Source organism: Nuphar pumila, chromosome 11 (assembly GCF_984573655.1).
Source record: "Nuphar pumila chromosome 11, dmNupPumi1.hap1.1, whole genome shotgun sequence".
Classification (NCBI taxonomy): domain Eukaryota; kingdom Viridiplantae; phylum Streptophyta; class Magnoliopsida; order Nymphaeales; family Nymphaeaceae; genus Nuphar; species Nuphar pumila.
In genome coordinates, this window is record NC_143259.1 from 38,239,794 (window position 1) to 38,311,882 (window position 72,089).

A 72,089-nucleotide genomic window follows, 5' to 3' on the forward strand; every position below is an offset into this window, starting at 1 on the left:
TCCATTCCATAAACGCTTTCAACAGTTTTCAATGATCATTAATAACACAAGACAGACTGCTTACCTTCCCGCTTAAGGCATCTACAATAACATTAGCTTTTCTAGGGTGGTACAAGATATTAAAATCATAGTCCTTAAGAATCTCTAACCACCTTCGTTGCGCCATATTCATATCTTTTTGAGAAAAAATATATCTGAAACTCTTGTGGTCAAAAAATACTCTAAATTGTTCTTCGTACAGATAGTGTTGTCATATCTTGAGAGCGAACGCTACAGCTGCAAGTTCTAGATCATGAATGTGGTAATTATGCTCATGCACTTTTAACTGGCAAGAGGCATATGTCACTTTTTCATGATGCATTAGGACACAACCTAGGACTAATCTCAAAACATCGCTATACACAACAAAACCTTCATGGCCTGATGGAAGTGTGAGAATAGGGGCTCAGGTAAGCCTCTTCTTAAGCTCTTGAAAACTTTATTCTTATTGTTTTGTCCATATAAATTGATTTCCTTGTGGAGCAATTTGGTCATAGGAGTTGCTATCTTTGAGAAATCCTAAATAAACTTTATGTAATATCCAACAAGTCCTAAAAAACTATGAATGTCTGAAATATTTTTTGGTTGCTTCCAATCCAAAACTGCTTCTACCTTGGTGGGATCCACAAATACTTCATTCTTTGAGATCACGTGACCCAAAAACATTACTCGATCCAACCAAAACTCACACTTAAAAATTTAGCATATAACTTATGCTCTCTAAGTGCCCTAGAATACATTATAGATGGTCTCTGTGATATTCTTCGTCCTCTGAATAGATCAAGATATTATTAATGAAGACAATCACGAATTGATCTATGTAAGGCTAAAATATTTGATTCATGAGATCCATAAATGTTGCTAGCACATTGGTTAGCCCAAAATGCATAATCAAAAACTCATAATGGCCATAACGTGATTTGAATGCCAACTTTGACACATCAGTGTCCTTAATGTTCAACTAGTGATAACCAGATCTAAGGTCTATCTTGGAGAAGACCTTTGCATCTCAAGGCTTATCAAATAGATCATGTATGCATGGAAGTGGGTACATATAAACTTGCATCTAGAATAATTATTCTTGATAGTTATGTGATTCAGTATTCGATAGTCAATGCACAACTGCATCGATCCATCCTTTTTCTTAACAAAAAATATAGGTGCACCCTACGATGATACACTGGGTCTAATAAACCCTTTGTCCATAAGTTCTTGTTGTTGCTTCTTTAATTCCCCTAGCTTTGCAGGTGCCATCCGATAAAGAGCTTTAGAGATTGGGGTTGTACCAAGCACCAACTCTATCATAAAATCAATCTTTGGCATTGGGGGTAATCCAGGTCGATCATCGAGAAACACCTCCATGAAATCTCTTACGATGTCTAAGTCTTCTATAGGGGTCGTACTAGGTTCTAACAAAGAAACACTAGTCAAAAAGGTGTCACACCCCTTTTTGATACAACATTGAGCCTTTCTTAATTTATCTTTCCCTTCCTTACTAGTTTGCTAGCCTTGTACACACGAATGGGTTGGTCATGATGAATAAAATGTATCTGGGCAAACATTAACCTATGGCCATTGTTGTGAGTTGCCACCTTGCTAGACTTGTGCCTTCTTGGTGAGCGGTCCTTTATTTTGGCCCATAGTAGAATTCTGGGGCCTCTTTTCATTGCCTCTAGGCCTAGCCGGCTGGGAATTTTTAGAGGAATCATAGTCTACCTATAACTGCATGGCCATTTTGATAGCTTGGTTCTGGTCCTGAGGTCTACTGTCGATAACTCTCGACCTCAACCCATCAAGAAGTCCATGTACATACTTTAGGGCATATTCTTCATCAGTGGGTAGGTATGCAGGAAGTACTTCTCTAGGTGTCTGAATCTAGTAGTGTACTCCATAACAGTACGATTGTCTTGCTTGAGTTCCAGGAACTCTAGCTTTTTTTAGTCCTTCGCATGGTGGAGAAAATAGGTGTTGAGGAACACCATTGAAAATTGGGCCCACGTTACGGCCTAAAGTTGTTACGGTGTATAATAGACCTCTCGAGTCGTCTGCCACCAACGTTTTGCTTCTTCTTTTAATTGGTATGTGTTGAAGTCCACATTCTGGTCCTCAGGCACTCGTAGTATCCATAATATCTTCCCGATCCCCCAGATCCACTCAACCGTTGTATCAAGGTCTTTCTTCCTAGAGAAGGATAAGGGATGCATATTCATGAAGCGCTTATAGCTTACTCCATGGTTGTCATTCTGGGTACCTCCTTGGTTCCCCATGTTCTCGTTGGCTTGGCCATTATCGTTGCCTCTATCGTTCGTAAGGTTTTGGCATGTCTCAGTTAACATATTAAGAGCTTCTATTATGAAGTCACTTTGAGTAGCCCGATTTTGGGGATGACGTCCAGCCATCTAGTATATAAAAATTCTATGTAAGTTCTATGCTTTTTTGCACTAATTCATATGATTTACATAACATTTCATCTAGGTTCTTACATGCACAAAATTTAAACTATCATTATAATAATTATCAATTTTAACCAACCATAAGTCAAAACTTGCTTATCGAGTGATGTTGGTCTGTTGAACATGTCAAGTGTCAATATTTTTTTCCCGCTATAATACCAGTTATAACACCCCTAGATATCTAACCCTTGAAAAAATACAAGAAATTTTAAAACTTTTCTTTTACTTTTAAGAATAACCAACGAAAACCTTTTTTACTTATGTTTGAAACCTCAACGAGTTACATTCCACTCAAAATGATATTATACTGAATGTATCATGGAAATGAATTTCATTCAAAATGTTGCACACCCAAACTAGATGTTGCAGATCCAAAAACATTACAACACGGTTTTCCCAAAATGATATCTATAAAATCCAAGGTCTGAGAAAGAAAATTGACTGGCACTTTGATGTTGCCCCAACATCTCACAACCGCTCTGGTCTTCTATTCATTTTCTATAGTTTATAGGGGTCAATATCGATGAGGCTCTATAGGAATACAATGACAAAAACATGCATTCATGGTAAAGGCATACAGGAAACATTTCATCAAGAGTGCATAGCATATCACCATATACTTGTATAAAATTCTACAATATATGCATGTCTTAATAGAGTAACCAAAGCATTTATCATGACATGAGTAGCTTATAATTCTTTTATTTACATTTCTTTCTTAGATGATACATGTTAGGATTCTTTACATACTCAACATACTTTTGTTTTTCTTTCTTTATACTTTGATAGTACAATGCAGACTAGATTAGAAAATCAGCTCAGGGTAGTATATTTAATCACTTTGTATCTTATTACCCAGCCATTCACATCCTTTCATTTCTCGGGTGAGGGGCACTTTAACGAGAGAGAAAACCCCGACACTTGCAACCTCATATATCATAATTCATTTTCGGCTAAAACCTTCTCACTACCACCGCATGGTACAACTAGTAGCTATCTCCTATCTCCATGGTTGAGGTAGCAACCTTTCATACTTAAAAACCCCACTGAGCCTAGTGTACCCGCTTACTATCTCATTGTAAGCTACAAGAGAATTAATTATTCACATTTTTTAGTTAACTCTTCTGATATACATGCTTTAAACAATAATTGATCCTATGAAGATGCAATAGCCTCTACCAGGCTTAAGCACATATGATTCCAACCTATTATAAAGTTATCGGCCACCACTTTGAGGGATAAATACAATCTTAGTCTGGTTGAACATACGTAATATCAAGAGCACCTATCTGGGCTCGAACCATGCATCCTTTCACTGCAGAGTCCATATGCATGACATGTATGCCATAATATCAAGCTTAAACATAAGCAATAACATTCTTAAGCATGATTTCACATGATGCATTTATATATCATTCATTTACATGTCGATCAAAGCATGTAATCAATCTCATGCATTACACATATCAATGTAATGCAGTAAAACATCATATTTCCAATTCTACCAACAGATATAGCATTATCATGTTCATTTTAATCTAAAAAATGGTCTCTCATTGGACCACTGGGCACTTACCTACGCATTCCATATGAGGTTGTAGCAAAAATAGATCTTCCAACTTGGTCTTGGGGTGATTCATCTGAATCCCAAATGTAACAACCTTAATTGAGTTTAGAATATCAAAACTCCTAACTCAGGAGCCCAGGAGTTGACTCTCTTTAACAAGGGTCGACTCTTTTGAGCCAGAACCGAACAGAACACCAAAAGGGTTGACTCATCAGAGTCAACAATCCAAACCACACAAACAGGGTGATTTTCATAGCAGGAGTCGACTCTCTGACTAGGAGGGTCAACTTACAGCATTCCAGAGTTAAAACCAACCAAAACATGCTAGGGGTCAACTCAAAATATCCAAAGGTTGACTATTATTCTACAAGAGTTGACTCTTCTCTCTGCAAGAGTTGACTTTGCTGAACAGCAGAGGGTTCTGCCTTCTAGCAGAGCAAGGGTAGACTCTTCCCTTTGGAGGGTTGACTCTTCTATTGATAGGAGCTTGTACCCAGACCATCATGAGGGTTGACTCTCCAAAACCAGAGGGTCAACTCTTCTGGCCTTCACAACCAGAATAGAAATCAGTAAGGGTCGACTCTACTACCACAGAGAGTCGACTCATGCATTTCTAGCTTTTCTGTAACCCAGCTTTTGTCGAGTTTTGTGTATTAAAACTTTGTCCAAATGGACATGTGAGTTGCATAAACATTCACAACTCAATAAAACAGTAAAGCAACAATTTATTTTGAAGAAACAAATTAAAGTTTGTTCAAGATAAACGTGCATCGGTGCTCAAAACATATGTGCATTTACAATATATAAATAAAATCTTTTTTCAATGTTTCTCACACATAAACCTCATAAAAATTATCTATCATGAAGAGCTTACCGCTCACGCCACCTACAACTACGCATTTACGTTCGGTCAAGGTAAACCTATATTTTTTTAATGCTTTGACGCTTTTGGTTTCTTTTTGTTCTCAACACATACAACTCCACCAAGCTTGATGGAGCTTCACATAAAGGCAACAATGGTGGTTATGGTTTGTAGAAGAAGAAACAATAGAGAAGAAGTATGAGGCTACTGCAAATGGGGTCTCTGACGAGCTTCCAAACCGAGAGAAATAGAGGGTGGGAAAGTAACCTCCCATTGTCGGTTCCTAACAGAGAAGAAGAGCAAGGAGAGGAAGAAGACATGGACTTGTACCCAGGCCATCAAGAGGGATGACTCTCCAAAACCAGAGGGTCGACTCCTTTGGCCTTCACAACCTGAACAGAAAGCAGCAAGGGTCGACTCTGCTACCATAGAGAGTCGACTCTTGCGTTTCCAGCTTTCCTGTGACTCAGTTTTTGCCAAGTTTTGCATATCAAAACTTTGTTTAAACAGATGGATGAGCTGCGTAAACATTCACAACTTGATAAAATAGTAAAACAATAGTTTATTCTAAAGAAACGAAGCAAAGTTCATTTAAAATAAATGTTTTCCCAAAACATATGTACATTTACAATATAAAAATGAAATCTTTTCGCAATGTTTCTCCTGTGTAAACCTTGTAAAAATCAACTAGCATGAAGTGTCTATCGCTCACGCCACCTATAACTACACATTCATGTTCAGTCAAGGTAAACCTATATTTTTTTAAATGCTTTAACGCTTTTGGGTTGTTTTTTGTCTCAATGCACACAACTAGCTTCACACGAAGGTGATGGTGGTGGTTGTGGTTCATAGGAGAAGAAGAAACAGTAGAGAGGAAGTACAAGGCTGCTATAAATGGGGTCTCTGATAAACTTTTAAACTGAGAGAAACTGAGGGTGGGAAGGTAACCTCCCGCCACTTGTTCCTAATGGAGAAGAAGAGGAAGAAGAGAGGGGCAATAGACCGTCCTCTTTTGTCCAGCTAACATAGCAGAGAAAGAGAGAGAAAGAGAGAGAGTTGTTGACATGAGAGGGGTTGTTGCTCCAATTATAGGCAAAAGGACTTGGGGAGGAAGCAACCCGAACTAGAAATGGAGGGGAGTTGTGTGAACATAATATAGGAGGAGGGGGTTCTGGCAATAAGGTAATGATAAAAAGAGCATAGGGTAGGGGCGGTAGGCAGGGGTGATGATGATAATCAAAACCCAAAACCCTAGGCGTTTAAGCAAAAACAGTGGGAGAGGGGGTGAGGTAGCAAACCGACACACATACACATGCACACAACAGGGGCCGACCCTGGTGAGTCGGCTAGGCTTCTTAACACAAAACATCATGGAGGGTCAACTCTCCCTTTCTGGAGGGTCAACTCTCGTGGGTCTCATTACCTAGCAAGGGTTGACTCTCAAGAACTGAGGGTCGACTTTTCTCGATTAAAGGTTCCTTGCAACATGTTGGGAACGCTTCAGACTCATTTAACTCTGATTTTGATGAAACGAAGATTGTTTTCTTCAAATTTTTGATATAAATGCAAATGTATACTCGAAATCATAAAATATGTTTCAAATTTTCTATTATATCCCATTTAACTATTTAACAAAAAATTTGTGGGTATTACAGTTTTGGCTCCTATGTCACTTGTTTTGGTTGTTGTAATTGAATTTTTTATCACAACACACTTGTATTTATGGTGGCTGCAAGGTATATCATGCAGTTGGTTGGGTTTCTATGTTGGTTGAAGTGTTTTCAATGCTTCTAGTGATGAAATTAGTAGTAGAGACATTGTTATAGCCTAGCTTGGCTGCTATAGTTGGACATATTTTATAGCAGAGTTGCATTTGTAAACCACATCGCATAGACTTGGTCATGCTTGGGTGCTACGAGAGTGGTTTTGATTTGTTTTTTGTACTCATTACTTCTTGATAGGGGTAGTTTGCGAGGTTCTTGGTGGATATAATTGTTTGCACCATGGAATTTGTGTTGGTGTATTGTCCCTTTTTCTATCTTGGACCTTGGTTTGTTGTTGTTCTTTAGTGCAACTATATTGTATTGTGTAGTTGGGAGTTGTGTAAACTATAGATAAAGAGGAAATTAAAATTATTCTAGTGAAGTTGAATGGAACTAACTCCGCCTGTGTAGTTATACACTGCCGGTCCCAAGCCCGGATAAAGGAGGAGGGTTGCGGTAGGCCTGTGACAGCCAGCATAAAAACTTTGTCATATCCTATGAAAATGAACCAATATGAGAATTTCGTTGGGGCGTTCCCTACTGAGCGACGCGCTGTACTCTCTAGGCCCGGAGGCAGTGATAAATGTGCAAGGGTTGCTAGGTCGTCGCCCAGAAGCGACGCGTCACACCGGCGCCCGGGTGTGGTGTCAAATAGGCAAGGGTTCCCTCACTTTGTTGGACGGGTGGGGGTAAAGAAGTTAGTCCAAGACCATAAAATTAGGTTAGCCACTTGGAACATAGGGTCTTTAACTGGTAAGTTGGTAGAGTTAGTAGATGTTATGTGTAGGAGAAAGATTGATATTTTATGTCTTCAAGAGACCAAATGGGTAGGTGAGAAAGCTAAAGTGATAGAACCTTGGGGATATAAGATTTGGTATACAGGAATAAATAGGAATAGGAATGGAGTAGGGATTGTTATGAGTCGTCAGTTTATAGATAATGTAGTTGAGGTCCGTAGGAAGGGTGATAGAATTTTACTTATTAAATTAGTATTAGGTACGGATATTATTAATATTATTAGTGTTTATGCACCTCAAGTAGGTTTAGATGATTCCATTAAGCATCAATTTTGGGAAGATTTAGATGGAGTAGTACAAGAGACATCTTATGGAGAAAAGCTTTTCATCGGCGGTGACCTTAATGGACATGTAGGCATTAGTAGGGATGGATTTGAGAATATTCATGGAGGCTATGGTATAGGAGAAAGAAATGAAAGTGGAGAAAGGATTTTAGATTTTTGTTTGTCCTATGATATGATCTTATCAAACACCTGGTTTAGGAAGAGGGAGTCTCACCTAGTAACATTTAAAAGTGGGGTTAATACGAGTCAGATAGATTTTTTCCTACTTAGAAAGAGAGATAGGGGTTGTTGCATCGATTGTAAGGTTATACCAGGAGAAAGTGTAGCTACACAACATAGAGTCTTAATTTTAGATCTTAGAATTAGACAATGCCGCAAAAGGGATAGACATAGGATAGATCCTAGAATTAAGTGGTGGGCACTGAAAGGAGCTAAACAAGGAATGTTTGTAGAGCAGGTAGTTAAGGAAGTTGATTGGTGTCTCGAGGAGGATTCAGAATCAATGTGGAATAAGATAGCGGGTGGTATGAGAAAGGTAGCTAAGGAGGTATTGGGTGAGTCTAAAGGCGGTGCACCACTAGGTAAGGATACATCATGGTGGAATGAGGATGTCAAATTAGCTATTAAGGTTAAAAGAGAGTGTTATAGAAATCTAAGTAAGAGTCGTGATAATGAGAATTTGGAGAAGTATATGATAGCAAAGAAGGAAGCTAAAAAAGTTGTTCGAAACGCGAGGGCTAAGGTATATAAGGAGGTTTATGACAAGTTGGATACCAAAGAAGGCGAGAAGGATATTTATAGGCTTGCAAAGATGAGAGATAGGAAATCGAAGGATTTGGGTATGGTTAGATGTATCAAAGATGAAACGCAAAGGGTTTTAGTCAAAGATGAGGAGATTAAGGAGAGATGGAAAGATTATTTTGATAAGCTATTTAATGATAGTCATGCTCAAGATCTTGGAGACTTCTCCATTCCTTTTCATGAGATAAATCGTGACTTCATGCGCAAGATTCAAAAGAAAGAAATTGCAGAGGCTTTGAAGAAAATGAAATCAAGAAGGGCAGTTGGCCCAGATGGTATACCTATCGAGGCTTGGAAATGCTTGGGAGAAAAAGGTTTAGAATGGTTGACAAATCTTTTTAACTTGATTTGGCGAACAAATAAGATGCCTAATGAGTGGAGGAAGAGTACTTTGGTGCCTTTATATAAGAATAAGGGTGATATACAAGATTGCACAAACTATCGTGGTATAAAACTCATGAGTCATACTATGAAACTTTGGGAGAGGGTGATTGAGTCTAGGTTGAGGAAGGTTGTCATGATATCGGAGAATCAATTTGGTTTTATGCCTGGAAGATCAACTATGGAAGCTATACATCTTCTTAGACAACTTATTGAAAGATATAGAGAGAGGAACAAAGATTTGCATATGGTTTTTATTGATTTAGAGAAGGCATATGATAGAGTACCTAGGGACGTTCTCTGGTGGACAATGATGAAGAAAGGTGTTTCTCTCAAGTACATTAGTATAATTAAAGATATGTATGAAGGAGTAGTAACCAATGTCCGCACTTGTGGAGGGGTGTCAACCAATTTTCCGATAACGGTTGGGTTACATCAAGGATCTGCTTTAAGCCCTTTCCTATTTGCGATAGTGATGGATGAGCTTACGAGATCAATTCAAGAAAATGTACCGTGGTGTATGTTGTTTGCTGATGATATTGTTTTGATTGATGAGTCTAGAGCTGGGGTTAATGCTAAGTTAGAATTATGGAGACAGACATTGGAAGCTAGAGGTTTTAAGTTGAGTAAGAGTAAGACTGAATATATGGAATGTCGGTTTAGTAAGCAATGAAGTAGTGATGGGAGTGTAGTGAAGCTTGGTGAACAAGATATACCGGTGAATGATTATTTCAAATATTTGGGATCCATCATTCAAAAGTATGGAGAAATTGATGGAGATGTAAATCATAGGATAAAGGTTGGGTGGATGAAATGGAAAAGTGCAACTGGAGTGCTGTGCGATCGTAGAATGCCATTGCGGTTGAAGGGAAAATTTTATAGGACAACTATTAGGCCCGCTTTACTATATAGTACGGAATGTTGGGCTGCCAAGAGACATCATATTCAAAAAATGAGTGTAGCTGAGATGCGTATGCTGAGATGGATGTGTGGAAATACAATAAAAGATAAGATTCAGAACGAGGAGATACGTAAGAAGGTAGGCGTTGCACCCATTGAAAATAAGGTGAGAGAGAATCGTTTACGGTGGTTTGGACATATTCGACGAAGGCCTAATGATGCTCCAGTTAGAAGGATGGAGAAATGGGAAAATATATTAGTTAAAAGAGGTCGGGGTAGGCCTAGGAAGACATGGATGGAGGTGATAAGAAAGGACATGAATGCTTTGAACCTCACCGAGGACATGGCGTTGGATAGAAATGATTGGAGGAAAAGGATTCATGTGGAAGACCCAAAATGAATTTCTTTTTTGGTTCATATCGCTGACCCCAATTGTTTTGGGATGAAGGCGTAGTTGTTGTTGTTGTTTTTGAAGTTGAATGGAACTAATTATGCATATTGGGCTGATTTCATGGAAGCAATGGTTGTGGGGAAAGGTTTGGGAGGCTACTTGGATGAAGAAATTATTCTAGTAAAACCCAAAGCCTCTGATGAGGGTTTCGATAAGTTTATAGAGGAATGGGTTATGAACAATGCAAGTCAAGGCATGGATTCTCAAGTTTGTGGAACAGATAATTGCCATGAATATTTCTAAGTTTCATGAGGCAAAAGAAGCCTGGAACCTCAGGCAAGTCTATACACTGAAGAATTGGGAAGCATTATCAACTCACTCAAGAGTTGAAAAGTATGCACCAAGAAAACAAGTCAATTGAAAAATTTTATTCTGATATGCAAAGAATCTGGGATGCTCTTGCACTTATGGAGGGTCAGAAAAAATGTGAGAAATATACGAAATGTCTGTCTTGCACATCATATTAGACTTGTTTAGAACTTCTTGAGCAACACAAGGAGACTGACAGAGTTATTGAGTTTCTCATGGTTCTTAGACCAGAATTTGATGGGACTAGGAGTATCATTTTGCATCGTTCTCACTTACCATCTGTAACTCAAGTTATTGCTCAATTAATTACAGAAAAGACTAAGATAAAATCTCTTGGATCACTGTCTTCTGAGGATAATGGCATGGTTCTGTCCAGCAGATGGGTGGCAAAATGAGTGGAATAAGTTGAGGTAGGTTTGTAGTACGAGAAGAGATGGGATTTGGTGGGAGAGGTGACCTTAGTTCTTTTCAGTGTCACTATTGCAAAGACTTTAATCATATGAAAAATTATTATCCCATTCTCAAGAAAAAAAGAGGTGGTAGATATGCAGCTTTCACTAAGGGTGAGAGTGTAATGCCCAAGGATGAGCAATCAGTTGGTTCTTTATCAGTTGGTGGTGAAGTGATGGGTAGTGGACAACTTTAGAGATTAGAACATGTTCAACAGAAGATTTAGCATCAGATCCTCTGTCACTCGTGCCTCCTTTGTCACTTCAGAGCTTCTTGCTCAATTAGTCGTTGGCCCTTCTTCCTCTGTCACTCCTGCCTCCTCCTCTAATACTGCTTTATTAGGTATCTCAGGTTCTTCTTATGGTTGGCTGATAGACTCTAGAACTCCATTCTATATGACACCTCATGAGTCTGTTTTTGTTAACTGTCATCCCTGTAGTGGCATCTTGCGCATTGCAGATGGTTCAGTTGTATTTGTTTCCAAAGTAGGTTTAATTACTTGTGATTCTTATCCTAGTAGTAAATTCATTTTTTCTAAGTTTATCATGTTTCATTCTTTACTATGAATCTTATTTTTATGGGTTAAATTACCAAACTTGACTATAATGTTATCTTCTCTTCTGTTCGTCGTGTTGTACAAGATCAATTGTTAGGGAAGAAGATTGGGATTGGTCATAGAAAAGGTGATCTATACTACCTAAACTTAATTGAAATGAAGAGGCAGAAGAAAGTTGGAACCAGATATGGAGCTTCATCTTTTTACGAGTCTATTTTGTAGCACCAGAAACAGGTATATTTTCAGCTTTAGGTTACAAAGTTTAGTATCATCGAAAAGTTTTAAAAAATTCAAGCTAGTTGTGTCAAATCATGTTATAGATTATGTGAGTTATAGATTGGTCAAGAGTCATGCTCTGTAATTCAAGTTTAGTGATAGGAATTAGAAAGTCTGATTTGGTATATTCAGATGTATGGGATCCTTCTCTTGTTATATCAAAAGGACGATCATCTTATTTTGTGACTATCATAAATTATTGTACAGTGTTTACATTGATATATTTTATGAAAAATATAAGTGATCTTTTTAAAAAATTTAAGAGTTTTTGTGCCATAGTTAAGAATCAATTTGTAGCTAAGATTAAAACTCTGTGTACTGACTCTGGTGGTAAATATATTAGCTATGTGTTTAAAAGATTCTTGTAAGAGAGAGGTGTGGTTCACAAAAAGTCCTATCCCTACACTTATAAGCATAATGATGTAGTTGAGAGAAAAACAGGCATATCTTGGAGACAACAAGAGTTCTTTTGTTTGGTAGAGAAGTATTCAAAGTATTTTGGGCAGATGTAGTTCAATTGAGCATTTATCAGATAAATCGTATGTCTTCTGGAGTACTTAAAAGCATATCTCCCTTTCAGAAACTGTATGAAAAAATTCCAAACTATAATATGTTGAAGGTATTTGATTGTGTATGTTTTGTTTTGCTTGCGGATAGATATAGAAATAAGTTGTCTCCTAAAGCTGTAAAATATTATTCTCTTGGTTTTGTTGATAAGTGTTATGATCCGGTTGGAAAGAAAGTGTGGGTATCTAGACAAGTTGTTTTTCAAGACAATGTGTTACATTTTAGTTAGTATGAAAAAAAGACAGAAAATAAAACTGATTTGTCCTTTTTTGTTTCCTTTGAAGAAAAGAACGGTGAGAGAGAGAGAGGATGGAGAGTCAAGAGGAGCAAGTTCTAGCTAAAAATGATAGGTTTGGTCAAACCTATTCAAAGAGACATGAAAGTGTGATTGAAATCTTATTTTTAGATCAAGTGGAAGAGTAGGGAAGTGAAAAGGTCAATCTTGATCTCATTCATGTGATAGCAGATCTGGGACAACAACAACAAAACTTAAAGTTATCATCTTATTATTTCACGTCTTCTTAGGTACGTAAAAGTTCTTGACTCTCTGTACTTTCATCTCGTTTTGTGTTCTATGAGTTTTTTGCACCTCATTATCATGCTTTCTTAGCCTTAATTCATTTCTATGTTGAGTTTGAGTCTTATGAGTAGGAAAGGAGGAGTGTCAAAGAGACATAGATGATAAAATGAATACACTTGAAAGAATGCAGGCATAAAAACTAGTAAAACCTCCTCCAAAGAAAAATATTATTGGCAACAAATGAGTGTATAAGGTAAAGACAAAGGCAAATGAGTTAGTGGAGAGATATAAAGCCTGATTGATAACTAAGGTGTATAGTCAACATTTTAGAATTGATTTTTCATAAACTTTTGTTCTTGTTGCTCATATGACTACAATTCATATGCTGCTAGTAGTAGCTTCTATGTAGCATTGAGATCTTTGGCAATTAGATGTCAAGAATGCATTCTTGAATGAGGACTTACAAGAAGAAGTATATATGAAATTACTACAAGTATACTCAAATTCAGAAGGTAGTGTGCAGGTTTTGCAGAGCATTATATGGTCTCAAACAAGCACCTCGAGCTTGGTATAAAAAGTTCAGTTGAGCAGTGAGGTCATTTGGTTTTGAACAGAGTCATGATGATCCTACTTTGTTTGTATCTTCCTTTGCTCTTGGAAAGTGTATATTGCTTCTTTATGTAGATGATATGATTCTCAGTAGAGATACATAAAGAAGACTGAAGAGACCAAAAAGAAGCAGGCCAATATGCTTGAGATGGAAAATTTAGAGCGTTTGAAATCTTTTCTTGGGCTTAAGATAACCACTCTCAAAGGGAAGGAATTGAGAATTCCATGTGGTAAGAAAACTCAACTATATTATGACAATATAAGCACTATTCATATTGCCAAGAATCCAAAATTTCATGATCGCATAAAGCACATTGAAATAGATTGTCATCATACAATAAGGATTATAGGAGTTTACAAAAAGTCTTCCTCTTTAGTACTTCAGTTCTTTCCTTTTCAAACTTGGAATGATTTTGTTACATCCTTCCAAGTTTGAAAGAGAGTATTAAAAGTTTGTAATATAGTGTAGTATAAGTATGTGTAAAATAATTTTATTATACTATTATGTATATACCCAAAAAAGAAGGGGGCATACTAGTCTTTTTCTTAATTTTTTTATGCACTCTAAGGGGGTCGACCCTCTCACTTGAACACACACATGATAGTGAGATAATGGATATCTTTTGGTTCTCTCCTCTCTTGAGTCTCCTCTAACCCTAACTTCTCTCCTCACTTGAACACACATGCTAAGGTTAAAATGATCATTTTAACGCTCAACAATTGTGATTTTGGACATCACGGATTTTGGCAAATTGTAAGATTTTTCGCAAAACACATCATTTTTGTGGCACAGTGCCGACATTTTCCAAAATGAATTTACTCCATGAGATCTCAATGGCGTGAGTTCTGTCACTACTTTCCACCAGAAGCTGTTAGGCTAAAACTGAAAAAAAAAAGGCTGGAAAGGTGAGATGGAATACATTTTCAATCAGGAGCTGACACCGGGTTCCATCTTCTAAGCATGTTGGTGGAAGATCTCAATGGCACCTGAGCCTCTTCATGACCGTAAGCCCCATCAACTAAACAAGGCACCCTCTTCACCGAATTCTCCCTTGTGAACCCAGTCTCTGCAAATTGCCAAATGGGATCAGTGAAGGGCATAAAGCTAGAGGTGAGGAACCTACATGAACATCAATGCTGCAAGCAGCTTGGATCAGATGGAAGTAAAACCAATGCAGTTGGTGCTTACAGGTTCCAGTTGCATATATTTGGTTTGGTTGGCATTGAATGCAAAACCAGAAGCAAAATTCAGGTTCTACTTTGGGTCACCCTATCAGTGTCCTTTTGTGAATATAACTATTAGATGCAGGGAAAGAAGATCACGATTCAATTCACTGGACCTTCTATGATTCTATCCCACAAGCCAAACATGTTACAAAGGATCCAAAAAGAATTCCATTTTGGACTCTCATAGGTCCAGTTCGTTTATGGCTTACTTCGGGGATACGGCAACGGAAGAATATCCAAGCTTCTTTCTTTTTTCTTTTTAAATTCAGATTTATAAAAAGATACCGAGAAAGCATGGAGGTTTCCCCTCAAGTTCATAAAATGAGAGAGAGAGAGAGAGAGAGAGAGAGAGAGAGAGACGCCCAAGGGAATTATTAAAAAAAAAAAGAATGAAAAGAGAAAAAAAATGTATATTTCTATGCATTGTATCACAAAGACATGACACGAGGACACGTTACGCCAGTTCAACCCGTAAGTTAAAAAAAATAGAAAATAGGACACAAAAACACAAATTTTTTTTAATTAATAAAAAATAATTTTGGTATTTTAATGATAAAAATGCATTTTGTTAAAGTAATATTAAACTATTATTAAACATACTAAATAATTATTCATACGTGTCAACATCCGTGTCTTCGTGTCCTATCGTGTCACAGGGATGCACTCAAAATGGCTTGTCACTGTGACATTACTACTGAATAAGAGCACGAAACGATTCGTCGATTCAGGCCGTCCATCTGTCGGTCAGGATTTTAAAGGAAAAATAGAAACAAAAACGAAGAATATTTTCTAAATGAACTCGGGATTCAATGCAGACAATGCGCCAATGAAAAGACAAATCGATTTTTCAGGCATACCTCGAACCATTTCGCGAAGAGAAATCGGGGGGCAAAAATTAAAGATAATTCTCATTTAGCGATAAGGAAATTCAACTATTTAAAATTCGTTTCTCAAGAAAGGGGGGAAAAAAGAACGACTTTTCTCTTCCCTTGCCTGTTCGTCATCAATTTCCCTGCGAGAACGATTGCTGCCACAGCAACATCGCCAGCGGAGCGTTCGAATTCCCGGGCCGTGACGACGAAGCCTGTCTCTTCGCGAACATCGACAACTCAGATCCCGTTTGGACGCCATTTCTACGCCTGATCGAGTCCAAATGAAGAGGGAAAACTTTCTGAGTAGAGAACTAGTGACGCTTTAACGCATCCTATCTTGAGAACGATCTGCACCGTCCGTTTACAAAGAGAACGGTGCTGGTATGCGATTCATCTCACCACGTCATTCTCCAAGTTCTTATCGCTTTTTCTAGGAAATCGGCAGTTTTTTTAGTTCTCTCGAAGAAGAGAGAAGGCTTGAAGCGGAAGATTTCACGAAATTCTCAATCCTTTTTCAGTTTTCATGAAGTGAGGAAAGGGCGGAAAAGATTCTACACGCAGAATGAGTTGTGTGATTACCTCGAGTGTGAAGCACGGAAATGGAGTTGAGATCGCAAGCTTTGTCTAGCGTTAGCTTCATCAACCTCGCGCGCGCGCGCGTGTAGAGAGACTACAGACTCTCTCTCGAAGACGCTTTGATTCAACAGCCGTGCATATACAGAGAGAAGAAATGAAGCCAGGTAAAAGCCGTGAGCTGAGCGCAACATTACGATGCATGCCATGAAAGGATCCCATCATTTGACACAGGATGGGTTCCGTCATATGTTGATCCTAGCCGTCCAGCTGAGCTGATGCATCTGGACGGCTAGGATCATTTTACATACAGGCGAAAATATGGCCTAGGAAGTCAGCCGAATGCGCTTGTCCCAACAATTTTGTTGCGAGAGGTGAAGGCCTCCAAAATCTATTCAACCCAAACTACAGGAATGCACGAAACGTGCGTTTGGCATCATGTGAAACGTCACCAAGTTCATGAACTGCAGTACTTCTGCAACGGGTTTTATTCCCACTGTGCACCAAACCCAGAAAAGATGAAACTGGCATGAAATTCCAACAATAGTAACAAAATTTTAGGACGTTCTCTGGAACAGAAATCTTGAGAAAGACTGAAAGCTAAATATCAGGAACAATGTTATCAGCGTAGGCAGAAAATCGATACTCAGATATTTTTTTAAATAAATGCAAAAAAAAATACTAAAAATTATTTTTTTATTATTATCTTAATGGTTTTAACATGTGTCACATTGTGATTGACACATAATATTTTATCATTATTTTCTGGCCAATACAGAACGATTCACTTGAGTATCGGTATCAGCCGATACAGCTGAATCGGTGGCAGGTCCGATACCGATACTGACAACATTGATCAGGAAGATCCATTTATCCGACTAAATAGGGTATTTGAAAAAAAAAAACAGAGCTATAGTTCTCATGTATTTGGTTAGTAAAGTCGGATTACTATAAACTTTAAAAGACCTAGAAAGAGTAATTCCAACTATTAGTTGAAATTCTAAAAAAAACTGGATTTTTTCTGAAATGACCTATCCCAAAACATAGGGCTATAGTTAAATATGAGGGAAATAATAATAGCTAAAACACATAAACATAAAAAATATTAAAATCATGGTAAAATAGCAAGATATCGGAAATAGGTGGGATTCTAAGAATATCAAGATACTACTGGAATCTTTATGGCTTGCAGATATCCATAATATCTCGACATTTCTTAAAATCATGGCTATATTTGTGCCTAGGCAATCCTCACAATGTTCACGGACATTACCACCAACTTACTGGGCTTGTAAGCTTTCCATGTGCTGTTACAAAGGGTTTGCGCACATGGTTACTGTCTTCAAACATGACAGACTCACCACAAGAAGGAATTTAACAGAGAGAATACCAGGCTACCCGACTTGGCAACCAACTTCCATAGATGGGCTTGATCAAACCTCAGTACATTGTCGGATCCAGAAAGTTTTTGTCCGCTCTCTAACTTTCTCAGGTCCAGGCAGCAATGCTTTCAAATGCCAAACCCTCATTTTCCTGCAGCATTAAACTAGATGACGTGATAGCTCACTTGAAGTAGACAAATTGCAGCGTTATGGGGGGCTTTACTCTCAGGCTATATAACATCATGACCATGAGAGAGTTTCCTTAACTACAGGCTGCAGCTTGATAACCCCTTGGTTCCAGTAGTCTGCATTTACCTATCCAAGTCAATTGTTCAGGAAAAAACCCAAAAAAGGACCAGCAGCAACATTGCACCAAAGGCGGCTGATCACCCTGATCAATATTATCAAATGACTCCATATAGTGCCCTTGACTGTTTATCATCACATTAGAGGATAAAAGATGGACCGTTGGATTACCTCATCAGTAGCTATACATCACGTTGGGTAATGCAACAGTGCATCCATGTCTGACAACCTTCTCCGGCTTGGCTTCCTACGTGAAACACCGGGAGCTACTCTGAGAACTTCCCAAGGCCAACAAATGTGTCTGATTTTCCTGCGTATGCTGCGGTCCCCCTTACTCTCCACCTCCTCCAACTGCTTCATCAGCTCCTCAATTCGCTCATGAAGGATTGCAGACCGACTGTCAGCAAGTCGGAGAGACTTCTCTGCAGCTTCTTGTGCTGCCATTGCAGTAGCAGCAAGCTCTTCCTTCAATTTCAGCTTGTTGATTGCCAAATCCAGTGATGATTTAGTCTTCTCCAGTTCTTCACTGAGAGCAGCCATCTGCAAGAGGGGCAAGCATTCCAAGTTTCATTCATTTATTCCTCTTACAGTTGGCTCCTCAACAGACTTGCAACAAATTTATTCAGTGAATTTTATCATAAACATCCATGACCAAGGGCCTTTAATTATGCAGATCCAAAGCACAACTGAAAGGGATGTGCATAGACTGGCTTGATTAGTAGAAAAAATATAGGAATTTGAAATATTACAAACTCATCATCAAGCTTTCCCAGGCATCAGGTTATAATGTAACATCACACCTGCAGTAAGTACATGGTACAGATGCCAGCACTACTAGTCTATTAAGCCAAATAATGCTTCTTCTCCACGACATAACATTGCACTCTTTTTCTTAAGCAAGCAGACAAATTCTGACCTAAGAATGGAAGACGTTCACCATTTCTCATATTAGTGCAATATTTTTCACACGAGGATTGAAAACTTCTAATCTGGAGTTTAACAAGGGTGTAATAGGCCCTTATTGTTGACTACATTGATCCATACGTTATAAGGGCTGCCTATCCTAGAGGGTGTCTAGCTTGCTTCTTAAGGCCGTGTTTTGATTTAGGGATGATTGTGGTTAAAGTGAATTGACCAAGAATGTGAAAGTCAAACTGAAGTTAAATAACTGAAAAAGTGCAATAAATTTTTGGAATTGTCATAATCCCCCCTTCATATGGTAACACTAATTTGTTTGAACAAGGTTGATTTTATTCTTTGACTTTAGGAATTCAAGATAAAACAGCAGCTCTAGAATTCAATTGGAACACCCTCCTCCCAAACCACCCCTCTCCCCCTCCCCAACCCTATAACCCCCAAAAGGAAAAGAAAAAGAAAAGTGAGGGCGAACTCAGGAAATAAGAATTCCACATGAAAAATCAAAAACATATCCTAAGCATGTGTAACAATTCCAATTGTGGAAAGAACAGTTCGCATGCACCAGGCATCTTGATGAGCAAAGACATGAACTTGGTTATAAACTATAGCACTTTCATTTACACCATGCTGGTCTGTCAGATAGCACTCCATTGCTATTCATTTCTACTTATAGGACTTGGTGCCTTTCATACAATCAGTGACCAACTTGTCTGAACCCAAAGACAAAATCACCAACAAGTGATTCATAGGAATGCTTCATTCACTGGTCAGACTTTTTTCCATAAAAGTTAGTGACATTCTACTGCTAAATTTGCTTAAAATATCACGATGATTCATTTAATCACAGGCAGTGTTGTGAAAAGCATTGAGGCGTAGCGAGGCGCTCCACCAAAAACCGAGGCGAGGCGTAAAGCGTAAGCCTCATTTTTTTTTTGAAAACTTAAAAAATATTATAAAAAATATCTAAAAATATAAATAAATAAATGCTTTATTGATTAAATAACAATCAATAAGAAATAGAAAATCTCAAATAAGTACTAAAAAATATGAGATTAGCATATAAAAGTAACTAAAAACTGATTACATAACTGAAAAATATATGAGATTAACCTACAAAAGTTAAAATATATGAGATTATTCTAAAAGTTATGAGATTAACATATAAAAGTAACTTAAAAAATGATTACATAACTGGAAAATATATGAGATTAACCAACAAAAGTTAAAATATATGAGATTATTCTAAAAAATATGAGATTAACATATAAAAGTAACTAAAAAACTTATTACATAACTGGAAAATATATGAGATTAACAAAAAAAAAGTTAAAATATACTAAGAAACTGATTACATAATTGAAATAACTGGAAAATATATGAGATTATTCTAAAAACTATGAGATTAACATATAAAAGTAACTAAAAACTGATTACATAACTGGAAAATATATGAGATTAAACAACAAAAGTTAAAATATACTAAGAAACTGATTACATAACTAAAATAACTGGAAAATATATGAGATTAACCTACAAAAATTAAAATATATGAGATTATTCTAAAAAACATGAGATTAACATATAAAAGTAACTAAAAAATTGATTACATAACTGGAAAATATATGAGATTAACCAACAAAAATTAAAATATATTAAGAAACTAATTACATAACTGAAATAACTGAAAAATATATGAGATTAACCAACAAAAGTTAAAATATACTAAAAAACTGATTACATAACTGAAATAACTAGAAAATATATGAGATTAACCTACAAAACTCTTATTGATTATGTCTCGGAAGTATTGTTGTAAAAAAATATATACTTTTTTTTTTGCGCCTTGAGGCACAGAGGGCCGTGCCTCAAGGCGAGGCGCGCCTTTTGCGCCTCAAAGCGCGTTTTTGATGACACTGATCACGAGAAATACACAATGGCAAACAGAAAAGAATGAGAAGAGTGCTACAAATACATAGGTTTTAACTTTTACCTCTCTGTCACATTCTTGAATGACATTTTTTCCAGCATCCACCTCCAATTCACAAGCTTCCCTCCATCTAGCAACATCTTCTTCAGCCTCTGTTATTTCCATCATAAGTTCCTCGACCTTTAAAAGCAGAGAAAAACAAGACAAAAACCACATAAGTGATGCATATTATAGCTAACAAGCTGGACGATAGAACAATAACTACTGTGTCAGAATGTTACATTTTGAGTTAACATGTTCTCTCTTTCTTCCAAGTCTTTTATATACAATGTATTCTCAGCAATTTTTTGAGCCTGTGTCTCCGTGAGTTGCTGCAAACGCTCATTGTCTGCCCTGGCATATAACAGGATAGAAAATTCAATAACTCAACAGAATAGGCACCTTATCACAAAAAACTGACAGGTTAACAGGACAACAAATTCATCAATTGTCCAGCGAATATCAGCAGATCACTAAATTTACTGAAAATCTATGATGTCCTATGTCACATGTCAGGATCCGAACTCCTGCAGAGAACGATCCTGCAGATCTGGGTACGCTTAACGGGGTGCGGCTGAGGAGAGGAAAGCTCGCACGTGGGACTGCACCATGCTGAGAGGCGTAGCTCGGAAGAAGGGCACGTGCACCGGGGAAAACACACCACGGTGAGCGCAGCTCGTGTCCGGCAGTGGGCGGACACGCTGCAGGTGCGTGTGGTAGGGAAGAGAGAGCAAGGGAGAGAAGGGTGTGTGTCCGGCCTAAGGTGGACACAACAGACTGGGGCAACAGCAGCAAGAGAGAGAGAGAGAGAGAGAGAGAGAGAGAGACGTCTCTCCCGGGGCTGGTCATACGGGCGAGGAGCAGGGAGGTCGGCGCTAGGGAGGAGGGAGAATTGGGTGTTCCCTCCTATTGGCAACGTGCGGAAAAGATGGACGGGTGAGGGATAAACACATTACCTCGAAAGGCAATCAAGAGCAAGAACCTAAACGAAGAATTGAGAGAATACTCATAAACTTCATTGAAAATAACTAAGCTAGGTACATCTATTTATAGAATTACATGAGAAAAAGAGTAAAAATACACAGGGGTGTCCTAGCCTAGATGGGACTCTAGGCTGGCCGACCAGCACAATCCCAGCTTGGGCGGGTTTCCCTGCAAAGTCCCAACCTGAGTGGGACTCCAAGCTGGATGGGTCGTCTGGGTCAAATCCTAAGGCGGCCTCCGTGGATCAGATCTGTAACAATCAATACCTCTCAAACATGCCTTGACATCAAGGCAAAAACTCTGGATATTGAGCTGCTAGACGGTCTTCCTCTTCCCAGGTCGCTTCGTCAACTCCACTTCCGATCCACTAAACTAACACCTCAATGGTTAAGCGACCACCCTTCCTCCGCCTTCTTTTCCCAAGAACCCTAGATGATTGAGGCGAAGTATCATGGAGATCTAGCAAGGCCGAAAGCCCGTCGAAAAGCTCTCCTTTATACGGCTTAAGGCATGAGATATGGAACACAGGGAGTACCTGGGTTCCTGCCGAAAGGTCCAAGCAATAAGTCATTGATTCGACCTTCTCCAAAACAGGAAAAGGTCCATAAAAACAGAGTACTAGCTTTTGCTGGTGTACTCACCGAATTGTGCCCTATTGGTGAAGCAGCAATTTAAGGAGCACAAGGTCACCTAACTGGAACTATCGCGAGTGATGCTTCTGGCCGTATTCCTGCTTCATCCGCTCCTAGGCCGTAGCCATATTCTTACATAACAACCGTACGAGGTGATCCCTCTCCAACAGGGTTGATGCTACTGTGCCTGCCTGTGCAGCTCCTCCAACGTATTTGGCAATGGTCGGAGGAGCTGACCATACATGGCCTGGAAGAGAGTAGCCTGTATGGCAGAGTGGTATGCCATGTTTAGGGTGTCAACTGGTCAGGTTTGGTTCGGACCCAGGTGGAACCAGACCTGGCACCTATTTTTGGGTATGGTATTGGGTCCGGATCCGAGTCTAATCAGACCCACCATAAGAGAAACTAACCCGAACCCAATAAGAACTACATGAACCAAACCCAGGCCATACCCAGTAAAATAATATTTTTTATCACTTTTACATTGAAAAATTGCAGGTCTTAATCGAAACTCGAGTCAGGCTCGGGTCTGGTATAAAATTTTACAAACTATACCCGATCCATGTATTAATCGGGCCTTCGGGTCTGAATTGGGTCTTACCCAGACCCTATAGGGTTTGGTACAGGTCGGGTTCGGGTAAACCTAACCCGTTGACACCCCTAGCCATCTTATAGGACCACTAGGTCCAAGGGAGGAATCTCACCCATGCCTTGATCTGTCCCCCACAAAGGCTCAAAGATAGTCTCCAAGAACTAGTTCAACACCTCGGTCGGGTCGTCCGTCTGGGGATAATAAGCAGTGCTCATGGCTAACTTTTTTTCCTGCAACCGAAAGAACTCTACCTAGAAGGTGTTGATGAACACAGGGTCCCAATCGCTAACGATGGTACGAGGCATCCCGTGTAGGCAGAACACTTTCCATACAAACAACTCGGCGATGGACTTGGTAGTGTACGGGTGAGCCACAACTAAGAAGTGACCGTAGTTGGACAGACAGATCTACTACTACCATGACAGTGGACTTTCCGTGAACGAAGGGCAGCCTGTCGATAAAGTCCATCGATATGTCCTCTAAAACATGGTCTGACACCGGAAGAGGCTGCAACAATCCTGGGGGGGCTCGTATTTGACTCTCTTGCACACATCGCATCACCCCACAATCTGCCGGACCTGCTTCTTCATGTCCTTCCATGCAAACTCCCTACTCAAGCATCGGTACCAGAGTTACCAGAAGCGCCTAGGTAAAAGGGGAAGCGCGCTTCGGAAGAGCGAAAAGTCGCGCTTCCGAAGCATGAGGGGAAGCGTCCCCCTTTTTTGGGAAGCGTGCTTCCCCCACGCTTCCCCCTCGCTTCTCCCATTTTTCATTTTTCATTTTTTCGCTTCCCCCTCGCTTCCGGTTCGCTTCCTAGGTCGCTTCCGAGACGGTTCAGAATTTTCTTCTAAGTGGTCCCACGCTTTCCCGCTTCCTAAATTTTTTAAAGTGCCTCGCTTCCTGCTCCTGCTTCCCGTATCGCTTCCCGCTCCCGCTCCCGCTTCCTCGACTGGTAACTCTGGTCGGTACGTCCTCTGAACTCCCTAATGTCCTACGATAGGAGTCGCATGGTACTGATCATGGAGAAGGGTCGTAAGATCGAACTCGAGAGGAACCACTATCCACCCGCAGTATATCACCAAATTTCCTGAATCTCGAAACCGAGAGATTTCACTCTCTAAATCAGCGCTCTGACCGCTAAGAGGAAGTCGTGCACCTCATATGCCTGTTGGAGATCATCCAAGAGCGGGAACGTCAATTGGGTCATATTGTAACATGACAGCTCTGTTAAAATATAGCTTGCGTATGGATCTGGATCCAGATCCATACGCATGGTATGTTAATGAAACACATGCTGTTTTACTCTCATTAATGGCATCCTTGTAATATCTCTGATATTACAAGGATAGTTGTATTTTTGCTGCTATATATAATATGGTTAGGGCTTGGAGGTCGAGCATTGTGAGCTGCCCCAGCCATTGTGCTCTCTCTCTCTCTCTCTCTCTCTCTCTCTCTCTCTCTCTCTCTCTCTCGCCCTGTTTCCTGTTAACGCTATAGCAGATATGAAATCTATTATGGTATCAGAGCACAGGCCATCCTGTGCGTGAAGACCTTCTGAAACAACGTATCCTCTTTCAGCGTGAACAGCAGCGTGATCTTCCCCAGCGTATCCTCTTCCAACGTGAACAGCAGCGTGATCTTCCCCTTCTGAAACAGTGTACCCTCTTTCAGCGTGAACAACAGAACTCCCTGTGCGTGAAGAAGTTCTGAAATAGCGTGATCTCCCCCTGTGCGTGAACAGCAGAACTCCCTTCTGCGTGTTCCACCTGACAGCAGTAGCGTGTTCATCCTAACAGTGTTTCCTCCTCTTCTGAAATCTCTGGAACAGCAGCATCGTGTTCCTCCTTCAGCGTGAAGACTCTCTGGAATAGCAGCAGCGTGATCTCCCCTTTCTGAAACAGCGTTTCCTCCTTCTAAAACAACGTTTCCTCCTCTTCTGAAATCTCTGGAACAGCAGCATCGTGTTCCTCCTTCAGCGTGAAGACTCTCTTGAATAGCAACAGCGTGATCTCCTGTAACAAAACAAATTGTTTTGGTTCGGGCCGGATCCGGACCCGACCCGGACCCGACCCAAACCACCGCCACTCGCTGTCTCTTAAGACAGCGAGGCAGGCGGGAGGAGGGTTACGAAACCCCCTCACCGCCTCTCGCCCTCTCGTCTCTTCCCGACTCCCTCTCTCGCTCATCCACCGCCAGCGACGCCGGCGACTCTCGACAGCCGCCGCCACCGACGTCGGCGACCCCTCCTTTCTCTCCGGCGAGCTTCCCCCGAAAACCACCTGGTATGCCACTGTTTCCCCTTTTCCCTCTCAGTTTCTTCTCTCTCTCTCCCTCACTTCTCTGTGTGGCCACGGGAGGGAACAAACCCCCTCCCTGTGCCCCCTTTTAGCAGGGGTGGTGCATGACACCCCCCTCTTTGCGTCCGTTACGGTAGGGGAGGGGCTGAGCCCCTCCTCCCTGTTCTCTGCTACGGTAGGGGAGGGGCCGAGCCCCTCCTCCCTGCTCTCTGCTACGGCAGGGGAGGGGCCGAGCCCCTCCTCCCTGCCCCCTTCTTGATATGCCAGCAGGGGCCGATGGCCCCTGCCTTTTTGAATGTGCTAGCAGGGGCCGATGGCCCCTGCCTTTTTGATATACCAGCAGGGGCCGATGGCCCCTGCCTTTTTTATATGCCAGCAGGGGCCGATGGCCCCTGCCTTTTAGTTGTGCTAGCAGGGGCCGATGGCCCCTACCTTTTTGATGCGCCAGCAGGGGCCGATGGCCCCTGCCTTTTTGTCTGCCAGCAGGGGCCATAGGCCCCTGCCTTGCTGTTTGCCAGCAGGGGCCATTGGCCCCTGCCTTTTTGTTTGCCAGCAGGGGCCGATGGCCCCCTGCCCTTTGCGCGCGGGCCTATACCCTTGGCCAAAAGGCCCGGGAAATCTTTGGAAGCTACATCGTGATGGGGACAGATCATTACAATTGTTGGTCTCCAACGAGGAATTTCTAGTAAACGTGAGTCATCTGCTCGCATTGACTACATTCCCCTTTAGGCGGCAAGGCTCATTTTGGTCCTGCTTTATCCTTTTTTTCGGGTCATTTGGGATGGTTGGCCCCAACCCTATGTATCGGAGAAATCGAGTCTTTGCCTTGCTTTTGCTTTTGTTTGGGTTTGCATGCTAATATCGCATATTTGCAGCTACGACGGATCTCACTCGCGCTCCGCGACCCGAGCCATCAATCATGTACGTCCGCAGACGTCAGCAAGCTCGTAACCCTCCAAGGTAGGGGAAGATTGCACAGAAGACTTGGACAATTGAATTAAGTTCAATTAACTAAAAAGGGACCATTAAATAAATATATATATAGAAATATATATATATATATATTTATACTAGTACGCATTTAACTCAAGGACGTTGTTTCGCGATCCTTGCCCTTTATCTCCTGTCAGTCTTTACTTGCCGTCGCGCATCGCGTCGAGGTTTCGCGTTGCACTCCTGCTTACAACTTTTACTTGTCGTCGCGCTTTGCGCCTAGACTCTTGCTATTGCAGATGACGTGCAGGTTCTTGCTCTTTGCGGATGCCTTAAAGGCATCCTCGTGGAGGATGCAAGGGGCATTTACCACTCTCCCTCTTGCGACAAGAGTTTTGTCTGGAGCGAGCGAACTTCTTAGCGGGTGTTCTGTTGAGAAACCCGTATCCCGTCTATCGAGGCCGGTATCGAGTCATGCGAGACATGTAGATACCCAGATAGCGGATGTGATTCGAGATAATCACATGCATAATGTTGGCACAAGGTATTGCTGTTTCAAAGGATAAAGTAAAGTAGATAAACTTTACATCTTTGTGAAACACTCCTGTTGAAGCTTCTGTTGAGGAACTATACCCCCTTCATCCTAAAGTACTTGTAGTCGTGCACGACACGTCTAGTACTGCGATGATCGGATGAGACGGTCGTGCGTCCTCGATCAGTGCTAAATGCACAATGTTGTAATCACATAAATGGCCTCACATTCGCCTTCACAGGCAAGATGCTCGAGTGGTTTAAAGACCACAGCATAGAATGGGTCGTTAGTTAAGCAACCCCTAACGTACCTATTCGCTTCCATGTGTCTGTCAAGGGATAGGACAAAGCGGTACAAACTCCAATGGACAGGTTGTTAACAACCACCCTACGGGCAACGATCCGGCTTCCCCAGTCATTGGAGTTAGGGGAAAGGGGCTACAATAGTTAGCTCAACACTTCTGCAGAAGTTGGATGCATCCGTGGCACTGCCTCCTTTGGGGAATCCTCTCTCGGCTAAAGCCGTCCCTTTGGAGCGGACTCAACTAGCTATTCGGGTTATTGAAAATACATAAAATAACAGACGCCCGAACTAGTTTCAGTTGTTTCTATATTTTGCCTGCGCGTACCCGCGTGTTAGTAATTATCGAAACATAAGGTCTGTCTATACTGGTCGTTGGGTACTGACTCGCTTGCACTACTGATTCGCTTGCACTACTGATTCGCTTGCACTACTGACTCGCTTGCACTACTGATTCGCTTGCACTACTGACTCGCTTGCACTACTGATTCGCTTGTATTACTGACTCGCTTGCACTACTTGTTCGCTTGCACTACTTATGTGTTTGCACTAGTTACCTGTGTGCATTGCTTACCTGTTTAACTGCATATCTGCTTTAAACTGTGTAACCTGCTGAATTAAATCTACATAATTCAGTTCCTGGTAGTCTCTCTTGTGTACCTACTAGTTTTTCGTGAAACTAACCCATTCTATGGGTACAGGTGATGATTAGGTACACCACAGGCGATGGTGCGATGGCAAGATGGCTTCAAGACGCTCTTCTTCCTGCTCTTAACTCGTGTCCTGTTGTTTGAGGTTTTGTAACGGATTTTCCTTGGGATATCCGAATTTTGTGCTATTTGGAGAATTTCTTAAATGAAAGTGGTTTTTCCAAGTGTTTGCAAGTGGCATGGGTTGTGCGTTTTGGTTCTTTTAGCTAACGCGCCCAAAGTTGTCAGCTTGCCTTTCTGAACTTAGCAAAAGTATAGTCTTCCGCTGATTTCGTAAAACATCTCTGAGATGAAGAGATTCCTTTTTAGTCTCTTGTCCGTTTTTCTGAAAGGTTTGCAAGTTTGAAATTTTGGGGTGTTACAACTTGGTATCAGAGCTAAGGGAAGCAAGGATTCTTGACCATTGAGCATCCGCATCGCGCTGTGAGTATACTTTTCCTCTTGCTTAGTAGGTGCACGTTGCATTGTTAAGTTAAGTGGCTTGACACGTTTTGCTTTTGTACCAGCATTGTTGGGGTTACATAAACTACTCATGTTAAACATGAATAGTACTTATGTTTTTGCTTGTTTTGAGCTTCCTAAAATTTCTAATTATTGGTATTCCTTGTTTACTTCAAGGATGGCAAGGAACTCGAACGAAGGGTCTGCTGACGAATGGTCAGATCAGCGGGGATTCGTGATGGATTCCCTAGGTTCCCTGGCAGCGGCTATGCGAGACCAGATTCGTTCCCAAAGGGAACCAGCGCCCGTTCCTGAGCCGATCCCGCATACCGCAGTGACGTATGAGAAATTTCTGAAGCTTGACCCCCCGACCTTCGACGGCAAGCCTGACCTAGACATGGCCGATAACTGGGTGAAGGAGGTGGAACGAGTGTTCGAGGTCTTGTCAGTGCCCGATGACAAGAAGACGCTATTCGGGACCTTCAGGCTGAAGGGGAATGCCCGCAGTTGGTGGGACATGGCCCGGGGTGTACAGTTTTTGGGAATTTCACCCATTCCTTGGGAAGCTTTCAGAAAGGCTTTCTTGGAGAACTACTTCCCGCCTCACGCAAGGGAGAAGAAGAAGGTGGAGTTCTTGGAGCTCTGCCCGGGCAATTCGAGTTTGACGGATTATATCGCCAAATTCCAGAGTTTGGAACCCTACTGCCCCAACCTGTTCGCGGATGATCGCGAGCGAGCAGAAAAGTTTGTTCGGGGGCTGAAGGAGGGACTCATGCATCGGGTCCTAACGAGCATGCCCTCGACCTTCTCTGCAGCAGTTGCTGCCGCCACTGTTCTGAGTGAAGCCTGGGAGCGCACTAAGAGTACTCAGAGCAATAGGCCACCCGCTACGGGTGGTGAGCCGAAGACACCTTCCGGCGACCCAGGCAAACGACCGTTCCTTCCTGTAAAGAGCGAAGGAGGAAGGAAGCGATATCCTCCTTCGAAGCGTCAGCGGTCACAGGGCAACCCTCCAACCGGGCAGCAGGCTGGCAACGTATGCCCCAGATGCAGGCAATCTCACGTTGGGCAGGCGTGCCCGTACGACACAGGCAGATGCCTGTATTGTGGCAAGATGGGCCACTATGCCCGTGATTATCGCAAAAAGGCGGCTGATGATTTCAGGCAGACTAGCGGAACACGGCCACCACAACCGCAGCAGCAGTATCAAACGCCACAACCGCAGGCGAGCGGTCAAAGGAGGGCGCCAGGACGCGTCTACTCAGCCAAGGCCGAGCAGTTGACCAAGGGCGACCTAGTGCAAGGTACCCTTTTCGTCGCTAACCAAGCGGCTTTTGTGCTTTTTTATTGTGGTGCCACACACTCTTTTATTTCGGTAAATTTTGCCGAGTTTTTACACATACCTATGAAACCCTTGCATAATACCCTTGAAGTGTATAACCCGATTGGGAAAAACACCATTTGTGCGGCCTACGTACCAGAGTTGGACGTAGTCTTGGCAGATCGGCATTTACCGGCTTGTGTTATCCTGCTAGTGATGACGGAATTTGACGTCATCCTAGGCATGGATTGGCTGCACAAGTATCATGCCAAGATTTTCTGGCGAGATAGCAGGATTGTTTTATCTCCACCAGGATTGCCCAAGATGGAATTTAAGATTGTGAAACCCGTTCGGGCGAGCAAGTTGATTTCGTCGCTGAAGGCGCAGAGCTACTTGAGGAAGGGATGCACTGCCTTTTTGGTCAGTGTCATCCAGTCCGAGCCGACGCGAGTCCCGATGGGAGACTTGGAGATTGTTCGAGATTTTCCAGACGTCTTCTCGGAGGAACTGTCAGGCCTTCCTCCACCTCGCGAGGTGCAGTTCAGCATCGAGTTGTTGTCGGGTACTACGCCAATTTCTAAGGCTCCATATCGGATGGCGCCAGCCGAGCTCGAAGAGCTCAAGAAGCAGTTACAGGAGTTGATGGATCAGGGATTCATTCGCCCCAGTGTCTCGCCTTGGGGAGCTTCTGTCTTGTTCGTGAAAAAGAAGGACGGATCATTGCGGTTGTGCATTGATTATCGGATGCTTAACCAGGCGACAATAAAGAATAAGTACCCGTTGCCACGCATCGAGGATCTGTTCGATCAGTTGCAGAGGGTCAAGATCTTCTCAAAGATCGACCTTAGATCTGGGTACCATCAACTCAGAATTAAGGGAGATGATATCTCCAAGACGGCCTTCCGGACCAGGTATGGGCATTACGAATTTACGGTCATGCCCTTCGGACTCACTAACGCTCCTGCAGCGTTCATGGATCTCATGAATAGGGTGTTCAAACCCTTCTTGGACACCTTCGTGATCGTGTTCATCGACGACATCTTGGTGTATTCAGATAGCTGGGAGCAACATCGTGAGCACTTGAGGGTTATTCTCGAAACCTTGCGAAAGGAGCGGTTGTTCGCTAAGTACTCTAAGTGCGAGTTTTGGCTCGAGGAGATCATGTTTTTGGGACATGTCATCTCCAAGGAAGGTGTGTCCGTGGATCCAGCGAAAGTTGAGGTTGTACTCAGTTGGCAGCAGCCGAGGAATGTTCGTGACATTCGGAGTTTTCTTGGATTAGCTGGGCATTACCGAAGATTTATCCAGGACTTTTCTAAGATCTCTCTACCCTTGACGCAGCTCTTGAAGAAAGAAGCTAAGTTCGTGTGGGATGACATGTGCGAGAGCAGTTTTCAGATGTTGAAGGAACGTCTTACGACTGCTCCTATTTTGGCCTTACCTTCGGGTCAAGGCAGCTTCGTGATTTACACCGATGCTTCCGGGACAGGTTTGGGTTGCGTCTTAATGCAGAACGATAGAGTGATCGCCTATGCATCGCGCCAACTTAAAATACATGAGAAGAATTATCCGACTCATGATTTGGAGTTAGCAGCGGTGGTCTTCGCATTGAAGATATGGCGGCACTATTTGTATGGGGAGCAGTTTGAGGCTTTTACAGATCATAAGAGCCTAAAATATTTGTTCTCGCAGAAAGAGCTGAATATGAGGCAGCGACGTTGGCTAGAATTCCTCAAGGATTACGACTTTACCTTGTCCTACCACCCAGGAAAAGCGAACGTTGTGGCCGACGCTCTGAGCCGCAAGTCTCCCAGCGTTTCTGTTAATTTGTTATTTGCGGGGTGGAAGCTGATCGAGGATCTGATATCGTGGGAACCGTTTGCGGTCACTCCGGTTTCGATCAGTCTTTCCAGCATGGTAGCTCAACCTGAGCTATGGTCAAAGATCTTTGTCAGTCAGAAGATAGATGCGCAGTACGAAAAGCTGAAGGCTCTAGCGCAGCGGGCCGATACCCCCTTCCGATTGAGTGAGGAAGGAGGTGTATGGCGTAAGGATCGTCTCTGGGTGCCAGAAGACCCTATTTTGAGAGATGAGATTCTCGCTGAGGCCCACAAGTCCAAGTACACGATTCACCTGGGCGGCACAAAGATGTACAAAGATTTGCAACGCAGATATTGGTGGAGTGGAATGAAGCGGGACGTGGCTGAGTGCGTTTCGAAGTGCTTGACTTGCCAACAGGTTAAGATCGAGCACCAGCGACCAGGCGGAGTGATGCAGCAGATGGTGATTCCACAATGGAAGTGGGAGGACATCACGATGGACTTCATCGTCGGTTTGCCGAGGACGCGGAGGAAACACGATGCGATTTGGGTGATCGTGGATCGACTCACTAAATCGGCGCATTTTCTCCCTATACGGCTCAGTCAGTCACTGGACAGCTTGGCAGACCTTTATGTCAGGGAGATTGTGAGATTGCACGGTGTTCCTGTGTCAATCATCTCCGATCGTGACCCGAGGTTCACCTCCAGGTTTTGGGGGCAGTTGCAGTTGGCTTTGGGCACAAAGCTAAAATTTAGCACCGCCTTCCACCCTCAGACCGACGGACAATCTGAGCGGACGATTCAGACTTTGGAGGACATGCTGCGAGCGTGCATGTTAGATTGGAAGGGAGAATGGGACTCTCATACAGGGTTGGCGGAATTCGCGTACAATAATAGTTATCATGCGAGTATCGATATGGCCCCGTACGAAGCTTTGTACGGGAAGCCTTGTCGATCACCTGTTTACTGGGATGAGGTTGGTGAACGGATGCTAGATTCACCTATAGTGCTACAGCACTATACTCAGCAAGTGCAGATGATCAGGGAACGTCTGCGTACCGCGCAAAGTCGGCAGAAGTGTTACGGTGATCGTCGACGTAGAGAGCTCGTGTTCTCAACGGGAGATATGGTTTTTGTTAAGGTCTCTCCTACAAAGAGCGTTTTCCGGTTCGGGAAGAAGGGAAAACTGAGTCCGCGATTCGTCGGACCTTTTGAGATCCTGGATCGGATCGGCGAGGCGGCTTACCGCGTGGCGCTGCCTCCTCAGTACGCTCAGATCCACAACGTCTTTCACGTATCTATGCTGAGAAGATACGTTCACGACCCATCGCACATCATTCATTATGATGATGTGGATATCCAAAAAGACTTGACGTTCGAAGAAAGACCAGTGGCAATCGTTGATCGTCGAGACCAAGTTCTCAGATCGAGGACGATTTCTCTTGTAAAAGTATGTTGGCAACACCATGGAATTAATGAATGTACATGGGAGCCTGAGTCTGATGTCAGGGATAAATACCCTGACTTGTATTTTGACCAATTTATGCAATAAAAATTTCGCGGACGAAATTATTGTAAGGAGGGTAGGATGTAACAAAAAAAAATTTGTTTTTGTTCGGGCCGGATCCGGACCCGACCCAAACCACTGCCACTCGCTGTCTCTTAAGACAGCGAGGCAGGCGGGAGGAGGGTTACGAAACCCCCTCACCGCCTCTCGCCCTCTCGTCTCTTCCCGACTCCCTCTCTCGCTCAACCACCGCCAGCGACGCCGACGACTCTCGACAGCCGCCACAACCGACGTCGGCGACCCGTCCTTTCTCTCCGGCGAGCTTCCCCCGAAAACCACCTGGTATGCCACTGTTTCACCTTTTCCCTCTCAGTTTCTTCTCTCTCTCTCCCTCACTTCTCTGTGTGGCCACGGGAGGGGACAAACCCCCTCCCTGTGCCCCCTTTTAGCAGGGGTGGTGCATGACACCCCCCTCTTTGCGTCTGTTACGGTAGGGGAGGGGCCGAGCCCCTCCTCCCTGTTCTCTGCTACGGCAGGGGAGGGGCCGAGCCCCTCCTCCCTGCCCCCTTCTTGATATGCCAGCAGGGGCCGATGGCCCCTGCCTTTTTTATATACCAGCAGGGGCCGAGGGCCCCTGCCTTTTTGATATGCCAGCAGGGGCCGAGGGCCCCTGCCTTTTAGTTGTGCTAGCAGGGGCCGATGGCCCGTGCCTTTTTGATGCGCCAGCAGGGGCCGATGGCCCCTGCCTTTCTGTTGTGCCAGCAGGGGCCGATGACCCTGCCTTTTTGTCTGCCAGCAGGGGCCGATGGCCCCTGCCCTTTTTTGTTTGCCAGCAGGGGCCATAGGCCCCTGCCTTGTTGTTTGCCAGCAGGGGCCATAGGCCCCTGCCTTGTTGTTTGCCAGCAGGGGCCATTGGCCCCTGCCTTTATGTTTGCCAACAGGAGCCATTGGCCCCTGCCTTTTTGTTTGCCAGCAGGGGCCGATGGCCCCCTGCCCTTTGCGCGCGGGCCTATACCCTTGGCCAACAGGCTCGGGAAATCTTTGGAAGCTACATCGTGATAGGGACATATCATTACAATTGTTGGTCTCCAACGAGGAATTTCTAGTAAACGTGAGTCATCTGCTCGCATTGACTACATTCTCCTTTAGGCGGCAAGGCTCATTTTGGTCCTGCTTTATCCTTTTTTTCGGGTCATTTGGGATGGTTGGCCCCAACCCAATGTATCGGAGAAGTCGAGTCTTTGCCTTGCTTTTGCTTTTGTCTGGGTTTGCATGTTAATATCGCATATTTGCAGCTACGACGGATCCCACTCGCGCTCCGCGACCCGAGCCGTCAATCGTGTACGTCCGCAGACGTCAGCAAGCTCGTAACCCTCCAAGGTAGGGGAAGATTGCACAGAAGACTTGGACAATTGAATTAAGTTCAATTAACTAAAAAGGGACCATTAAATAAATATATATATAGAAATATATATATATATATTTATACTAGTACGCATTTAACTCAAGGACGCTGTTCCGCGATCCTTGCCCTTTACCTCCTGTCAGTCTTTACTTGCCGTCGCGCATCGCGTCGAGGTTTCGCGTTGCACTCCTGCTTACAACTTTTACTTGTCGTCGCGCTTTGCGCCTAGACTCTTGCTATTGCAGATGACGTGCAGGTTCTTGCTCTTTGCGGATGCCTTAAAGGCATCCTCGTGGAGGATGCAAGGGGCATTTACCACTCTCCCTCTTGCGACAAGAGTTTTGTCGGGAGCGAGCGAACTTCTTAGCGGGTGTTCTGTTGAGAAACCCGTATCCCGTCTATCGAGGCCGGTATCGAGTCATGCGAGACATGTAGATACCCCGATAGCGGATGTGATTCGAGATAATCACATGCATAATGTTGGCACAAGGTATTGTTGTTTCAAAGGATAAAGTAAAGTAGATAAACTTTACATCTTTGTGAAACACTCCTGTTGAAGCTTCTGTTGAGGAACTATACCCCCTTCATCCTAAAGTACTTGTAGTCGTGCACGACACGTCTAGTACTGCGATGATCGGATGAGACGGTCGTGCGACCTCGATCAGTGCTAAATGCACAATGTTGTAATCACATAAATGGCCTCACATTCGCCTTCACAGGCAAGATGCTCGAGTGGTTTAAAGACCACAGCATAGAATGGGTCGTTAGTTAAGCAACCCCTAACGTACCTATTCGCTTCCATGTGTCTGTCAAGGGAGAGGACAGAGCGGTACAAACTCCAATGGACAGGTTGTTAACAACCACCCTACGGGCAACGATCTGGCTTCCCCAGTCATTGGAGTTAGGGGAAAGGGGCTACAATAGTTAGCTCAACACTTCTGCAAAAGTTGGATGCATCCGTGGCACTGCCTCCTTTGGGGAATCCTCTCTCGGCTAAAGCCGTCCCTTTGGAGCGGACTCAACTAGCTATTCGGGTTATTGAAAATACATAAAATAACAGACGCCCGAACTAGTTTCAGTTGTTTCTATATTTTGCCTGCGCGTACCCGCGGGTTAGTAATTATCGAAACATAAGGTCTGTCTACACTGGTCGTTGGGTACTGATTCGCTTGCACTACTGACTCGCTTGCACTACTGATTCGCTTGCACTACTGACTCGCTTGCACTACTGATTCGCTTGCACTACTGACTCGCTTGAAGTACTGATTCGCTTGCATTACTGACTCGCTTGCACTACTTGTTCGCTTGCACTACTTATGTGTTTGCACTAGTTACCTGTGTGCATTGCTTACCTGTTTAACTGCATATCTGCTTTAAACTGTGTAACCTACTGAATTAAATCTACATAATTCAGTTTCTGGTAGTCTCTCTTGTGTACCTACTAGTTTTTCGCGAAACTAACCCATTCTATGGGTACAGGTGATGATTAGGTACACCACAGGCGATGGTGCGATGGCAAGATGGCTTCAAGACGCTCTTCTTCCTGCTCTTAGCTCGCATCCTGTTGTTTGAGGTTTTGTAACGGATTTTCCTGGGGATATCCGAATTTTGTGCTATTTGGAGAATTTCTTAAATGAAAGTGGTTTTTCCAAGTGTTTGCAAGTGGCATGGGTTGTGCGTTTTGGTTCTTTTAGCTAACGCGCCCAAAGTTGTCAGCTTGCCTTTCTGAACTTAGCAAAAGTATAGTCTTCCGCTGATTTCGTAAAACATCTCTGAGATGAAGAGATTCATTTTTAGTCTCTTGTCCGTTTTTCTGAAAGGTTTGCAAGTTTGAAATTTTGGGGTGTTACATCTCCCCTTTCTGAAACAACGTTTCCTCCTTCTGAAACAGTGTTTTCTCCTTCAGCGTGCTCATCGACTGTGTTCATCCTAAGTTCTCTCTTTTTTGTTACTCTATCATCTGTGTTGGTTCTCTTTTTTTTTTTCAAATCAGTTTTGATTCCTTAAATTTCCTTTCCTTCCGTCGTTGTTGTTTTAGTGATCTTTGTGCAGCCTTGTTTGGTCGTACAAGTATCTGCCTTATTACAGTGTTTCTGATTAATTGAGTGATCTTAAATCTGTTTATTTCTTTTCATTCATCTTGTTTGCTTATTCATTATTCTACTGATATGGATTACTCTTCGTCTTCATCATCCGGTCCCTCTGCCAATTTCTTGAGTCAGCTTGTTACAGAAAAACTTACTCATTCTAATTTTTTGACGTGGAAAAGGAAAATCCTTCCTTTTATACGGAGTCAGGATCTCGATGAACATTTGGATGGTTTAGTCCCTATACCACCACGGCTTATTTTGCAGGAAACCAAGGATGAGAAAGGTGACACAATTACCATTTCCATTAAGAATCCAGAATATACAGTTTGGAGGAAGCGGGATCAGTCTTTAGTTGCTTATATTACGTCAACACTCTCTCAAGAAGTGTTGGTTACTCTTTCAGATGATTGCATTGCGGCGGATCTGTGGAGTAAACTGTCACAGACTTACTCTCAAATATCAGAATCCCGAGTTATGTTCTTAAAAAATGAATTTCAAAGTTTGAAGAAAGGTTCCATGACAGTCATGGAATACATAGGCCGCTTGAAGAGTATTACTGATCAATTGGCTGTTGTTAGAAGTGCTATTGCAGATAAAGATAAAGTTCAACAACTCCTCAATGGATTGGGTCCTGACTTTGACATGTTTACCACAGCTTTATCATGCCTTCCTCACTTGCCCACTTTTGACGACCTCCAAGCGAAACTTCTCCAGCATGAGATGGTTATGAAGCAAAGGGCAGAAGGAAATGAATCAACTCGTCCTCATTCAGTTTTGGCCATGGACACTTCTGTAGGTTTTGGACGATGGAATGGAGGGCATCAAGGAGGCAGAGGCCGCGGACGTTTTGGGCAGGGAGGACGTGGTATCTTGCCTACACCTAATATTTCAGGGGGTTTTAACACAGGGAATCAGAGGAGAGTGCCCACTTGTTTCCTATGTAACAAAAGAGGACATGTGAAAGCTGATTGTTGGTTCAACCTACAGAATAGAGGAAAAATAAACAAAATTGAAAATAAATCCGCTACTGTTGTGGACACAAAAGGGCCATCCACAGATGTGCAACAACTTTTGTTATCAGCATTGTCACAGATGACGATCAAGCAAAATGAACAAGGCGAATGGTATGTTGATTCAGGTGCCGCCACGCATGTTACGGGTAATGCGGGTAAGTTATCTCACTTATTGCCTTATTTTAAAAAAGGTAGTATAGTTACGGGAGATGGAACTTATCACTCCATTAGTCATACTGCAATGCACATATCCCTATGTCAAAGTCCTCACTTCACTTGTCCAATGTCCTTCTTGCTCCTAATATTAAAAATAGCATTGTCTCTGTAGCTAAACTTGTTGACGATATGAATTCTTCTGTCGAATTTACTCCCTCTTCTGTTTATGTTAAGGATCTACGAACGAAGGAGACGTTCGCTAAGGGGGAGCGACAAGGAAACATGTACGTCTTCAAGGAGATTCCTTCAGTGTCTTCGTCTTCAGTCCCAGTTCTCCAGTTGAAGTCGTCCAAGCATTCTTCAGTGTCTTCGCCTTCAGAGTCTTTGTTTTTTCCTTCATTGGCAGTTTTTAATTCATTTCATTGTAATAAGCCAGATATTTGGCATAGTCGTTTGGGACATTGTAATCGAGGTTTCGTTAAAAACCTTGTATCTAATGGTCTTCTTCCAGAGTCTAGTTTATGTTCATTTTCTAATAATAATAATAAATGTTCCTCATGCGAACTCTGCAAAAGTCATGTTCTTCCTTTTCATATTATAAATAAAAGAGCTTCAAAGCCATTTGAGATTATTTGTTCTGATGTTTGGGGACCCGCACCTATTCCTTCTCTTTCTGGCAGTCGTTACTATGTTATCCTTATTGATTCCTATTCTCGTTATACTTGGATATATTTCTTAAAACACAAGCATGAAGTTTTTCAAATATTTCGGGAATTCCATTCGATGGTCAAAACAAAGTTTGCTTGTGATATTGTGCATTTTCAATGTGATGGTGGAGGAGAGTATTCATCGAACGAGTTTATTGCCTTTCTTCGGGATAAAAGAATAAGTCGACAGGTTTCTTGCCCTCATACTCCTCAACAAAATGGGGTTGCAGAGCGGAAATACAGGCATATTGTTGAGAGCGCGATGAGCATGTTACATGATAGCAATGTGCCCGTTAGTCTCTGGACAGAAGTTTTTCACACATCTGTTTATATCATAAATCGTCTTCCTATGGCACTTTTGGATCGTAAATCTCCCTATTATACTTTATTCGGGCAACATCCCTCTTACGATCAACTGCGTGCTTTTGGTTGTGTATGTTATGTACATATTGATTCATCTCTGCGAAATAAGTTTTAGGACAAGGCTGGCAAGTGCAGATTTGTTGGGTATGCAGATGAATACAAAGGTTATCGATGCTATGATCCTACTACAAAACGTATTAGGACCTCCAGAAATGTTGTTTTTGACGAACGAAATTTTCAGGTCAATGACTCTGCAGCGGTGCAATCTCGAGAATTAGAAGTATATGATCCATGGATGAGCGCAAATCTTTTTGCTAATACAGGAGAAACATGTCAGACAAATTGTCCTTCCTTCGACTTGAGTAGGGAGTTGAATGACTCACAAATACATGTTGAATCATCTCCAGTTGAGCCAACCCCAGTAGAACGCTTCTCTGGACAGGTATACACTAGACGGGACAAAAATACTGAGCCAAGGTATGTGGAAAGCATCGCCAATGATCCGGCTCAAAGGCCGTCACGCATTAAGCATCCTATTCAACGATGGGTGAGTTATGAGACCTTCTCTCTTGATTTCCAGTTGTTTATGTCTCAGCTCACAAAACAGGCTGAACCCACTTGTTTTACTCAAGCTCTTCAATCCCGTCATTGGACTGAAGCTATGAATGAAGAAATGGAAGCCCTTCATGAATGCCAGACTTGGGAAATAGTCCCTCGGCCAGAAGGAAAGAATGTAGTTGGCTCAAAATGGGTTTATAAAACAAAATATAAGCCTGAAGGAAGCATTGACAGATATAAGGCACGACTTGTTGCTCGAGGATTCACACAACAATATGGTGAAGACTACGATGAAACTTTTAGTCTGGTAGTCAAAATGGGTACTATTCGTGTCATCATATCCCTAGCAGTCGATCGAGGTTGGAGCCTTAGCCAGATGGATGTTAAAAATGCATTTTTGCATGGAACTTTAAAGGAAGAAGTGTATATGGAGCAACCTCCTGGTTATGCCGAGAAGGACCCTACTGCTTGGGTGTGCAAACTAAGGAAATCTCTGTATGGGTTGAAGCAGCATCCCGTTCCTGGTTTGAAAGTTTCTCTATGCAAATTCAGAGTTATGGTTTTAGAAGATGCTCTCTGGATCATTCCCTTTTTATTTGCCAAAAGGCAGACATTGTTATACTTCTTCTTATATATGTTGATGACATTGTGATCACTGGGAGTTCAGATAATCATGTGCAAGGCGTGAAGCAGTTTTTAATGAAAACTTTCAAAATGAAAGATTTAGGGGAGTTGAGGTACTTTCTTGGTGTGGAAGTTGACAGACAACAAGACACATTGACACTCATGCAACAAAAATACACTCTTGACCTTCTGGAAAGAGCCGGGATGGCGAATTGCAAACCAGTCAGTACTCCTAGTGTATTACACCAAAGACTGAGCTCTGAAGATGGTCATCTTTGTGTCAACCCTACAATGTATAGAAGTCTCGTGGGAATGTTACAGTACTTGACCTTTACCAGACCTGATATAGTTTATGCTGTCAATCAGGTATCCCAGTTTATGCATGCTCCAACGGAGGGTCATATGGAAGCTGTGAAGCGCATTCTACGCTATTTAAAAGGAACTATAGGAGACGGACTTGTTTATCGTAAGAACGATAATTTGCATAGAGGACATGAACTCATCACTTATACAGACGCAGATTGGGCAGGGGATCCAGATGAGAGACGATCTGTCTCTGGATATTGTGTATATATTGGACACAATTTAGTGTCCTGGAGCAGCAGAAAACAAAAGGCAGTGGCACGATCGAGTACAGAGGCTGAATACAGATCGATGGCTGCAGGCACGGCAGAAGCCACATGGATTAGACACTTATTAAGTGATCTTGGGGAGACAATTATTCGATCTTTTCTTCTATGTGACAATCAAAGCGCAATAAACATTGCATGTAATCCTATCCAGCATAGCAGAACGAAGCACATTGAGATTGATCAACATTTCATACGGCAGAAAGTCGAGATGAAGGAGATAGAACTACGTCATGTTCGAACAGAAGATCAAGTGGCAGACTTGTTTACCAAGGGGTTAACAGGACGTCAATTTTGGCTATTGAAGAGCAAGTTGTACATGATCCAAAATCACGTACAACTTGAGGGAGGGTGTTAAAATATAGCTTGCGTATGGATCTGGATCCAAATCCATACGCATGGTATGTTAACGAAACACATGTTGTTTTACTCTCATTAATGGCATCCTTGTAATATCTCTGATATTACAAGGATAGTTGTATTTTTGCTGTTATATATAATATGGTTAGGGCTTGGAGGTCGAGCATTGTGAGCCGCCCCAGCCATTGTGTTCTCTCTCTCTCTCTCTCTCTCTCTCTCTCTCTCTCTCTCTCTCTCTCTCTCTCGCCCTGTTTCCTGTTAATGCTATAGCAGATATGAAATTTGTTAAGCTCATCGTCGTGGCCATGCCTTGAGAGGGCATCGGCCAACTGGTTGCTAGCACCCTTCCGATACTGAATCTCAAAGTTGTAGCCAAGGAGCTTCGAAATCCACTTCTACTGGGTGGGAGAAATCACTGTCTGCTCAAGCATGTACTTCAGGTTCCTATGGTTAGTCCTCACCACAAAACGTCAACCAATTAGGTACAAACACCACTTGTCTACGACCAGAATGATGACCATGAACTCTTTATATGTCGACATGCCATGTTTCTCCTCTGCGGTGACCTTGTTGAAATAGGCTAAGGGATGTTCCTCTTACGTGAGAACAACCCTTATACCCACTTCGGACGTGTCGACCTCAACTACGAAGGTCTTTGCAAAATCCGATAGAGCCAACACCGGAGCTCGAGTCATGGCCTCCTTCAGGGACTCGAAGGTCATGGTAGACTCCTAGCTCTAAGAGGCCCTTCTTCAGTAAGTCATTCAAGGGGTGGGTGATCTGAACATACCCCTGAACGAACTTGCGGTAGTACCCCGGTAAGGCCAAGGAATCCCCGCAGTCCCTTTAGTGACTGGGGCACCGACCAACTTTGCATTGCGTCGATTTTCTTGAGGTCCACCTCCACACCTTGGCCTGAGATGACATGTCCCATGTAATGTACATGGGGTTAACCAAAACTGCATTTGGTTCACTTGGCATACAACTGATGCTCAGCGAGAGTCTCCAGGGTAATCCGTTGATAGAGCATATGGTCTTCCCAAGAAGAGTTGTAAATCAAGATGTCGTCGAAGAAAACCAATATGAATTGTCAGAGGTAGGGCCGAAAAACGTTATTCATCAAGCCCTGAAAGGTTGTTGGAGTGTTGGTGAGACCAAATGGCATCACAAGAAACTCGTAGTAGTCGTCATGAGTTTGAAACGTCGTTTTCTAGACATCATTCAGGGCCATGTGGATCTGGTGGCAACCAGACCTAAGATCCAGCTTCGAAAAGTAGTGTGCTCCATGCAGTTCGACCAACAACTCATCGATCACTGGAATCGAGCACTTGTCCTTAATCGTAATCTTAAGGGTCTTGTAAACGATCTAGAACCGCCAAGATCCGTCCTTCACCAATAGAACTGGAAAAGAATATGGACCTTTGTTGGCTCGGATGATCCCATCGGCAAGCATCTCCTTCACTACTCGCTCAATCTCCAGTTTTCGAGTGTATGTATATCTGTAGGGTCGAACATTAGCTGTCTTGGCCCCGAACTCAATAGGGATTGCATGATCATGAGACCGAGAGGGTGGAAGGCCTTTAGGCTCATCAAACAGTGTGCCAAACTCCTGGAGTAAGGCCTCCAAATCAGTTTGGGTCTCCTCTAGGGTTGTGGGTACCTATTCTACTACCATCATCACAAACATCTACGACACACCCTCTCAGACCACCTTAGCAAGTCGTTTAGACCCGGCTAGAGAAGGTAACCGGGGAGAAGCTCGGATTGACACCTAATGGCCACCATACTCAAACTCCATAATCATGTCCTTAAAGTTCCACCAGACAAAATCCAAGGACTGCAATCATTGCATCCCTAACACCGTGTCTGCACCATTGATCGGACATGTCTGTGGTCAATATCATTCCATGGATCTCCAGTCAAATGCCAGGGCAAAGGGCGGTGCATTTGAGTTTGCTGTCGTCCCCAACCACCATCTCCAAGGGATGCTGAGGGGTAGTTCGCATTTGGCCCTCTTTGTTGACCGTGCACACACGAAGTTGTGTGTTGAACTGGTATCTATCAACACTGAGATAGACAGTTGGCCGATTCTACCTCTCACTTTCATGGTCTCTAGTACTTCCACTCCAGCTAGTGCGTGGTACGAAATCTCTGGAACGTCATCAGTCGCATCTGACAACTCGGCATCATTGGTTTCTTAGTTGTCAAAGGCGTCGTGCCTAGACGGCCTAGGTGCAGCCCCACCACCTGGGGAACGCAGTTTGGATGGTGGGGCCCTACATTTCCGCCTAGGCCATAACCTAGGTCAGCAAAACTTTTTTGTTAAGTCGTTGACTAATGTCAATGACTATAAAAGGGGGAAAAAGGGGTCCCTTTTCCCCTTTTTATTTGTGTTTGCGCTCTCCTCTCTCTCACATGCTACGGCACGAAGAAGAAGACTCTGAGCCGCTACGGACTACAGGTACCTCTCTCTCTCTCTCTCTCTCTCTCTCTCTCTCTCTCTCTCTCTCTCTCTCTCTCTCCACGTCGTTAGCTCGTTTTGATCGGCTCAGTTTGTTGGCTTTTTAAGCCTTTCCTCAAATAATTTGATTAGGGTTTACCGTTTAACTCAAGTATTCCGGTGGTTTTTGAATTTCTCTTATGATTAATGCTTTACTGTTAATCGTGTGTTGTTTCACAACCTTCATAGTCCTCATTTTTCCCCTGTTTTCCAAAAGATTGTTTCCTTTTTTAGGTTTGGATATGCTCGACACCCTTGGAAGAATATGCCTTTGTCCCTATTTTCCCAAAGATTTTGTTTTCCATTTTTTACACATGATGTGCCAAAATCCTTAGAACATCTTGAAGGTATTCTTTTCTTGTATAATTTACTTGTTTTTTTTGTGTTATCATTGCTGACTTGCAGGACTATACATTTTGCTTGGAACGTTATAACTGCTGCATACATTGAATAATCACTGTTCCGGGTAGGTGCTTTTATATTTTTCTTGACTCATGTCAAGGGTTTGAAGTTAGTGTCATCCTTTATGCAGCTAGAAGATTAATCTAGTGAGTTGCATCCAGATTTATTTTTTCTGCAACCAGTAAGGAGTTGTATTTTAAACTCCTTGTGGCTATATATGTGCAGCACCATTTATACATCTTGGTGATGAGAAACCACTTGTTATGATGCATGTTATCTCCATCATGATTTAACAATTCTCAATTATTATTAGATATATAGTGAATTAAAAGAATGGATACATCTTGTCTTCCAAGACCCAGCTCATTGATAAAGCTATTCATTCTTTGGCTAGCATCTTCTTTCGAAAACACCTGAGAAAATTATTTTTTAAAAGCCTCTTGCAAAGCAACAGTTATAATGATGTATAATTTAGGGATATTTCATGGGAACATGTACAATATCTTGCATAGTTTTGTCTTTTTGTAGCATCATGGGGATACTTTCTTTGTTTATCTTGTGTGTTATGTACAAGTGTGATTTACCATTGCAGTTATTACTGCAGTAGAGTACTCACAGTGTTTTCTACAAGGTATAGCAGTTTGGTTCTCAAACCATCAAACATGATTGATTGTTCCCTCAATATTTTATTCATGGGAATATAAAGTTCTTGAAAGTTCTTGTTTAAATGAAAAGGATCAAGAGGGTTCTTGTTATGTCATCATGACTGCATACTTTGGCCTTTTCTTCTGATATTTGCTATGAAATTGATGCTTATGCAAAGTTAATTCATTTGCCCTTTGCTAAGCAGGTTGGGGCAAAGGAGAGATAGTGCATGCAGTATTTACAAGAAAATCTTGAACTTTGCAGTGACCAGTGAGATAGAAAAGGTAACAGCATTTGTGCCATCAAAATAACATATTGACTGCAGTTAATTTATAACCAATAGATGACAATGAGTGTATGTTGTGCATTTTTATTTTACTCTCATTTGTGGTTGTTATGTGTGGGTAGATGTGCATGCACCTTAGTTGACAGCATTTGTGCCATCAAAATAACATATTGCCTGCAGAAAATAATGCATGCATGAACACTTGCTCGTGCATGTTTATTTTTTGTTTCTGTAAATTTTTTTACAAAAGCCCAAAAGCATGTTTAGACTATTATTTATTATGTAATATATTATATATTTATATATATGTAATATGTGTGTTTCTGTGAAAGGCTGAATTCATATTTTGCGCTTATGTTAATTGTTACTTATGCTTACTCCTTTTAATTTAGTGAATTTACATGTTCATTTTTTTTTAGATTCTTATCATTTTTTAGAACGATGGAAGGGGCTTCTTCTGCAAGTGTTAGTGGGTCCACTCCAAACTCGACATTTTCAAGCAAAAACCAAGTGATCCACTGTGGGAGTGGGCTTATATTAAGGATAAACAAGATCTGAATTATGTGACATGCATTAAATGTGGAATAACTTATAAAGGAGGCATATACAGAATAAAGCAACATCTACTTGGGATTGAAAAAAGCATGAAGGCTTGTGATAAAACGGCAGAAATCAAGCAAGTGCTTTCTAAGTACATGGAGGAATCGAAGAAGAGAGATGAAAAAAATTAGATTAAGTTAATATATATGAAAGAAGTGAAAGTTTGTTCTCAACTTTCGATTCTAACGAAGGACATGTTGCAGTTTCGCAGATGGAAGAGCAGCCGAGTAGTATATTCGGCTTGAGACCACCACAGGCAAAATAGTTTATGGATTTGTACTTTTGAAGTGATCTAACAGAAAACGAAAGGCAAACAAACAAACCACATTAGAGAATCATTTCAAAAAAAAAGAAAAACAATGTGCGAGTACATTAGTAGATGGTTTTATGATGGTGGAATACCTTTTAATACAACGAAGTTACCTTCATTTTTCAGTATGATTGAAGCTATAGGCCAAGATAAAGCCTCCATTATATAAATGCAGAAATCGAGCTGCGAGAACCACTTTTGAATAATGAAATGAAGAAAACGAAGGAGTTCTTGGACCAATACAAAATGGATTGGTCCAAATATAAATGCAACATAATGTCAGATGGTTAGACTAATAAAAAAGAGCGTACACACATTAATTTTTTGTTAATTTCCCTTTGGGAACAATGTTTTTTAAATCGATTGATGCATCAAATGAAGTAAAAGATGCAAATTTGCTTTTTGCATTGTTGAATGATATTGTTGAAGAAGTTGGGGAGGAGAATGCAGTTCAAGTTGTTACCGATAATGCCTTTAACTACATCAAAGATGGTTAAATTGTTGATGGATAAAAGAAGACATTTATTTTGGACTCCTTGTGCTGCACATTGTATAAATCTGATATTGGAAGATATAGGAGAATTGAAAGAGTTGAAGAATATTTTTGAAAAAGCAAGGCAATTGGTAGTATTTATATACAAACATACGTGTTGAGTATGACGAGAGCACACATACAAAGGAACCTAAGTCACACGGACTCGGCTAAAAGGTCAACGCACCCGCGTCGACACGCCCCGACACGGGTGCGGCTTCGGTCATAGGGCGAACACGATCAACTAAGTGTCGGACTCGATCAACGCACCGGGGCCGAGTTCGTCCACATTTTGGACTCAGACAACTTTGACCGAGTCTATTTTTGTCTATTTATTACAATTAATTTGGACTCGGGTCGGGTCCAGATCCGGACCCAACCCGGATCCAAAACGGTATCGGGGTCGGATCTTAATATATATATATATATATATATATATATATATATGTCCCCATGTCCAAAAATTTTGAAATTGCTCCGCACTCGTGTCGCACCCGTACTCGTACCTGTACCCATGTGATATAGAAAGGAACTTACATAGGCCAGAACTGACGAGATTTGCTATTAGATTTTTTACTTTATAAAGCATATATAATTGCAAAAAAGGCTAAGGTTCATGTTTATTGGAGATGATTGGGCAAAAAGTAGTTTCTCAAAAACGTTTGTTGGTAAAAGATGTGAAAGCATGATTTTGAGTTCAAAATTTTGGAAGGGAGTGAGTTGTGCTCTGAAAACAATGGCCCCTTTGATTGACGTGCTTTAATTGGTTGATAGCAATGAAAAGCCTACTATGAGTTACATTTACGAGAAAATGAACCGTGCAAAGAAACAGATCAAGGTATAAGTTAATTTTTTTATATTCTACTAATTGTAAATTTTGTTTTTAAATTTTAACTTAACTTGTATAATGATTATTTTTAATTATTTTACTTAATAGATAAATTTACCCTGTTTAGGAGATAATCGATAAAAAATGGAGCAATCAATTACACAAACCTTTGCATGCAACAGGCTTATATGTAAATTCAGTCATATATTATGAGTATGAAAATATCGAGTCCAATGAGGAGATAAAGATGGCTTATATGATTGCATCATCCGTCTTGTTCGAAGCAAAGCAGATCGAGATGCACTAGTAGACTAACTCATAAGATATATAACTGCTAGTAGACCTTTCGGGGTGGACTTTGCAAAAAAGAAGAGAAAAGTGCAAACATCAGGTAAGATGATTAAATTTCATATAACTCGCTTTACATTATTTTTATAACTTATATATTTTATTTACATCTAATTTGATTTTTTAGCGGATTGATGGATTTCTTTTGCCATTGGTTGTCCCCAGCTCCAGACCATTGTTGTTTGAGTCTTAGGCCTCACATGCAGTGCATCCATTTGTGAACGTAACTAGAGTATTTTTGAAGTGGTAAGATATTATTTACTATTAATTAATAATTACTAAATAATATTTATTAGTTTATATATATTTTAACTTTATATTTTTTTTGCAGATTCATACAAAAAAAAGAAACCAACTTTTGCACAAAAAGTTGAATGATTTGATTTTTGTGCAATATAATTGAATATTGAAGCGAAGGTACGAGGAGTGAATGAACAAAGCACATCTTGACCCCATCATCTTAAGAGAAGTTGATGATAATGATTTAAGGCAAAGTGAATATGAGGTAGTCTTCGAAAATGACATGTCACTTACATGGGATCTTGTTGATAAGGCATCTGAAGCGTCAAGGCATAGGGCGGGGGGCAAGAACGCGTGCTACTAAAGACCTAAGAAAGAAAAAGTCTGACAAAGGAAAGAAGGTGGTGAGCGTGAAAAAAGAAGAGGAAGAAGCTAGCTCTACAGATGAAACTGAAGAAGAAGAGCAATATATCGTTGAAGATAATTCAGATGATGATGATGGACTTTCAAGTTCATTATCTAAGGATTAAATTAAGTTGTTATTGTAAACTTATTATAAACTTATTGGGGTTCTGACTATTTTAGACTTGAATACACTCAAAGTTACTTACGTTATGTGTGTGTAGATTTGTTAAATATCTATATGTCTATATTTTTATTTGGTGATTAATTTGTTATGTTTTAATTTTTTATATATATTATCAGTTGCATGGTTTGTTTATTCAATTGTTCTTTGTTTTATTTTTTAACATGGTTATCACTTACATTGTTTTACATCTTTGTAGTGACTAGATTTATTAATTTGTGTTTTAGAAGGTCGATGGATGGTGGAGGTCTTGGAGAATGTCTCTCAAAGGATCCTGAAATATTGCACACCAGTTGACTTGGAGATGCCTCTCAAAGGAATAGTGAAGTGTAACTTTTGTGATTTTATAATGTATAGAAAATTGCATAGATTTAAATGTCATGTTGTGGGGCATATCAACTCCACTGTGAAATTATGTAAAGACAACATTCTTTCTGATATTCGTGTTGAGCTTCTTACTAGTCTTAGAGAAGATGATGAGAGAAAGGCACAAGTACATGCAGCATTTGTGGGACAGAATTTACCAGAGGTGGTCCCTGATTCAAAAGATGAAGATGATCTGCCATCATCATCTCAATCCACTAAACGATGCAATAAATGAAGGAAATCGTTGAAATGAAGTTTGATATTGAAGAATAAATACATATGTTTGATATTGAAATGAAGTTTGATATTGAAGAATAAATACATATGTTTTTGAACTCTGTTTAGTTAAATGTATTGTGATGTTAAATGTTAAATGTTAAATGTTTTGTGTTGGACAATGTATTGAGCAAGTTATTTAATATAATTGTCTTATAGTGTTCGACAACATATTTTGTTTTGTCTTTTTCTTATTGTTTATTGATTTTATGGTGTATACATGTTTGTTATCAATTTTAGTAGTTTGTTTACATATTTGTATGCTTTATTTTGTTTTTTTATTTGGGGTACCTATTAGGCCTCACCTAGGCTTTTTAGGGGCAGAGCACCTAGGCTCCGCCTAGCACATAATGACAACTAAGGCAGGCCTCACCATCCTCAGCCTCACTATTGCACAGGTACAGAACCAGGACCTTACACTTGTGGTCCCTCGTCCATACCTCATTGCAATGATAATAGAGGCCCTTCTTACGGTGCTCCTCTATGTGCTCATGAGAGAGCCGCTTCACCTGAACCTTGGGGCATGATTCTTTCGCAAGCCCTATTTGTGAAGAATGATTTGTGGCCCACTTGGTAGGCTTCTGAGGGACGGTGTCCCATGATGGGCGGGACACAGTCCTGCCAGGGGACGAATTCACCAGGGACATGAACCTCTGACCGGGAGTCCCACTGGTATGACCCCAGTGCAAGCTTATCCTGACAGTCTCCTCGGCCATGCGTGCCAACTCGAAACCCTACATCAAAGAGATGGGTCTCGCGGCCTGGACCTCGATCCACAGATCTGACTTGAAAGCCATAATAAATGTCTTAATCAAAGATTCTTGGGACCATGCGGTAACGAGGTTGCTCAACCTCTTGAACTCTGCCTGATAATCGTTAACATTGCCATGCTAGCGAAGCTTGGACAACGTAACCAAACCATATCACCAAAGCTCTCAAAAAGGCCTCCCAAGAAGGCATCCCCAATTGGGTTTCCATCGAGTGGTACCATCGGGTAGCCTCTTCCTCCAAGTAGATCGAGGCAAATGCCACCCAGTCTTCATCAGTCATCTTTGCGATCATCAAGTACTGCTCGGCTCGGAACAACCAGCCCATAGGGTCCGCTCTGGCAAACTTCAGAAACTCCAACTTGGGTGGGCAGGCCGAGTAGGGTCAGTTTGTGGAAGAACCCGAAGATTGGTCACCTGAGTTGGAATCCCCATTATGATCGTTTCGATAGTTCCCTTGATTCTGGATAGAATCCAAAACCACGAGGAGTTGTTGGAAATGCTTATTCAGTTTTTCGTTGAGCACATCTACACACGCTCATGGATGCCACCTATGGTCCCTGTCAAGTGGGTGATTTGGGAGTCCACTCCGTCAGTAGTTCCCGTATCATCTCCTATGCATGTGTCATGTCTCGGGTTTAAAGGGTTATGGATTTAAGGACTTGGGCCCTCGCTTGAGAGACTCAAAACTAACGGAGCGATAAATGGTACTGGTAGCGTCGCGCAAGCACACGTCCGGGTTGGCGTAGGGCTTCTGCACACAAGCCAAAATCGTCATAGAACTCGAGCACCTGGGTTGGTGAAACCCTCCCAAAAGTGTCTATGTTGCACCCAAAAATACGTATCTGACTTGGTGTGGACTTGAATCAGCCCGAATCGTCCAGATTCGGGCTAGATCAGTGTTGGGTCTGATCTAACACTATGCACGATAAAAATCTGACGTTACCGAATTAAATACAACTAAGAATAAAAAGTAGCATTGATACAAACCTGTACGAAAACCGAGAAGGGTGTGGGCCCTGGTTGTGTCGTCCAATAAATTTGGTTGGTCGATTTGGCTCCAGGGAACGGTGCTCTAATACCACTGCCAGGATCCAAACTCCCACAGAGAATGATCATGTGGATCCGAGTACGTTGAACGATGTGCGGCTCGAGAGAGGAAAGCTTGCACGTGGGACCGCAACATGAAAGAAGGGTGCGGCTCGTGCCTAGCAGCGGGCGGGCATGCTGCAGGTGCGAGGGAGAGAAGGGTGTGTGTCCGGCCGAAGGTGGACAAGCAGCAGGCTGGGGCGACAACAGCAAGAGAGAGAGAGAGAGATCGGGGTTGGTCGTACAGGCAAGGAGTAGGGGGAGCTTGGCGCTAGGGAGGAGGAAGAATTGGGCATTCCCTCCGACCGACAACTTGCGAAAAAGATGGATAGGTGAAGGGAGAAACATGTTCCCTCGAAAGGCAATCAAGAGCAAGAACTGAAAAGAAGAATTGAGAGAATATTCATAAACTTTATTGAAAAATAACTAAGCTAGGTACATCTACTTATAAAATTATAAGAAGGCAAAAGAGTAAAAATACATAAGGGCATCCCAGCCTAGATGGGACTCTAGGCTGGTCGACCAGCACAATCCCAGCCTGGGTAGGTCTCCAGGCTGGGCAGGTTTCCCTGCACAGTCCCAGACAGAGTGGGACTCTAGGCTGGTTGGGTCCTCTAGGTCGGATCCTGGGGCAGATTCCTTAGATCGGATCTGGGGCAGGTTGGATCCATAACATCACATGGATACGGATGCAAGAAAGGGACACTATGTAGATACGCTTGGTATGATATGCTAATTTTAAAAAATTAGGATACAGGAACATGACCGTACACAGATAGATGTATGCATGTGTGTGAGTGTGTGTATAAAACAACAATTCTAAATCACTATAATTAGGAACATCAAAATAATGAAACCAATTTGAAATTGACATGTATGTAATTGATGACAAATTTTAAAAGAAAAAGAACTCAAATGAATACAAAATAAGTAAATAAGATCATAAAAGGAAATAAATAAAGTTAATGACACCATATTGACTGTGTGAGAAACTGGTTTGACTATATCCATGAAGTGTTTGAATGTCATGTCGTGTCAATACGGGATACGCATGATAAGTGAAGTGTCAGTAATGACATAGATGATGTCATATTGGTGCAAGGAACTGAGAAAGTGCAGCATTCTGACATCCCAAAATCATGAAATGTTTGACCAGGAAATTTCTAATTCAGGGTAGGTCAGTAAAATAGTGCAGTGGCAAAATTCAACAAGATTCAAGAGCTCTAATCAACTCTACTCAAACTTAAATTGTGCTTCCCATCAATAAAATTAGAACATCTTTGTAACATCTTTGAGCCTAGTGCAACAGATAATGAAATAGAAAGATGTGATATCTATGTGATATGAACACTTCACTTAGCACGTGCATCTCGTACTGACACGACACGACACTCGGACAATTCATGGACACAATAAGACACTTCATCAACATAGTCAAATCAGTTTCATGCACAGTCAACATTATGCCATTAACTTTATCAATATTCTTTTATGATCATATTACTTATTTCATACTCATTTGAGTTATTTTTCTTTTAAAATATGTCATCAATTATATTACATTTTAATTTAGTGTTGTAAGTATAATGTATCGTACAATATGGTATGATACTTTTGGGTTTTGCGATATGATACACACTGGTATCGCGATACGAATGTGTATCGTACCCGCATTGCGTGTATCGTACGATACACCCTTGTATCGTATGATACACCTTCAGCGCACTTTAAAAATGCAAAAAGTTACTTTTTTCATTTTGGGTTTTAAATACCTTTAGAGGGTCAACTTCTCCATTTGTCTAGAGGCCATTAAAAGTGCATTTCCACCATTTTTTTACCCAAAGAAGTGGGTTAAGGTAAAAAAAGTGTATTTTTGCCATGGGTTAAGGTAAAAAATCATTATTATGAGTAAAATTATAAAGCTACTCTCCAAAAAAAAAATTGCCTCGGGGACCGCTGCCCCCTACAACCCCCCACCAACTTACCGCGAAGTTGGATCCGCAAAAATTAAATATTTATATCAAAGTAGAAATTCAGGCTCCACAATCCTCCAACAAAGATGGCATAAGATGATCTGGCATGGCAATGACGCACTCAAGTAATGAGTGAAAACCGATTGAAAATCGAGTGCAACTATTGCCATAATATTTTTGTTTATGTAATATAAAAGTATGAGTCTTGTGGCATGTTCTTAATTGCAAGATATTTAATATTTTGCATTGTTCTCGTAAGATATGCATGCAATATTATCTATGATTCTATATTAGTTGAGGTTTGATGATGTCTTATGTGGCACTAGAGACATAAATGCTTCATATGTGATTTTATGGTTGTATTTTGTGCAATTCATTGTTGTTTCATGTGATGTGATTTTTTAAAAAAAATTGCTAATTTTTCTTATTTTTCTTGATTTTTTTGAATTTTTTAGAAATTTTTTATTAGAAATTTATGATACGATACGATAGGTGTTACTTTGGGCCCAACCGATACGGGTAACGATACGATACTTACAACCTTGTTTCAATTTCAACTTAGTCGCATTATTTGATGTTCTTAAATGTAGTGATTTAAAAATGTTGTTTTACACAAACACACACATACATACATACATGTATATGTGTGTACGGCCGTATCCCCATGTTCTAAACTTTGAAAATTATCGTGTAGTACCAAGTGTATCGGCATCATGTTCCACCAACTATGGAAAAAAAATAGACCATCAGCTTAAGAGGAATCTCAACCTCTGAATATGAAGCATAAAACAAGCAGAATTAACAGAAAAGGATAAAAGATTGGTGTATTATCAGTGAAACTACATTCTGCTTGGAAAAAAATCATTGCAAACACAGCAGTTCTTAATGGGTCAGTCCTTTACATGATCCAGATCCAATTTCAAGCGATATGAATCCATTATCCATATGCTGATATGCAACTGGAATAAGGTAATTTATAGATTGAGCAAAACGGGTCTGGTAGGCTCCAGGTTCAGTCAACCAGACATTCAATCCAACTTTGCAAATTTCAATAGTGAACCCAAAAAACTTGTGCAAAGCCTATCACTGAAGAGATTAGAGCATACAATTTTAAAAATGAATTAATGAAAATCCACTGAATGAAAAGCAATCTCATCATCTCATAAGAGTTTTTTTCCTGTATTTCAGAAAAGAAATAGCGTTGCAATGGAATTCCCACGATCTCAGTGTTTGAGGTTGAATCTGCCACAGGACCCAGATCTTCCCTTCATGGAAGGGGTACTCAAACCTGAGATCCCAAAAACTTCCATGACACAGTTTTCTGGCTCGCTTTGTTCAGGGAAAATGTGGGGGGTGGGAGGTGGCGGTTTCATTTGCGCATGGCGGTATGGGTGAGCCAGAGTTCCTTGGATTTGAGATCCTAGATCTCAAATTGCCTCCAATCTGAGATTTAAGGGAATCAAACTCACCCTCAGTTTGACAGCACACTAACAATTAAAACTTGACCCAATAACAATTAAAACTTGACCCAATAGCAAGTAACACATCAGTCTTATCAGCATCATGGTGAAGAACTAAATTACAAAAGAGAAAAATGACCAAGAGGGTGTGACGCAGAAATGAAACAAGAACTGTGCAATCAAAGGGATTAAGGCAACTTAGTGTAGAAAGAGTACCTTGATTCTTCCAAAGAATTTCTGAGTTGAGATATCTCAAGTCGCATATTCTTCATCATATTCTCGATAGTGGATGCCTGAAACCAATACGATATACTCCACAGTCATGAATGAACATTCACCACGTTGTTTGGGAGGGAACCTAGCACACTAAACAGATTGAATACACTAAATCTGATTTGATTCGAACAGTGACAAGGTCTAGACCACTCAAATATCCCAACTAAAGTTGAATTATAAAGAAACGTGATATTGAATACACATATAAACAAATTTTAATTTATGTAACGAGAATCCTTCTAGTTCCGTTCTTGTTTGGCATCACATTGTTGTGGATCAAGATGAGCACTTCTTCAAGTTCAAGTTTCTTTTTTTTTTCACTCTTCGAAAATTTATTTATTTTCTTATTAATACAAATGTATGAGCCTTGTAAGATAGAATCATAAATCAGAGGTATATACAATATTCTACTCATGATCAAAGCGCTTCCCTAATGTCCAGCAACAGATTTGAACGAGTTGAACAAATGATAACCAAGTTCCAGAATATGAAATAAAACTAAGCTTGCAGTTCCATACTGCCGAACAAATGAGTTCATAACAGAAAGAATGGGAAAGACAATTTACCAGACTGACGGCTTCCTCTTCAGATTCATTTCCATCCACTTTAGCGCCAGAATTCACCACCCCGTGGCCATCTGTTTCGCTAGCAGCCGAACCCATCATAAAACCAAACCCCACCCTCTGCAGACCGCTCTGTGCTATTTGCAAAATCGCCACCCTCTTCTGCTCGCCTCCAGCACCCTTCAATTTGTTCAGCGACCTCTCGGCCGCTTCCTTCTCCATTAATGCCACTTTGAGCAACACGCCGATATCCCTCGCCTCTTCAGTCAGGCTCACCACGCTATTCTCCAACTCTTTCTTCTCCTTCTTCTTTTTCTCTTCGTACTCCACGAATGCCGTTTCCGCAGCTACAACAAGCCCGTTGAAAGTCCTAATTCCACCCATCAGCTCCCTCGTCCCTGCATCCAAGCCCGATTCTCCATCGCCTGCATGCGCAATCCTTCCAATTTCTCCGGGCTCTTCCGCGGCGAGTTTCTTGATAATCCCCAAGACAACGTCGGACGCCTGCCTGATTGAAGCGGAGAGCTCGGCTATCGCCAACTTCTGACCGGCCCTTTCCTTCTCCAATTCGACAATCCGAACGTCTGCTGCCGCTAGTCTTTCACTGATCTCCCTCTCCCTCTCCCTCTCCCTCTCCCTCTCCCTCTCCCTCTCCCTCTCCCTCTCGAGCGCCTCATCTATCGCCGCCTCCAGTTCCTCATTCTCCCCCGATTTTTCCTCTTCGTTCATCATAGTCTCTTCGATATTATGGAAGACTTCTTTCTTCTCCATTGATGACCGATCCTCGAGCTCCCCAGCGGAACCCTCGGCTCCCCGGACATCGATCGAGATGGAATCCCTCTCCGACGAAACTTCTTCCGGAGTCTTCCCCGGACCGAGGGTTTCCGATCCCGATTTCCGGTGCCCCTCCTGCTCGGCCTCATCAACTAGGGCTGGGGTTGGAATTAAGTTATCCCCCAACGCCACGGATATCGATCGGGATCCCTCCGACGAGAGATCGGATGAAGATCGGGAAATCGATATAGAGTCATCGCTCTGCGACAGGATCTCGGGAGGATCGGAAGGAGGGGTAGGGTTTTCCGAATCATCACAATCACCTGGCGGAGGATGGTCGGAGTCCGACGACGCCATGGCGAATATCCATATAAGGGGGGGAAGGAGGAGAGAGTGATATCGTCGGAGAGATCCTGCATGACTGACTGGTAAGAAGCTGGCTGGAACCCTAGCTACCAGTCAAGCAGATGACTATAGAGAGAGAGAGAGAGGACAGCAGTTTCGAGCCGGTAAACGGTTCGGAATCGGATCAGGTTGTGGTCGATCCGTAACCTGCACCTGGAGACCTGTGGTGGGGGTGAACGAGAGCGGATCCTGATCTCACCCAGCGTTTACAACCACAAAACCCACCCCTCTGTGGGTCCCACTTGTACTGAGCTACAGTACTGTGGGGGTTAGTTTTGTGGCTCTAAAAGCCAATCTCACCCAGCGTTTTACAGGATCCGCTCTCGGGTTGAATGGATCGGAGTTTACGCCGGATGTTGAATCGATGTTACCCATATTCGACTCCAGATAATGTATAGGGAAATTTTCATTTGGGGCCGACCATTTACTCCTAATTTCAAATATGGATCTCATTTTTCTATTTCTTATGATATGGGCCAAACTTTTTCTGACTATTGTAAAATAACGAAGAGCCTGCTTCAGCCTGCTGTTATCTTCACTTTAACCTGAGTTAAAATATTTTGAAATATCGAAAATACCCTTGTACTTTTTTCTTTCCACAACTTCTCCACCTTTCTTTTTCCCGTGCAGCCCCACCTCTTTCTCGTTCGTTCTTGATGCTTTTTTTCCCACCATCCTCATTACTCCGTTTTTCTAAGAGCACGTTTGAAAGCAAGAAAAAGTCTACAACAACAACTACACCTTCATCCCAAACAATTAGGGTCAGCTATATGAACCAAAAAATAAATTCATTTTGGGTCTTCCACATGAATCCTTTTCCTCCAATCATTTCTATCCAATGTCATGTCCTCGGTGAGGTTCAAAGCATTCATATCCTTTTCTATCATTTTCATCCAAGTCTTCCTAGGCCTACCCCGACCTCTCATAGAAAAAAAAAATTACTATGACAAGTGGATATGATAACTTTTTCTAAATAGAAGATCTTCACTTGTTTGTGTAGCCTGAAAAAAAAAATGTGAGTAAATTGATTGAGAAAGAGGTGTGTTGTTGTCTTTCCACTCTATATGGTATGTCGTTCTCGATCCCTCAGCCACTATGCTTCCTGCCATCCCCTTCACTTCTTCTTCTTTATAGAGGTTCTGAGGATGAAAGAATGGTTAGTTTTTTTAACGGGAGAGGATAACCTGAGATTGGTTTGGTGGTGGGGGGGGTAAACGAGAAAGAGAGAGCGAGACACGATCTTAACATGGTTCAGTTATCTTGAGAAAGAATCTACGTTCAACGGTGAGATTTCTATTGATTTCTTATATAGTTAACAATCAACAGATTCCTTATGAGAAGTAGCAACGTATTTGGAAGTCAATGTTACAATTAGAGTTCAAATTGGAAAAGAGGTGTAGGACTTCAATCTTTATTTATTAGTGGTTTTATGTCCTTCATTAGGCTTTTCTTGAAGAGAAATCTCCACCCTTCTTTGATGACTAGGCAAAACCGTATCACACTTACTTTCCTTAACATGCCCCTTCAAGCTCAATGGACGATGACAAACATTGAACTCGATCGTATTTGAAAAAGAGGAACTGATGTGTGGATAAAAGCTTTTGTGAAAATATCAGCAAGTTTATCCTGGCTTGAGATGGAACTGAACAACAAACTGCAAACTGCTGTTTGGAGGCACAGTGGTCTTGCACACAAAATGAAGCTCAATCTCAAGATGTTTGTTTTTTCTAGATTAGGCATTAATATTGTCATACCAGACCACAAGTGGTGAGACCAAAGGCATGCCAAGCTCTTGCAAAAGAGATTTGGACCCAGAGTAGTTCAATAATTGCATTAGCCAATGCTTGATATTCGACTTCTGTACTATGAGCAAGACATATGCTTTTTAGCACTCCAAGAAATCATATTGAAACCAAAAAAAGAGATAAAGCAAACCCACCCATAGAATTTCGATCATCCAAACTATTGGCCCAATATGAAGGTCTTGATCCAAAGTGTACTTTAGATCAATGTTGTGAGAGGCGTACGCCACAGTACTTGAAGCGTACGCCTCACAAGCGAGGCGCACGCTCAAGGTACTGAGGCGCATACTCAGTACCTGAAGCGTTGATATTTCTCTTAGCCTTTTTATATTTCATTTGTTCATAAGATGACTTTTATGACCTCCTAATACTTTGAGAATTCTATGTCACAAGGACACGATGGTCACATGTCTAGAAGACATGACAAGGCCTACAAAGACACTATGTATAATATTTTAGTAGATTTTCATAATAAAAAATATCAAAAGTTATATATTAAATTTAAGAAATATATATCATCAATGTGTTTGACTTTGCATAAAAATCATATAATGTACTCATGTCTCGAATCCATATATCACATCCATGTTTGTATACGTATCCATGTGATGTCACCTGAGATATAATAAAAAGAACAAAGTGTACTTGATTACCGATATGCTAGCATGCACCCGTCTGGATGCGTGTGTATTCCATAGTCATAAATCTAATTAGCGATTTTCTTGACAAAGGAAAATGTCATGATAATCTGTAATATTTATTTTCCTCAGGAAAATCTCAAAAAATATTGGTATATTTAAAATTTTAATATATATCAGATAAACTATGTAGAAAATATAGGCAAAAAATATATAAATGCCAAGATCACATTATAACAAGAAAATATTGTGATAAAAGATGTGATATTTTCAAAATTGGCGATATTTTGAAATATCATATTTTTCTCGAGATTGTGTCAGTTTTTTAAAATCTCACAATAAAATCACGATATTTAAAAAAATGGCCGGTATTTGTGACTATGGTGTGCACTTAGTTTGGCTATCAATGCAAAATCCTCTTGCTTTTCCCAAGCACAAACCAATAAAATATTGGAGGCGATGTAAGTTACATTTCTCTTCTTGCACCATATTGGCTCCCTTAGGATGTGTTTGGATTTAGGGAATTTAGTGGAATTGTAATCCAATTCTACTAAATCCTTCATTCCAGCCACAAAGAGGAATTAAGTGGATATGGATTCAAATTTCATTAAAATCCTATATTCCATACGTACGCACCCTTATGGAGAGTGTAAATTCTCTATCATGTTTGTATAATATGAGAGTTAGATATTGGATTCATACCACTGAGTATGCATATGTGGAGTGGAGATCTTTCTAACAACTATTCTGAGTGAGATTCTCTGGTATGGTGGAGATCTTATATAATTTACCCTAAACCTGGGAGATCCAGAATCTCATCCTATAGGTCCTGATAAATGAGAGATCCAATGTGATAGTTCATTACTTTGTTATCCAAAGTATATTCTGATTAAATTTGGATTTGATCCCATCTGTTTTCAGGTTTGGATCTAATCTGATTCATTTGTAGCTTTCACGTAAAAAACAATAAATTTTGGTCTTATTTCAGAAGTTCCAGAATTATCATGTATGTTTTGGATCCATATTAAACTCTACCTTTATCAAATTTTGGATATGGATTTGGGTTGGGATCTTGTACACAAAAGTCAGATTTGGATATGGATCTGGTGTGTTCAGTTAATGGCGGACGCAAAGATCGATGATGAGTCTTTATTTTATTTTCTTATGATTTTGTACTAAAATAACTAAAAGCAAATTAGTAGTTCTTATTTAAAATTTCCATTATTTTATTAATATTATATATTTTATTATTCTGATCATGAAGCTTACGCTTCAACGCCTCGAAGCTTACGCCACGTAAAAAGCCATTTAAGAAGGCATTATACACATCCAATTGACAAATAATCTATCCAAAAGTAATATCATGAGACAAAACAATTTGAATTGCAGGAGGTTTAATATCAGGATTGAATGTCTCAAAGTAATCAACATCTTTTTTGTTGTGGCCCTTAGCAGCTAATCGGGCCTTATAGCGATCAAGACTTGTCTTTGACTTTGAATATCTACATGCAACTAACAATGTTATGATGATAAAAGATTTTAAGATATATTAGTCACATGTACAACATCATTTATAGAAAAAGAAGCAAGAGACATTGAACAAATATTAGAGATACACAAACTTGTGCCATTACCAATGTGAAATGTGTCACTACCTTGATGTTTAGAGTGGAGAGACAAATTATTTAAATATGATGTGACGTGATAAGTAGCATCTATGTTGGCATACCAAGCACATTACCATGACATAGGTAACTACCATGAGCAGTTATGTGAGCCGCAAGTCCTTCAGGCTCCTTATAGAACTTGAATGATCTACACTAAAGAGCACTATCGCCAATGTTGTTGCATGCTTGACAGGTTATAGAATTGGACAACACACCATTAGATGGATTTTGGGATTGGTTTCCATGACCTACTGAATTGTAAAAACACCACTCAAATAATTTCTACCAAACTATCTCCTGTTATTTTGGTCATTTTGATAAAAATAGACCATTGGACTCATTTCCATAACCTATGTCATGTTGTCTTTGAGTGAGCTGAATTGTAGGTGTGATCACCTCCTATTGATCATTTACACCTAACTCAGTCTCATGAAATATCAAGAGATTGAACAACTCAGCTAAATTGATTGGAATAGGCATTGATGGAGGTTAGAAGGTGTAATGCCCCAAAAAATTTAACTCAAAAAACTTAACTATTTTTTTAAAAGCAATTAATATGAGGTCTTATTTATAGCATTGCCCTAATTAAACTAAGCTCTAGAAGGTCAGCTTGGGCGCAAATGCTAGCATTTAATAGCTCAATAGAATTAAGTTTGAAAAAGAAACAACCAAAAACAAAAACCTTATCTATAGCATTGCTCTACTAGATTAAGCTCTAGAGGATAAGCTTGTGGGCAAACTCTTGTGTGTAATAACCCAATAGAACGTAATACGAGAAAGAGGTGACCAAAGATAAGCATTTTTCATCAATAACCATAATACAATTAAAATACTCATTTCAGTGTTTGGTTAAAAATCTTGGGCAGGTTATAGTTAATTAAACACATGTGGCACTAGATCCAAAACCCTTGAACTTGGGTCCATATCCAATTTCGTAATTTGTTTCTAATTAACACATCCAAATTTGAAACATACAAATTGTCATACAGTCCATAAACCATGTTCCAATCATTCCATAAACCATAACTCAAACCATTCATTTAAGCAATCATATTGTCTACTTCAAATTAAAATGTAACAGTCCTAATATATCAATTAAAATAAAAAGTATTAATAACTAAATAAAAATCTAAGTCAAGTCCCTTTGATCTTAAAAGAAGGTTTGGTGCTTGGCACCCCTATCACATCTCACCGTTATTTTCTATGCAATTACTCATCACCCAAATGAGATATATATATATATATATGAGGTGAGAGTCATCGAGTCTAATAGGTACACTAACATTGCATGCTTATACATAATTAAAAATACATAAAATCCCATACTCATTCAAAACATATATCACATCATAATAAGCATAATGCATCAATTTGCAAAATAACCAATTAACCATGGTGTACAATCATCAATTGCATGCTTCTAACATCCAAGTTCAAAACATAAGCATGATACAATAGTTTTAACTAAAACTAATCTATAATCTCACAAATGGCTTTCACTACAATTTCATATTGTCATTTAATGTCATGCAGCATCATGCAAATATTTATAATTGAGTGTTTACATTATTAGGAGATATTTTCAATACATGTTCAACATACAGTAAATGTGATCAAGTATAATATTTTTATTTCTCTTGATCATCATACACTCTCATCTAGTATTTGTGGAACAATTCATCAAGACAAAGGAGACCATAAGGGATGTTTATTATGCTATGTATTTTATTTTTCAAGTGACTTACCGAATCAGATTCCAAAGTGGGCGGTCCATAAACCTCACAAATGCAACACCAATCAAGATATATCTTATACTATTGTAGTAGTCATGAGACCTATCACCTAAGATACATTGGTAGTCTGACCTCCTACCACTCGAGGACTAAAGACGAGGTGAGATGTCTTGCTCTCACAAAACATTAACAACATTGTCACACAGAAGTTTTATCACCTACCCTCTCCAAGGTAAATCATATTCGGAATGGGTTATTGGGTCCACTTTACTAAAGGTTTAATACATTTCATCACATGTGCCTCATATCATTAGGCATTCCAAGACTCAATAACCCAAGTACCCCTCTAGGGTAACTTTCTACATTGACATTCATGGCATGAACATCATACTACCCATTTAGAGTAGTTACATATTTATAACATATTTAATATGCTACGGTGACTTTAAAACCATCGAACATCTTGCATATGAAGGCGACAACCAGCAAAGTATGTGTGCATGTATTTTTTTTATAATTTGGTGCACCTTCAGTACTCAATGAGTTCTCGTCAACACATTGCTCATTTAAGAGTGATATCATATACATGCATATTTTTTCATATCTTATAGTACATATAATCACATGTCACACATACATATGTGTACTACAACACCACATTGGTTCTTTGAATCTTAAACTCATTCATGAGCATCTCAAGTGCATGCATGCATTTTATGTCTTATAGCACTACATAACAATTTATAATATCATGTTGCATACCAACGTCATATTGCATCTCAACATATCATGTTGTATATAAACATTATGGTTAATATCATGAACACATTCCAATACCTATTGAGAAACTTTGTTTTGATGATACATGATAAATATGATATGCTTTCATGATGCATATATATGATATATGATAAAAATGATATGCTTTCATATTTGAAACTGGATATGTTATATTATGACTGGATATGATGTGCTATGAATCTAACGTGTATTTGATGCAAGGATCTTTCACTTGAAGATAGTGAAGGCTTTATGTTCAAGTACAACATCCTGATGCAATCATACTCATGGATTGAAAAAAAAGCTTGATGAGCCAAAGAGATGCATTAAAGACTATCCAAGATGATTTGCTACTTCAAGATGAAGATTTTTCTTCTTTAGAGTCATATGTAACAGAACCTTCAGGAGCATGCATATTTCATATTAGACTATATGCTTTAAAATCATACAAAGTCATTCATATACAAAAAGACAAACTTTCATAAAAAGAACCATTATGTATATTGTATTATTTCAAAAACACCTTTTTGAAACAAATCATTCTACTTCTCAAAGCATTTATGAAAAAGACAATTTGACAAGATATAAAAGCTCATGATTTCAAAATGCATTGGTTCATAATACACAAACATTTACGTAAGAAATTTTGGTTCATAATACATAAACATTTATATAAGAAAAGACAACTTGTGAAAATATGTATTAGTTCGTAATACACAAACATTTACTTGAGAAATGATGATTTGAGAAAATAAATATTATTTTTATACACAAACATTTATTGTTGAACAAATAAGAAATGACCATTTATTTTTTTAAGCATTAAATATAATTTAAAAAATACTCACTCAAAAAGTGACGACTTATATTTGAAGTCATCATTCTTTTAGTAAGCATTAAATGGTACTTCAAAAGCATTTACTCAAGAAATGACCATTTGTAAAATAAAATACTAAACAAGCATTTATTGTACTTTCATGTATTTAAAAGAAATAACAATTTGTAATATAAATATACTTAAACATTTAATGTACTACAAATCATTTATTTGAGTAATGACAAATTATAATATGAATTACATTTCTAAATACTTCAACAATTAATGTACTACAAAACATTTATTTAAGGAATGACACATTACAAATTGAATCTTATTTATAAATACACCAACATATATTGTACCTCAAATCATTTATTTAAGAAGTAACGATTTGAGAAAACAAACATTATTTTATTTTACACCAACATTTATTACTTAATATATATTTAATTTATGAAGTGATGATTTGTGAAAAAGTAATATAGTACACACACTATTACACACCTTTTCTCATAAAAGTTGTTTTTGAGATGACTAAGCATCTCATATCACAAAAGGACAATTATTTCAAAAAGCAATGACTATTTTTGAAGATCTATATATACAGACAAAATAATATTTCAAAAGATATACATGTGAGCTTTTAAAGAGAAACATACTTACTCGACACACTGAAAAAGAGCTTAGAAAAAAAAGAGAAAGAGACAAGAAAAACTCTCTGACAAAAGAATCAAGTGTGTGAAGAAAAAGAGAAAAAAAAAACATTTTGTTCTTCTGAAAAGATTATTGTGCCTATTTTCAAAAGAGAGAACATTCTGAGAGAATCTTCATACGTGCATTCATACTTTGCATATCTTTCTGAAGGTTCTATAAGAAAGTGTTGTAACTTCTGTTTTTCGTTGTTTTTCCTTTTCTGTTGAGAGAAGTAGACCTCTGAGGAAGAGGGTGTTTCCCTTCTCTGTGGAGAGAAGTAGACCTCTGAGGAAGAGGGTGTTGTACTATTTATCTCGTAACATGAATTATATAGTGAAAGGCTCAAGTGTTTTACTTGGGGACTGGATGTAGGTCAGTAACTCGGCCGAACCAATATAAATCCTGTGTTTATTGTTTTGTGTCTATTTGTCTTATTTTTTATATTACCGATCTGCAACAAATTACACTATTCACCCCCCCCCTCCTCTAGTGGAATTTCATTTGATATCAGAGCAGGTTTTGACATAACAAGTCTTCCAGCACAAAAATGACATCAATATCTTATGCTCGTGACATCGAAGGTCAACACTCCTCTCGTCCTCCTTTTTTTAATGGCACAAACTATGAATATTGGAAGTGCAGAATGGTCATATTTCTCAAGTCTATAGACTTTGCTGTATGGAAGATTGTAGAATGTCCATACACATCTCCAACTTCAGACTATGCTTCATGGTCTGATGAAGAAAAGAAGATGGCAAACCTAATTGCAAAAGCTATGAATGCATTATATTGCGCCATCGATCAAAATGAGTTTAACAGAATATCAGTCTATGAATCTGCTTATGATATATGACATTCTCTAGAGGTTATCCACAAAAGAACTAACATAGTAAAAGAAATAAAGATCTCATCTCTAGTTCGGAAATACGAGCTATTCAAAATGAATAAAGATGAATCCATCAAAGAGATGTTTACCAGATTCACCAATATCACCAATGATCTTAAATCTCTGAGAGAAACTTATTCCTAGATTGATAAGATGAAAAAGATTTTGAGATCTCTCACAACTGACTGAGAGAAAAAGACTATAGCTATTGAAGAAGCCCAAGATCTTTCCAAGCTTACTCTGAATGGCTTAATAGGCAATCTTATGGCCTATGAAGTTCATATGAAGGGAAGAAGAACAATTTTCAAAGAAAAATCTAGCCTTCCCGAGGACTCAGAAAAAGAGTTTGAAATTGTGCTACTTACTCGAAGATTCCAACGCTTCATGAGAAAGAACAGGTTGTCCCAAAAGCACAAAGAAAAGAAAGATTCTAAAGAAGACACCATGTGCTATCAATGCAATAAGCCAGGTCACGTAAGACATGACTGTCCTTTTCTAAAAAAAAGATCTAAAGTTGAGGAACCAAAGAAAAGGTTCTTCAAGAAAAATGCTTTGCATGCTCAATGGGATGATTCAGAACCATCCACCAGTGAAGAATCAAGTGATAATGAAGCCAAAACTGCAAATATGTGCTTCATGGTAGAAGAAAGCTCGGTAAGTGAAACATCTAACTATTTGAAAAATCTAAAAAAATGAGTCTCAAAAACAAAGTTTTAAAATCCGATAATTTAGAACTTTCCCAAAAAAATGAAAAACTCATTATTGAAAATTCTGAGTTGAAAATGAAAAATTTCATGCTTACTTCTTAAATCACGTCTACTAGCTCCAAGACTAAAAATCTTCAAGTAGAAATTTCAGAATTAAAAAGTAAAACTGAAAACCTTATGAAAACGATTTTCAAGTTTACCAAAGGAAAAGAGAACCTGGACAAACTCCTATCCTCTCAAAAAATCTCTTTTTACAAGAGTGGTATTGGCTACTCTCATTATAGTAAACCTTCTTCTACGAATCAAAAGACCACTTTTGTCAAAGGTTCTGCTGAACCTAAACAGAAGTATTATAATTTCAATTTTAATTCCATATACTCCTCTAAGATTATAGATAAACCCAAATCAAAATGGATATGGGTTCCAAAATCTAACAAAAAGAGACCTGATTGGGTACCAAAAAGAGTTTTCACTTTATCTGTTGCAGGCATTGAAAAAGAAGAACAGATGGATATTAGACAGTAGATGTGCAAAACATATGACAGGACATCCAGATCTTTTTGTTGTTCTTCATCATAAAGGAGAAACTGTCACATTTGGAGATAACAACAAAGGTTTAATAATTAGGATTAGCAATATTGGTAATATCGTAAACCTCTTATTAAAGACGTTCTCCTTGTTAAAGGTTTAAAACACAATCTCTTAAGCATCAATCAAATGTGTAACATAGGATATAATGTCAGTTTTAAACATGATACATGCCTCATAGTGGACACAAACGAAAATATTGTTTTAAAAGGTTTAAGGAAAAATAATGTATATGAATTATACTTAGATAATATTTCTGAACATTGTCTCATAGCAAATAATGACTCAAAATTTATGGTATATGAGAATGGGACATGTTAACTTTAAATACATCTCTAAACTGGCTAAAAATAACTTGGTACGTGGGTTACTTAAAATACCATTTAAAAATGACTATTTTTGTGATGCTTGTTAATTAGGAAAATTGTCAAAATCATCTTTCAAATCAAAGAATGTTGTATCAAGTAAAAGACCTTTAGAGCTTCTCCACCTGGATCTTTTTGGTCCTTCTAGGGTAGCTAGTCTTAATCATAATAAATATGTTTTTGTCATTGTTGATGATTACTCAAGATTCACTTGGGTAATATTTTTGAAAAATAAAAGTGACACGTCTTGTGAATTTGAGATTTTATGTAAAAAATTACAAAATGAAAAATCCTCTACAATTGTTAAAATTCGTAGTGACCATGAAGGAGAATTTGATAATGAACTTTTTATAAATTTTTGTAACTTGCATGGTATTTCACATAACTTTGCCTTTCCTAGAGATGCACCTCAAAATGGTGTAGTAGAAAGAAAGAATAGAACCCTTCAAGAATCTGCTAAAACTATGCTTCAACATAACAATCTTGGTAAATATTTTTGGGCTGAAGCTGTTAATACTGCATGCTATATTTCAAATAGAATACTTATTAGGCCTTTGTTGAATAAAACTCGCTATGAATTATTCTATGACAGAACTCCAAGAATAGACTACTTTAAAGTCTTTGGGTGTAAATGCTTTATCCTGAACACAAAAAGATAGCCTTGATAAATTTCATGCTAAATCTGTTGAAGGCATATTCCTAGGATATTCAAGTCATAGTAAAGCATATAGAGTTTTCAATAAGAGTACTAATACTATTGAAGAATCTATGCATGTCAATTTTAATGAATCTTTTGGTCAATTTGTTCATAATAATACTAATGATGATGACCTTAAAAGTACAGATTTTTCTATAGAAAATGCAGCTGAAGCTAATGATGATCATCAAAAAGTTTTTGTTGAAATCAGAGATCATCCTCAAAAGCAGATTTTGGGAGACCTAACCAAGGGAGTTCAAACAAGGGCTCAGTTGGAACGTATTGCAAATATGACTTTCATTTCTCAACTTGAACCTAAAAAGATTGATGAAGCCATCATAGACGAGTTCTGAATGCTAGCAATGACTGAAGAACTTAACCAATTTCAAAGAAATGATGTGTGTAATCTTGTACCTAAACCTAAAGATCATCAAATCATTGGGACAAGATGGATCTTCAGAAACAAGCTAGATGAATCAGGTAATGTTATAAGAAACAAGGCAAGGCTAGTGGCTCAAGGATACAATCAGGAGGAAGGCATTGACTTTGATGAAACATTTGCTCTTGTTGCTAGACTTGAATCCATAAGAATATTTTTGGCATATGCAAGCTATATGGATTTTAAATTGTATCAAATGGATGTCAAAAGTGCTTTTCTAAATGGTTTTATAAATGAAGAAGTATATGTAAAACAACCTTCAGGTTTTGAAAATGAACAATTTCCTGATCATGTCTTCAAACTAAAATGTGATTTATATGGATTAAAACAAGCACCTCGTGCTTGGTACGATAGACTTAAAACTTTTTTATTAAAAATTGGATTTTTTGTAGGCAAAGCAGACTCAACTTTATTTATAAAAATAGTGGGTGCTCATACCTTAATCGTTTAAATATATGTGGACGATATCATCTTTGGATCTATGAATAATGGTCTTTGTCAAGATTTTTCTAAGTCTATGCAGAAAGAATTTGAAATGAGTATAATGGGAGAACTCACCTACTTTTTTGGACTGCATATTAAGCAAACCAAGGATGGAGCGTTCATCAATCAATCAAAATATGCACATGAACTTCTAAAGAGGTTCAACATGAACTCAACTACTTCAAAGAATACACCTATGAGTACAACCACTGCATTGGACAAAGATGAAGATGGTAAGACTGTTGATACAAAATTATTCAGAGGTATGATAGGATCACTACTATATTTAACTGCTAGCCGTCCAGATATTATGTTTAGTGTTTGCTTGTGTGCTAGATTTCAATCAAATCCAAAAAAACCACATCTCAAAGCTGTAAAAAGAATAATGAGATATCTAAAAGAAACTGTTGATTTTGGGTTATTTTATTCAAAATCATCTATATTTGATTTAATCTCATACAGTGATGCTGATTTTGCTGGTAGTAAATCTGATAGAAAAAGTATAAGTGGAATATGTCATTTTCTAAGGCACTCACTAGTTTCATGGTTCAGTACGAAGCAAATTTTTGTATCTTCATCAACTACTGAAGCTGAATATATTGCTGCAAGCTTGGCATGTACTCAAGTAATCTAGATGAAACAAACTCTAAAAGATTTTGGTTTATCATTCGAAAATTCAACTATTTTATGTGACAATACTAGTGCAATTAATCTATCTAAAAACCCCATTCTTCACTCACGTACAAAGCACATACAAATTCGACACCACTTTTTAAGAGAACAAGTTTTAAACAACATAATTAAACTTGAATTTGTACCCATTAATCTACAATTAGCAGACATTTTTACTAAACCTTTAAAACATAGAGACTTTATACATATTAGAAGAAAATTAGGAATTTGTAAACTAAGTGACATATAGTTAACTTATCACACTTAATTGTATTTTTACACAGATAAAACTTTGTAATATCATACGACATTTTTACACATCACTAGTTTGTACTATAGTATAGTTTATCATTCATGCATATTACATATTTTCAAACTATTTACCAAAGTTTACTTTATCTTTTCTTACCATTTTTATTATAATCTCTCAAATACGTTTTTGACTCTTTCTCTTTTATGTCTCATCATCTTTAGATGTCATTTTTTATCTCTCTCTTAATACTATTCAAAGTCATAATATGTCTTTTTCATATTCACGTATACTCATAAAAGCTATAAATATTAAATCACATTAATCATGACAAATTCTTTGTCATTCATATCTTTCAAACATGTCATCTCTTTCAAGTACACATTACATGATTACCCCATGTCCTATTTCCTTTCACGCCTATCCATAAGAACTATTTACATTAAATAAGCTATCATGACACTCTTTTATGTCATTCATCTCATGTCACTCTTTAACCACTTTTGTCTTCTTCTCAAAACATCTCTCACGTAAATTTAGCCTATCATCTTTATTTTGCCTCAAATCAAATGTATCGACCCATGCCTATATTCTAAATTTCAACTTGTTGTTTGTTTTATTAGGCCATTATTGAACATCTTCTTTCAAGCCCAAATTTGAATCATTCTTTGTGTCTCTTCACTAGTATGATATGATGACATAGCATGACTTTATGTCAATATCTCTCTCACACAAGATATGAATCTTTGATATCACACGAGATGTGAATCTTCTCCTCTACTAAAATTTAACTCTTTGTCACATATCTCTTGCCACAAAATTACAAAAATTCACTCTTCATAAATAGTCATTCACGAATAATGTACCTTGCTACAAAAATCCAAATCTTATCTATTTCACTTGTCATTCATAAGCTATCAAGTTGCTATTAAAATATACATCATCCTTCTATTTAAAGAGATAGATCCTCAAGCCTTTCATCACACGAAATTGCTTTCTTTCCTCTCAATTTAGTCAGCTCCACTCTAAGTTTTTTATCCTACTCTTAGTCACTCAAAATGACCTCCTCTTCTAAATCCTACTCTGATAATTCCGACATGATTGACTCTTCAGATCTGCGATATCCAGATCTAATTCACCACTATAACTACGTAAGTTCACTTCCCATCCAACCAGGTAGGTTAGTGCACTTCGAGGATTTCACCCTGTTCGACCTCGAGACCTCTCTTTCCAACTTCACCCACATTCTAGGATCATCAAGCCAAGCCTCCTACTATCCAGATCTTATCCGACTATTCTATAATAATCTTTCAATAGATGACAATCGTCAGAACATCTCTACCATGATTTGTGGCCATCGCATCTCGTTCGACTATCACACTCTAGGGCTTATTCTCAATCTACCCTCTTACGACCTAGAGCTTTCCAACATAGTACCTATAGACCAGACAATTCTTTCAAAAATTCTGAACTCCACTCGTACGACCAAATTTTTGTAGCTCTCAAACCACATGCGAGACTTCTCGTAAAGATCCTCTCCCACAACGTTTTTCCCAAACAAAACTCCAGGGGGTTCGTGGCAAATGAGATCTCTCTTCTCTTGTATACCATCTTTTGTACTCTTCCTATAAATTGGTCATTAGTTATTTTTGAAAATTTAATCAATTTTTGAGTCTTTCGTATTCTTCCTTTTGGCTATTACATATCACGTATTTTTACCTATTTCAACGTTCCTCTACACAATGAGAACGTGGCCTTCTCCACTCAAGTCATCAATGCCTCCACCATCTCTCATGTTTGCAATTCCCAGCAACCATTGGACAATCACGAATTTGATGAAGATATTGATAGCACATCTCAGAATGACATGTTCTCTGTTCTGGTAGATGTCCAAGCTACGCAGGATCTTCTATATATATATGGCTTATTGACAGGGGGAGCATATATTGTCATCATCAAAAAGGGGGAGAATGTTGAAAAACTATGTTTTGATGATACATGATAATTATGATATGCTTTCATGATGCATATATATGATATATGATAAAAATGATATGCTTTCATATTTGAAACTGGATATGTTATATTATGACTGGATATGATGTGCTATGAATCTAACGTGTATTTGATGCAAGGATCTTTCACTTGAAGATAGTGAAGGCTTTATGTTAAAGTACAACATCCTGATGCAATCATACTCATGGATTGAAGAAAAAGCTTGATGAGCAAAAGAGATGCATTAAAGACTATCCAAGATGATCGGCTACTTCAAGATGAAGATTTTTCTTCTTTAGAGTCATATGTAACAGAACCTTCAGGAGCATGCATATTTCATATTAGACTATATGCTTCAAAAGCATACAAAGCCATTCATATACAAAAAGACAAGCTTTCATAAAAAGAACCGTTATGTATATTGTATTATTTCAAAAACACCTTTTTGAAACAAATAATTATACTTCTCAAAGCATTTATGAAAAAGACAATTTGACAAGATATAAAAGCTCATGATTTCAAAATGTATTGGTTCATAATACACAAATATTTACGTAAGAAATTTTGGTTCATAATACATAAACATTTATATAAGAAAAGACAACTTGTGAAAAGATGTATTAGTTCGTAATACACAAGCATTTACTTAAGAAATGATGATTTGAGAAAATAAATATTATTTTTATACACAAACATTTATTGTTGAACAAAATAATTAATTTAAGAAATGACCATTTATTTCTTTAAGCATTAAATATAATTAAAAAAACACTCACTAAAAAAATGCTGACTTATATTTGAAGTCATCATTCTTTTAGTAAGCATTAAATGGTACTTTAAAAGC

At 39.8% G+C, this 72,089-nt stretch overlaps 2 protein-coding genes across 4 annotated transcripts; one reads left to right on the top strand and one right to left on the bottom strand.

The window, feature by feature from the left end:
* Positions 1-17,387: 17,387 nt before the first annotated feature.
* On the bottom strand, positions 17,388-56,068 carry LOC149822277 (uncharacterized protein At3g49055-like). 3 transcript variants are annotated; one of them, XM_089980937.1, is made up of 6 exons: positions 54,855-56,068; positions 54,229-54,305; positions 21,072-21,183; positions 20,854-20,970; positions 18,117-18,485; positions 17,388-17,790 (listed from the first exon to the last, which is right to left on the bottom strand). In XM_089980937.1, the coding sequence occupies exons 1-5, from the start codon at positions 55,980-55,982 to the stop codon at positions 18,135-18,137; spliced, it is 1,785 nt and encodes a 594-aa protein (XP_089837063.1). In that variant the 5' UTR covers positions 55,983-56,068; the 3' UTR covers positions 17,388-17,790; positions 18,117-18,134. The 3 variants fall into 3 exon arrangements, with proteins under 3 accessions (XP_089837063.1, XP_089837064.1, XP_089837062.1); XM_089980938.1 differs by having other exon boundaries at positions 17,388-17,954; XM_089980936.1 differs by having other exon boundaries at positions 17,388-18,485.
* LOC149822278 (uncharacterized) lies at positions 36,343-38,371 on the top strand. Its single transcript, XM_089980939.1, has 2 exons — positions 36,343-37,561; positions 37,797-38,371. Exons 1-2 carry the CDS (start codon positions 36,472-36,474, stop codon positions 37,823-37,825), a joined length of 1,119 nt encoding a protein of 372 aa, XP_089837065.1. The 5' UTR covers positions 36,343-36,471; the 3' UTR covers positions 37,826-38,371.
* Positions 56,069-72,089: the final 16,021 nt, after the last annotated feature.

Coding starts and splice junctions, on each gene's coding strand:
- LOC149822278 (XM_089980939.1), top strand. CDS start 36,472: ATGGATTACTCTTCGTCTTCATCATCCGGTCCCTCTGCCAATTTCTTG. Junction 37,562..37,796: donor GCATGTTACGGGTAATGCGG/GTAAGTTATCTC, acceptor GTTTATGTTAAG/GATCTACGAACGAAGGAGAC.
- LOC149822277 (XM_089980937.1), bottom strand. CDS start 55,982: ATGGCGTCGTCGGACTCCGACCATCCTCCGCCAGGTGATTGTGATGAT. Junction 20,971..21,071: donor AGAACATGTTAACTCAAAAT/GTAACATTCTGA, acceptor CTGCTTTTAAAG/GTCGAGGAACTTATGATGGA. Junction 18,486..20,853: donor TTCAAGAATGTGACAGAGAG/GTAAAAGTTAAA, acceptor CCCCTCTTGCAG/ATGGCTGCTCTCAGTGAAGA.